Source organism: Ruditapes philippinarum, unplaced genomic scaffold (genome assembly GCF_026571515.1).
Source record: "Ruditapes philippinarum isolate M1 unplaced genomic scaffold, ASM2657151v2 ctg1180_1_1_1_1, whole genome shotgun sequence".
Taxonomy (NCBI): Eukaryota; Metazoa; Mollusca; class Bivalvia; order Venerida; family Veneridae; genus Ruditapes; species Ruditapes philippinarum.
Window position 1 is genome coordinate 113,398 of NW_026860099.1, and position 72,089 is coordinate 185,486.

The 72,089-nt window shown below is 34.2% G+C and overlaps 3 protein-coding genes and 1 long non-coding RNA gene across 7 annotated transcripts in view; 1 reads left to right on the forward strand and 3 right to left on the reverse strand.

Annotated features, from left to right (window-relative positions):
• The first annotated feature begins 4,383 nt into the window (after positions 1-4,383).
• Positions 4,384-31,310, forward strand: LOC132758895 (uncharacterized). The gene is made up of 11 exons (XM_060750604.1): positions 4,384-4,479; positions 10,751-10,811; positions 11,137-11,218; positions 12,679-12,764; positions 13,593-13,790; positions 18,875-18,961; positions 24,144-24,271; positions 25,194-25,404; positions 28,268-28,422; positions 28,724-28,901; positions 31,078-31,310. Exons 1-11 carry the CDS (start codon positions 4,426-4,428, stop codon positions 31,293-31,295), a joined length of 1,458 nt encoding a protein of 485 aa, XP_060606587.1. The 5' UTR covers positions 4,384-4,425; the 3' UTR covers positions 31,296-31,310.
• Positions 31,311-32,608: 1,298 nt separating this feature from the next.
• Positions 32,609-38,981, reverse strand: LOC132758891 (uncharacterized). Of its 3 annotated transcripts, XM_060750600.1 has the most exons (4): positions 38,783-38,849; positions 37,701-37,787; positions 36,674-36,879; positions 32,609-34,357 (listed from the first exon to the last, which is right to left on the reverse strand). In XM_060750600.1, the coding sequence occupies exons 3-4, from the start codon at positions 36,876-36,878 to the stop codon at positions 33,351-33,353; spliced, it is 1,212 nt and encodes a 403-aa protein (XP_060606583.1). In that variant the 5' UTR covers position 36,879; positions 37,701-37,787; positions 38,783-38,849; the 3' UTR covers positions 32,609-33,350. The 3 variants fall into 3 exon arrangements, with proteins under 3 accessions (XP_060606583.1, XP_060606582.1, XP_060606581.1); XM_060750599.1 differs by having other exon boundaries at positions 32,609-36,879; positions 38,783-38,981; XM_060750598.1 differs by lacking the exon at positions 38,783-38,849 and having other exon boundaries at positions 32,609-36,879; positions 37,701-37,863.
• Positions 38,982-51,253: 12,272 nt separating this feature from the next.
• Positions 51,254-51,775, reverse strand: LOC132758896 (E3 ubiquitin-protein ligase TRIM31-like). Its single transcript, XM_060750605.1, has one exon. The coding sequence runs from the start codon at positions 51,773-51,775 to the stop codon at positions 51,254-51,256; it is 522 nt and encodes a 173-aa protein (XP_060606588.1).
• Positions 51,776-64,326: 12,551 nt separating this feature from the next.
• Positions 64,327-72,089, reverse strand: part of LOC132758892 (uncharacterized) — a 10,296-nt gene continuing 2,533 nt past the window's right edge. The window contains exons 2-6 of one of the 2 annotated variants that reach the window (XR_009629638.1): positions 70,169-70,355; positions 68,433-68,539; positions 68,157-68,267; positions 66,729-66,894; positions 64,327-65,217 (exon numbers count right to left, since the gene is read on the reverse strand). This is a non-coding gene — a long non-coding RNA (uncharacterized LOC132758892). The remainder of the gene's footprint in view (positions 65,218-66,728; positions 66,895-68,156; positions 68,268-68,432; positions 68,540-70,168; positions 70,356-72,089) is intronic. The other variant, XR_009629639.1, reaches the window with a different exon arrangement.

The window sequence follows — 72,089 nt, forward strand, 5'->3', positions numbered from 1 at the left end:
CGATATGAAAAGTTATCTTTTAGCTAAAGAATGTAGCTTATATCCTCCCAATTTAACCATAGACACTTGGGGTGTGGAGCTCAAAACGCCTTTAAAATCCAAATAAAATGCATATTTGTCAATCCAAGCACATGTACTGATCATATATATCAAAAAACTTAATATAAGCCGTTTTAAAAAAAATCATATTTCAACGTCTATATTAATATTATTTGGAAAAAAAGTTCATATTTCAACGTACTGATCATGAATATGTTCATTAACATCATAAGTTAAAGAAATTCTTAAGCATCAATAACCTTTGTTTTAACTCGCCAAAATGTGGCTAATGCAAATTAAAAGAGTAAATAATTTGTTATATCAATTAAGGTTCATTCATTCAAATGACGCTAGTACTGCATTTTAATTAATAATGATATAGTACGGGATATAGAATAAGACCTTAAATTTTAGGAACTTGAATAATGGCAGCAAACAAAAGGAAAGGGAAATATTATGTTATGTATGCAACATATTACATGTATATAATTTATATCTGACCAGTTGGTATTTCCAATATTATCATTGTTCTATTTTTAGAACATAAACTACATGTATGTACTAGAAGGTTCTTAACTGTTGTAGAAAACTCATGCATTATATTTAGATAGAAACTTCTGGAATGATCTTTATTGTTGAAGTTGCTAGAATATGATTACTTGAGAACATAATAGACCTTTCTGGAAACTTCTTAGTTAATATATATAAGGAGACATTTTTCATTAATCATCTGGAAGTCATCAGTTTCCTTTTAAGTCATCAGTGATCTATTAAGTCATCAGTTACCTTTTAAGAAATCAATATATTTGGAGTATTATTCAACTTGGATATTAAGTGATTTATTGGAGCTTGGATTATTAATTATTCTTGTGGATTTTATTGTGGGAATTTATTCTAAAGTGTTCTTGGATTTAACTTGGATTTTAACTGTGCTATTTAAAAAGGATCATTCCAGGATCAGACTAGACATTAGATTTTACATTTTTATTTGGACTTCAGGTATTTGTAAACACAATTTGTTATTTTATTTTTCTTTAATAATTTTTCTGTAATAAATTTGTTATTGTTACAAGTTTGTTGCTGGCTTTTCTTTCTAGTTACGCCTGGCTCGTAACAATTACCTCTATGCTACTTTTCTTTATTTCAACAATGAGATATCCATTTCTTTCAGAGTTAAGATTACTTTAAAAGGTTAGAAATACTTCATGTAATAAATAAATATGAACAAACGAACAAAAGGTAGGTAAAAAAAATCTGTATTATAAATCTTTGAGAAAAATAAGCTCAGCTACATGTATAATGAAGGTATTATTTTGTTTCTCATTATTTTCGAGGAAAAAAGTTAGATAATTGAATAGTTTTTTATCGTTTATTCGAACCCATTTAGTCGCCTCAAAATTAGATCGCGCAGAGATTAACGGTGGCTGCAATTCTGGTGCCTCAACCTTTCAAGACAACCCCTCATCCACAAGGGGCTTTTTGTACGGGTACAGTAAAGATAACTATTTTATATCAATTCCGGTGCCTCTACCCTTTAAGACAACCCCTCAGCCACAAGGGCGCTTTTTGTACGGGTACAATAAAGTTAAATATTTTATATCAATTTCTGGTGCCTCTACCCTTTAAGTTAAAACCCATCAGCCACAAGGGGCTTTTTGTACGGGTACAGTAAAGTCAACTATTTTATATCAAAATTCTGGTGCCTCTACCTTCAAGACAACCCCTCAGCCACAAGGGGGCTTTTTGTACGGGTACAGTTAAGTCAAATATTTTATATCAATTCTGGTGCCTCTACCCTTTAAGACAACCCATCAGCCACAAGGGGGCTTTTTGTACGGGTACAGTAAAGTCAACTATTTTATATCAATTCTGGTGACTCTACCCTTTAAGACAACCCATCAGCCACAAGGGGGCTTTTTGTACGGGTACAGTAAAGTCAACTATTTTATATCAATTCTGGTGCCTCTACCCTTCAAGACAACCCCTCAGCCACAAGGGGGCTTTTTGTACGGGCACAGTAAAGTCAACTATTTTATATCAATTCTGGTGCCTCTACCCTTTAAGACAACCCATCAGCCACAAGGGGGCTTTTTGTACGGGTACAGTAAAGATAACTATTTTATATCAATTCTGGTGAAATACAACCCCTCAGCCACAAGGGGGCTTTTTGTACGGGTACAGTAAAGATAAATATTTTATATGAGTATATGAGATCGAATATGTTATGTTTTATGACTTTAGCAAGAATGCATGGTATTTTATTTAATAAAATGCCATTTCATTTAAAAGCAATTTTGCAAACAAGTTTTTATGTAAGAAAATGTGTGCCTGCGCACTATCATGGGGGACAAATTCGTGCGTATGTGAGAATAATTTAACATATAAACATCATAAAGGTTGTATAAGCAATCAGTAAATTACACATATACAAATTAAAGATCGTTATTAGTGATACTGAAGTGTTTAATACACTAATATGAGCCCGAGGCTTTAATAATTTGTTGCGTATCGGAGCAAAAACTACTTTATGAATCATTTCGTTTCATTTCAGTAAACAATACCAGGTATAAATTTTAAATCAATATCATTTTTTACACTGAACTCTGACTAAAATGCATGTAATTTGACTGACGCATCCATGGGCAATGGTTTGACTCTGTTCCCGTACATTTTACACTAAATCAATTACTAATATTATTGCACAATATTTATCAATTCATTCTTAAACAAAATTATCCTTTACCCATCTTGTCCAAAAAATAGATAAATACAGAATCCCTAAAGAAAGCCCAACACGGCAAAATTGAAAATGTTGCAGGCTCGGTTTGATTGAGCCTGTTCATGGACGGTACTGGAAAGTGCAAGTTACCGTCCACGCCCCCTAGCACCGGCTTAAGCAGAATTCAACATTTAAACATGAAATAGTAAAATTTTGAATTTAGAAACATCCGCAGATGTGTTCATACAGCGGTTATCATGGAACCTTCAATGTGACACTTCCGTGCCATTCCATGAAAAGCGGTGTATGGTCCCCAAGTAATAAAAAGCGTGTGCCCTTAACGAGAAAACAATGGGCAGAACTAAATAAAATGGAATTTTGAAAGGGGATCAGAGGTTATGAAGCCTGCGTATCACAGATAAGGCGTCAAAAGACAAATTAAAAAAGCAGGCAACATATCCTAAGGGTGATTAAACAGTATTCAAGTAGGAATATTGGAACCACCCAACTAGAAAGTCTTATTTCACCCATTCCAAAAAAATATGAAAAACAAGATCAACAAGGAATGGTGACATTCAGTGACCACGTCCTTCAATACGATTCAACATCACAAGACCACCGACAAGGAGCCTAGTAGGAGACCAAACAAAAACAGGACAGGGCACAAAGCACAGCACCGGCGGGATGTTAACTCAAATAATATATAATTGGAAATAATAGAAACCGGCAAGGACATTAAAGAAGACGATCAATTGATAGGACTACAAAGCGAGAAAAGAATTGTGGGCCGGGGAAGATTGGGGCAAAATCAAAAAGGCTAGAGGAGAAGGGAAGATACTTATCGCATAGGCGAGGAAAAAAACAAGAAGGGACACAAAAGTAACGCCACAATAGCATAAAGCAACAATGAACAAGACATACATCTGAGGAACACATTTGGGCACCGCCTTGAAACGGTTAGCAGCAATAAAATTACTATAGGGGGTTTAAACCGGTTAATGGTGTACCAAACCTCACTGTCTAGGCCAAGTCGTATGTCATTTAGAACAAGTCTTATTTCAAGTTAAAACCGTAGCATACACTGTATTTGTCAATAAAAGAAATAAAATTTGTTGTTTCTTCGTATCAAATAAAAAGTATAAAATTGAAAACTGTAACATATATTTTAGATAGTAACAGCGACATCTATATTGCACGTTGTCACTCTATCCCTCTCTATTTTTGAAAATAGGAGCTGGATACCCTTTATAAAAGTTCGTTATTTCTAGTGCAGCGGTATGATCAGTTTAATTATCCCTCTTCCTCGTAGCGGGACAAACTCAATAATGAATTATTGTGTATGTATCTACCCGTACTACAGCAATCAGTACACAACCTTCTTTTCCATTTTTCTTCTTTTTGTTCTCATTCATTCGTTTCAAACTTTTAAACCCTCAGTTCGAAAAAAAGGGGAAAAAAATTTTTCAGGGGCCCGCGTCTTTTTTTTATTTTTCCGGACGGCCCAAATTGGGTTAGATCTATTTTTTTTTAACGGGTTTTGAACGGGAACGAGAACGGGGTTTTAAATAGGGGGCGTTAACGGGATCGGGTTAACAAAAGGGCCCAAAACCCGGGTCCCAAATTTTAAACATTTTGTTTTAGTTGGGCTCTTCTTGTGACATGGAAATATGAAAGTTTCGAGAGAGATTCTGTCCGTCTGTCTGCTTCTACAAGCAGTGCAGGTAAGAATATATATTTCTATTAATAGAAATAACATACCTATCTAATTTGCCAATGAAATAGTTAAAGGAGGAAAAATAAATATATAATGTTTTTTTCAATTATGCTATGTAACATATTATTTCTAGTTATGTAAGGTGTTATTTAGATTAACTCTAAATAAATGTGCATTGAAATACCTTCTTCATAATCGAAAGTTGCTTTAAACCTGTACAGGATGTAATATTTTTCTCTTTTAATTTTTGAACTTGCGGAACAGTTTTCAAATTTCAGTGAAATTAAATTTCGTATTTAAAATAATAATAAGTTGTTTCAATTTTTGGTTCGGCGCAATTTTGAGAGAGAGAAAAATAAAAGTAATGTAAATGGCAGTGCGGTGATTTTGTACTGTAATTGTGCCTGTTATAGTCGAGTTAATTGCTACAGCAATCTAGATTATACATGTAGGAATATCCGCTAACATGCTAGTTTTGTCCTTTTTTTAGAAATTTTCATTTGAATGTAAACATTAGATAAATACCTGAGCTCGTATTTTGTATTGATTATTCTATGTATCTCATTACATACATGTATTATTAGCAAAATCAATAAAAGCTTACAATGAACTCGTCGTCTACTACAAGTCTACTACAAGTATTATGTTATAATTGTTCTTATTTCATAATAGTTAAAAACAGAGCATTTATTATACTGTTATATTTTTTTTTATAAAGAATGCAGGTAAAAAACATTGATTTTGACATTGCATACCCTGATACTGAGTCCATTATTTTAACATAGATTCATTCAGGTACAGGTTATCGGTGAAAATCAATCCCTCGCTTTAATGATAAGAATGATGAACTGGCCGTTAAAAAAGCAATCATAGAATTACTTGTTATTATCAAATGACAATTTAAGCTTATTTTCTCAAAGCGAGTTCCAGTAATCGTCATTAATTTATTTCCGTAGAGAAGATTCTATTTTATACAAAAAAAAGACAGAAGATGTTGTTACAGTCTGCAATATCACATTTTAATGGAAAAACAACACAATAAATCTAAAAGTGTCTTCTATCCTTAAAGAAATTAAGTGAATAAAATTGAACGTAACAGTAAAACACATTCAACTGTGAAATACAGCAAAACATGGTTGCAAAAAAAAATGAAACAAATGTAGGTTATTTCACTCCAATCAATTTTTCATTAATTCTATAATTCAATTTATTTTGTTTCCACTATGACCATCATTGCCATATCTTTATCCTGTCACGTGATCTATTATGTCGTTTTAAAATGTCATGTGATATTCCCTTTTAAAATGGGATTGGCCAGAAAATATTCCAATAGATCCGCATCTGCAGGACAAAGTGAACAATTTATAGCCCACTGATCATTTAATGACAGATTCTCCTGTCTCACTAGTATATATTAGGGTAAATATGACCTGTTAGCTCAGAACCTCTCATCAGAACAAATAATGTCTGCATTATGTGACCGTCTATATAATTATCTCCTCGTATAGTGTAGGAAATTATTTTTGTGTTATACATTTACATACCTGATATACGTTTTGACACGGATATATACAGGAGAACATGTAATTATGTTATATAAGCTTTAGTTTTTAACTCTATTCTAATTTATAGTCTAAAATATTCTTAATACTGTAATTCGAGAACTTGTTTCTATGCTTTAGATTTACACTTGGGAAAGCTTTTATGTGGCTTTTTATAAATTGTCTTGAGAGTAACAAACATATATTCAACAATGATTGTTAACTTTCTAAGTAATACAAGCAAGCAATGTAATCGTAACATGTTCTTTCCGACAAGAATTACTATCATGTATTCCATCACCTCAATAACATGTAATTTAAAGTGAAGGTGAAGGTCAGACTATGCGGGACATGAGTGCATTCATGTTTGATCAGACCGAGCCGATTTACAGTGTCGTTTTACTTCCTTGCTATAGAGTAAATACAAAATGTACTGTTAACGATTGAAAAGTTAAATTTACTTCTAAAATTGTATGATTTATTTTTTTAAAATGTCGTACATTGTATTAACATGATCAATAACCGACGACGAAATCGTGACTTCCTTGTTTCTTGTGGGATTGGTAAATATTTTACAAGAGCAGCAGAACTGCATTTTATACATGAAAGTTGTATAAACCCATGTTTAACTTATACATGTTATGTATATAAATTATATAAAAGATAATATTGATATTATCTTATAATGTACGCGGTGTAGAAACTGGGATTTATTTTTTGTCCCAGGTAGAAATGAAGGTCTTTTCACGCTTCGACACATTATATTCCCAGATTCATATCTTAAAATCTCGCATATTTTTCATTCGTGGTTTAATTTAAGTTATTTTGACTTGCCTTTACCGTGAAATTTAACACTCGGGGTATGTGGTGGACAATTACCGGTCACGCTCTGCTTGACACGATCAACGTGCTTGATTACAAATTGTCCGCAAAACGTCACACGGTAATGTTTCCAAAAACCGACAGTTACAAGCAATATTCTTTTTTCTTTTTTTTAAAGATGAAGAAATTGTCTTATTACATTATATCTTGTGTCTAGAGGTTCACACATGTTGAGATGATTTTGTAGTCATATCTTAAATTATACTGAATTTTAATATGGAAATATTCGTTGTTATAGTCAGACGAGTAGGTTAAAAATCGTCGTACGTTCTTGATAAAATATGCTATAAAATTGTGCGAAAACCAACGAAAATTGCTTGAAAAAAATCATGTATACTGTATGTATTTAGGCAGATTCATTGTTCTAGGAATATAATACATAGACAATATTGTATTTCTTGGCAATTATGGAAAATACTCATTTACTAGAAAGCTCTTGTATTTTATTTTTGCATTTTTAAATGATTGTCCGAACTTTGCGCTACACAAAATCTAAAAGGGCATGTTAGACCTCTTTAAAGGCCTGGTTGACCTCTCTAAAAAGTTTTGTTAGACGTCATCTCTAGAAGAACTTGTTCGACTACTCTAAAAGGGCTGGTTTGACCCATCTAGTTGGACTGATTCGACATTTAAATGGCCTGGTTCGACTTCACTAAAAAGACTTGTTCGACAACTGTAAAAGGGTTGGCTTGACCCATTAAAAGAACTGATTAGATCTCTTTAAAAGGCTTTGTTCGACCTTTCTTAATGGGCAGGTTTGACCTACCTAAATTGGTTGTTTTGAGAAGAGTCGATCTTTCTATATGGGCTGGTTTGACCTCTTTAAATATACCACTACCAAACCAAATAATGCACAGGGTACAGGGATCTGATCTCTTAACATACAATCTGTGTATATATGGCTACATGTAGATATATCATGACACAGTTTATTTTAAACTACTTTTATTTTAAAACTATGTAAAAAGACAATATCCTAAGACGATTTTTATAACTTAAACACTAAATTGCATTACCTACATCAATAAAAGGTCACATCATATATAACTTAAAGCAAGTCGGGAACACATGTAATATAATGCAATTTTATGCGTTATTTTACAGTTCATATATTATATATTGAGATTACTATCTGATGAATGGATCTCATATATTATCTGCACGATCTAATATGTTATGTAAAAAAAACATTGAAATTTCATCGCACTTGAAATAAGTGGGTCTTGATGTTTTAAATGGAAAACTTACATCACACTTTTTCATGAAAATATCAGATAGTCTTGTTTTTGTTAAGTAATGCTGTTGTTAGAAAACATTTTGAAATAATTTCTTTGTCTAGATTGAACTTGGTATCTTATATCACGCCCATGTGGACAACTAAAGAATGACCTAATGTTTATTATAATACTACATACATTAAACATGTCGTATTATGTATTTTATAATATTTCTTATAAAAACACTTACAACTTCCAGTGACCGTCATGGTGAATATGATTTGTAATGCATCGTTAGGATTTATGTAATAACTTGTATAGCTATGGGAATACAAGAACACCTGACTGTCTGTCACGTGGTTCTTGCGTAAGTTTCTACATTAAGGTTTAGTAAAATTGTATTTTCAATGATAATAATAAAGTTTATATAAACACAGTGTGACATCTTTCATGAAGTGACATCTAGTCATATTGCTTTCTTTGTGAGAACCTAACTTCCGGTATCAGTTTGTCTATTACATATATGAGCCGCAACATGACAAAACCAACGTAATGCGTTTGTGACCAGCATGGATCCAGACCAGCCTGCTACAAACCCTTTTACAAGTAGAGAAACTGGTAGCGAACTGCATGGATCCTGATCAGACTGCGCGGATGTGCTGGTTGGTCTGGATCCATGCTGGTCTGTTGGTTTTGTCGCGACGCGGCTCATATCATATGTGAAAGATTACACTTCATATCCTTTCTTTTTTATAAAAACAATCTCAATTTAATTTTCCTTTTAAAGGCCCATTATGCACAAAAAACTTTCATTTTTATTTCTCAAAAGCCTCTCAATTTTCGTGAACAAAAAAGTGACTCATTTACCAATGGCCTGAACAAATTCTTTTTCGTCTGTTGTATATGAGTTAGTATTTTGTTTGGAATTCAAAAACAAAACTACTTTGTTTCCATTTCTCTACTTTTATTACAAATTATTTCACATTTTGTCCTACTTCTTACAGGAAACAACTATGTATCATTCTCTAAAACCATTATCTAAACATTATAATATTGATGTTTGCCCTTTATTTGTTTTTATAATACAACTAGCATCATCTTTATAGAAAAAAGTAAGATTTCTTCATGAATCGACAGCAGCCGTGTATATAAAACTATATAATGATGCTTGCTGTATTATAAATTCGTTATAAAGATCGTTGACAGGTTATATGGTCATATATAAACCGCTGCTTGCAATATAACCCTCGCCTAACGGCTCGGGTTATATTTACAAATAGCCGTTTATATAGGGCCATATAACCTGTCCACAATCTTTATAACTAATAATGTTACTATCATCAGAGGTAGAGCTAGTATATATATATATATATATATATATTCCACGAATGTAACGGGAAACGTTTATGGTTTAAGAGAGGTAATTAATTAATCTTGGTTCAATACTTATTAATAACTGTTCTTTTTCAATTGCAAAATTGATATTTCGCAAAAATAATTTTTATATGGGATTTATAGTATATGGCACGTGTTAAACATTGGATGTTAAAAGTTTTCTTATTCTTCCTGGTCGGAGGTTAAAGTTACAGCTGAATTAATCATGTCAACGGATAAATGTATCATATTATGAATAATAAGTGTAATATTACATGCTCTCATCCTATTACATAAATGCTTTAAAAAATTTAACTTGAAAAATGTTAAATATGTTATAACTATACCTTTCCCACAATTAAGAAAAAAATCTACTCTTCTTACAGCATGTACAGATGACATAACGAAATCTAACAGATGATTAAACATTGCTGTCAATTTTGCCATTCACAATGTCTATCAATTTCCCATTCACAATGTCTGTCAATTCCCATTCACAATGTCTGTCAATTTCTCCTCACAATGTCTGTCAATTTTCCCCTCACAATGTCTGTCAATTTCCCCCACAATGTCTGTCAATTTTCCCATTCACAATGTCTGTCAATTTTCCCATTCACAATGACTGTCAATTTTCTCCTTCACAATGTTTCAATTTTCCCATTCACAATGTCTGTCCATTTTCTTCTTCACAATGTCTGTCAATTTTCTCCTTCACAATGTCTGTCAATTTTTCCCTTCACAATGTCTGTCAATTTTCCCCATACACAATGTCTGTCAATTTTCCCCTTCACAATGTCTGTCAATTTTACCCTTCGCAATGTCTGTCATTTTCCCATTCACAGTATCTGTCAATTTTCCCTTTCACAATGTTTTTCAATTTTCCCCTTCACAATGTCTGTCAATTTTACCCTTCACAATGTCCGTCATTTTCCCATTCACAGTATCTGTCAATTTTCCCTTTCACAATGTTTTTCAATTTTCCCCTTCACAATGTCTGTCAAAGTGACTCTATAGAACTATGACTTACAGATACCCATATAAATGCAAATTTGCCTGTCAGACGATCATGGGCAATTGTTTGATTATCCAGAATACCCGTGCGTTTACGGTGCTTCAAGACAACCGAGTCTGTCTGTTTGCACTGCGTTGGTCTGCTGACTCACTATAGACATGTCAATAAGTTGATCATATATAACCCTTCGTGACTCTTTAAAACCACCCTGCCAATTTCTATTATAATGACTTTGTTTTCTATATTTTTCAGGTTGTTAAGGGTAGTCATGATAAGGGAACGCTGAACGGTATAACCTTCGAATGCTCAAAAGGTATAAAATGTCTATGATACTTAATTAATAAAGAAAATGTACGGAAGTCAGAAACTTGCTTCACTCTGGAACATGTAATTTTTTTAGAAGTTGCGCTTATCATAAAGTAATAGGTCTTATCAACATTTTGGAGAAGAAAAAATTTGAAGTCATTAATCAGAGATATTTGAAACTTCTTTGTATATGATTTTAGACGATTTTAAGAAGAAGCAGTTCCAAACTAAAGGCTTTTCTCAGCTATAGAAAGACTTAAAGAAATAAATGTAACGTAAATAAAAGCTTGTAATTATGTAGATACATCTATATTTGTATTGTTTTTATCTAGGTTTTTCATTTTACGATGGCAACTGTTACAAGGCAATAGATGTCCCAGCTACAGTGGCCGACGCTTATGGTGTCTGTCTGGGGTAAGTATCAGAAAACCAAATCTATAACATAAACTTTGTCCAGATACTATAATCCATCATCTGACTTCCACTCTTTCATGTTGGACTAAGTTACGTGTGTGGGTTTTTACATGACCATAACGAGGGATCTAACCAAAGTGAAATCTGATTTATCCTGGTTAAATGTTAACATAATTCTCTAAATTTTAATGAAACATGATCGACCATATTCCAAACACAAACAGTATACCAGACACTCCCATGCCCTGCTAGGAGCTAGGAGACCAAATCTAAAATAACATTAGAAACCCTATATAAATCAAATCGGGCTCCAAATGTAAACCCAGGGGGTAATTAAGGGTACGCTAGTTCCATGCTCCAGGATGGCATAATTTCTTTGAGAAATTTAATTTCGTGCATTCAGTCTTATGCTCTCACTGCAGCAGCGCTGATTCAGAAACTGTGTAGGATGAGTAGATGCTCTCACTGCAGCAGCGCTGATTCAAAAACTGTGTGGGATGAATAGATGATCTCACTGCAGCAGCGCTGATTCAGAAACTGTGTGGGATGAGTAGATGGTCTCACTGCAGCAGCGCTGATTCAGAAACTGTGTACGATGAGTAGATGGTCTCACTGCAGCAGCGCTGATTCAGAAACTGTGTAGGATGAATAGATGGTCTCACTGCAGCAGCGTTGTGGGATTAGTAGATGGTCTCACTGCAGCAGTGCTGATTCAGAAACTGTGTAGGATGAGTAGATGGTCTCACTGCAGCAGCGCTGATTCAGAAACTGTGTACGATGAGTAGATGGTCTCACTGTAGCAGCACTGATTCAAAAACTGTGTGGGATGAATAGATGGTCTCACTGCAGCAGCGTTGTGGGATTAGTAGATGGTCTCACTGCAGCAGTGCTGATTCAGAAACTGTGTAGGATGAGTAGATGGTCTCACTGCAGCAGCACTGATTCAGAAACTGTGTACGATGAGTAGATGGTCTCACTGTAGCAGCGCTGATTCAGAAACTGTGTGGGATGAATAGATGGTCTCACTGCAGCAGTGCTTATTCAGAAACTGTGTAGGATGAGTAGATGGTCTCACTGCAGCAGTGCTGATTCAGAAACTGTGTAGGATGAGTAGATGGTCTCACTGCAGCAGCGCTGATTCAGAAACTGTGTAGGATGAGTAGATGGTCTCACTACAGCAGCGCTGATTCAGAAACTGTGTGGGATTAGTAGATGGTCACTTGTGGAGAAATTATTACCGGTTAGATAACATGGTAATGTAAATCTTAAGCTGTGATATAGAGAGATGACCATAAAGGCGTTTTAATATTGACCTAAAAATCAGATGAAAAAACAATGAACACATCCAAGTATCTTATGGTTTTCAAATGCCTGAAAACTTTCAGTTCTATGAAAGTAATAGAATCATTGCTTAAATTTAATTGATATTTCATTAAAAATACAATGTTCTTTATTTTCAGACAAGGAAGTGTGCCATATTACCCTAGAGATGAAATTGAATATCATGATTATGTTGCAGAGCTGCTACCTAAAAAAATTTGGTTTGGTAAGTAGCAACATATGTTAATCTTTTATCTTTTTTGTATATAGCACATGTAAAAACGTAACAATATCTCTGTGCTGTATACATGTAGAACTATCCACTTTTTTATGATTTTATAGGGTTGAAATTAGGCCAAATCCCCCCCCCCCCAACTGAAAAAGTATACAATTTTACTAACTTGTAAAAACTCTCACCTCTTAAAATTATCAAGTAAAAAAAAAAAAAACACATAAAATGTTTTAGTGTGATTATAAACTAATAAAAGCATAAAATGGATATGAGCCGCGTCACAACAAAACCAACGTTATGGGTTTGCAACCAGCATGGATCCAGACCAGCCTGCGCATCTGCGCAGGATAACCAGGATCCATGCTGTTTTCACTCAGTTTCTCTACTAGTAATAGGGTTTGTAAGCGAACAGCATGGATCCTGATCAGATTGCGCGGATGCGCAGGCTGGTCTGGATCCATGCTGGTCACAAACCCATTATGTTGGTTTTGTTGTGACGTGGCTCATATGTGCTAGGCCATTGAGGTTTCAGTCATTGTGAAATTGAAAAGAAAACATGAAGTAACAATTGTTTCAACCCTCGTCTATACTTTAATCCCCCAAAGTAGCCTTTAAGGACACATTTTACCCACCTAAATGGCTCTGCCACCTTTCACCAAAATGTGAAAAAAGTAACTGAAAGATTTAATATAAATGGTAGCTCCTAAAAACAAATCCTGAATCATGTTATAGAGGCAATGAATACTGTTTGCTATTACACATTTTTTTTAATAACTTTGTTGTGTTTTCTTATGCACATTACAATAAATTTGATCTTGTTAGGGCTACTGAAAGATTCTGATGATAAATGGAAGATTTTGGGAGGGGAAGTTCCATTAGAAATGATACCAAGATGGGGTAATGGACAACCTGACTTGATGGGTGGTAATGCCACTGCTGTTGATCCAAAGAGTGAAGTAATGATGTATGATGCTAGTGGAATGTTGCCATTTGTATGCAAATATCCTGCATGTTTGGAAGGTAGGTTGTGATTGAGATTTTTGTATTGAACCTTTCTTTAACATTACTATCAACTACTATCATTACTATTTACATTTCTTACATATGTAGATGTTTGGTACAAAACAGTGCTCAAACACCTGATTTAGCTGCTTGTATTAATGTTAAAAGCTAAAGCTTACGTTTTGACACAAATGTCAATTTAGAAACTTTTAAATGTAACTTACAATTTTAAATTTTTAGCTTCAAAATGAAAAATTTCTTTACAAAAAATACTTTTTTTTTTAAATTTTATTCTTTTTTTTCTTTCACACTAATTTTATTTATAATTCATAAATTTTTTTGGGACCATTTTGTCCAAATTTTTAATTAAATTAGGCTATGTTATTAATTAATATGAAATTTAAGACTACATTAAAAAAAATATTTATTTTTTTATTGAATTTAAAACTATACATTAGGATATGTCTATTATTAATATGAATGCATAAAACTATACATAAGGATAAGTCTATTATTAATATGAACTTAAGACTATACATTAGGAAATGTCTGTTATTAATATGAATTTTAAAACTATACATTAGGATATGTCTATTATTAATATGAATTTAAAACTATACAGTAGAATATGTCTATTATTAATATGAATGTAAAACTATACATAAGGATAAGTCTGTTATTAATATGAACTTAAGACTATACATTAGGAAATGTCTATTATTAATATGAATTTAAAACTATACATTAGGATATGTCTATTATTAATACGAATTTAAAACTATACATTAAGGATAATGTCTATTACTAATATGAATTTAAGACTAATACATTAGGATGAGTCTGTTATTAATATGAATTTAAAACTATACATTAGAATATGGTCTATTATAAATACGAATTTTTAAAAACTATACATAAAGGATATGTCTATTACTAATATGAATTTAAGACTATACATTGGATGAAGTCCTGTTATTAATATGAAATTTAAAACTATACATTAGATATGTCTATTATTAATATGAATTTAAGAGACTATACATTAGGATGAGTCTGTTATTAATATGAATTTAAAACTATACATTAGAATATGTCTATTATTAATACGAATTTAAAACTATACATAAGGATATGTCTATTACTAATATGAATTTAAGACTATACATTAGGATGAGTCTGTTATTAATATGAATTTAAAACTATACATTAGAATATGTCTATTATTAATATGAATTTAAGACTATACATTAGGATGAGTATGTTATTAATATGAATTTAAAACTATACATTAGAATATGTCTATTATTAATACGAATTTAAAACTATACATAAGGATATGTCTATTACTAATATGAATTTAAAACTATACATTAGAATATGTCTATTATTAATATGAATGTAAAACTATACAGAAGGATAAGTCTGTTATTAATATGAATTTAAGACTATACATTAGGATGAGTCTGTTATTAATATGAATTTAAAACTATACATTAGAATATGTCTATTATTAATAAGAATGTAAAACTATACATAAGGATAAGTCTGTTATTAATACGAATTTAAAACTATACATTAGGATGAGTCTATTATTAATATGAACTTAAGACTATACATTAGGATATGTCTATTATTAATATGAATTTAAAACTATGTATATATTAGGATATGTCTATTATTAATACGAATTTAAAACTATACAAAAGGATATGTCTATTACTAATATGAATTTAAGACTATATATTAGGATGAGTCTGTTATTAATATGAATTTAAAACTATACATTAGGATATGTCTATTATTAATATGAATTTAAAACTATACATTAGGATATGTCTATTATTAATATGAATTTAAAACTATACATTAGGATATGTCTATTATTAATTTGAATTTAAAACTATGTATATATTAGGATATGTCTATTATTAATACGAATTTAAAACTATACATAAGGATATGTCTATTACTAATATGAATTTAAGACTATACATTAGGATGAGTCTATTATTAATATGAATTTAAAACTATACATAAGGATATGTCTATTACTAATATGAATTTAAGACTATATATGTAATACCTGTCTTCTGCATAATGTCTAGCATGTACACTAACTGCTGTCAGCCTAAAGGCCCTATTTCTTGTAGGGTTAGATAAATAATTGACTGGATGTCAGTAGTTCATCAACTCCATTTTATTGTACAATTTAAGGCGGCAAAACTTAAATTCTGATGTATATAAACGTAATGAGTATGTAGACCAAGTGGAGAAAGTTGAAATCAGAAACCATTATTAAGTACTTTTGTAAGAAAGGGATGTCCCATTAGGAAATCCATGAAGACATTCATGGATACAATTGGGAAGGAGTCTCTTTCCTACAGCACTATTAAAAAATGGGCTGCTGAATTTAAGAGGGGTAGGGAGAGCATTGGAGATGATGAGCGGCCTGGGCAACCAAATAAGGCCACCAACTATGAAACTGATGAAGCTGTGCACGATCTGGTCATGTGCCTCAGAAAGTGAGACCTGGAAAGCATTGCTAGGGAAGTGGGTATAAGTTTTGGTTCAGTTCAGGCAATTCTGACTTAGTTCTATGACATGTCAAAGGTTTCCGCCAGATGGGTCCCCTAACAGTTGACTGACAACCAGAAACGGACCAGGTTTGACATTTCAAGATATCTTTTGTCTGGCTATGAGGATGAACCTGATTTTATCTACAGGATTGTAACTCAGGATGAAATATTGGTCCATCACTTTGATTCAGAATCCAAATAACAGAGCATACAGTGGAAGCACCCTGGCTCACCCCCTCCGAAGAAATTCAAGAGGGTGCCATTAGCACAGAAGATGATGGATTCAGTTTTTGGGATAGTCAGGGGATAAATAAGATTGTCTTTCCTGAGCAAGGTTGTACCATAAACAGTACTACTATGCAGATGAATTGAGACATCTGTGTTAAGAAATTGTGCATAAAAGGAAGGGGAAACTAACTCAAAGCGTTCTGCTCCTGCATGACAATGCGCCAGCTCACACATCCCAAGTTGCGATGGCTGCTGCAACTAACTGCGGATGTGAAATTCTTCCCCATCCCAATATTTCTCAGACTTGGCCCCCTCTGAAACTTCTGATGTTTCCATACTGAAAACCCCAAGCCTTCGTGGTAAGACGTTTTGGAAGCAACGAAAGGGGTGTCCAATGGAGGCGGTCAATGAGTTCTTTGAGAACCCAAAATAAGAGAGTTCTATTTTGAAAGGGTTAAACAAAGTTGAGCACAGGTGGGTAAAGTGGCATTGATGTAGAGAGCGATTATAAATTGAAAAGTATGAACCATTAGTTGGGTTCTCTGACTACCCGGAAAATACATCGAGCCAAGAACTTTTTTATCAATCCTTGTATGACATTGTGCTGTTAAGAAAAATGAGTTCTTATGAAAGATGTGTTCTTATGAAAAAATGTGTTGTTATGCAAGATGTGTTGTTAAGAAAAGTGTGTTGTTATGAAAAATGTGCTGTTATGAAAGATGTGTTGTTATGAAAGATGTGTTGTTATGAAATATGTGCTGTTAAGAAAAGATGTGCTATTAAGAAACTGAAAAGATGTGTTGTTATGAAAGATGTGTTGTTATGAAAGATGTGCTGTTAAGAAAAGATGTGTTGTTATGAGGATTTGTTGTTATGAAATATGTGCTGTTAAGAAAAGATGAGCTGTTATAAAAGATGTCTTGTTAAGAAAAGATATGCGGTTAAGAAAGAATTGTGCTGTTATGAAAGATGTTCTGTTAAGAAAGATGGGCTGTCATGAAAAAGATGTGCTGTTATGTTAGATGTAAAATGAGGTTTTGTAGAACACTAATGTGATATTGATAATTCTAAATTAAACATACCAACAATGTTGTTACTTTATCTTCAAGTTTATCGAAATATCAGGGTTGAGTTTAATGAATTTTTTATGTTACCATGAAAGTTGCTGAAGCATGAAATACCCGATACTGTCACATCGTAAACTTATCAATACATTAATAACATGTTCTATTTTAAAAATTAAGTTACATCAGATATTGTCAGTTAAATTAAATTTGTAGTTTGTACAAAATTCCGTCATACCATTGAAGCATAACACTTAACTTCTTAATGCAATTTTTTTTATGTTAATACTACAAATATAGTTGCATTTAAACTTTACATGTATAAACTGCATTTAGAAACATTGCTCTCAGTTATGATGGTTAGTGATGGTAGTTAGTGATTATTGAGTCATGAAATCATGAGTAAATGGTTCATAATTTAAATGTGACAACAGAAAAAACAACAGCAAATTGTACAACAGAGTTGTTTCCCTTGTCACAAGAATATATAATTCAATATGTTTTTTTCAACAAGTCATGTACATCTGTTGTCTCTTGATCAATTGATTAACCCTTTCGCTACCAGAGGGTTATTTATTTATTGATCAACTATTTGCCAGAAGGTTCTCTAAGAAATTACTATTTTATTAATTAATATTATTATTATTATTTGTTATTAGTATTAATATAATAATTATATATGTTTCCAAATCTTTAAGTACAAAATGTATATAATATTATTGTCGAGGGTTGGTATAATTGGTTCTATATATATTTAATATTTATTTTTTATTATTATTATAATTATTATTATTATTATAGAAACAGCAAAGCCGTATATGGCAAATACGGCCGAAAATAATAGGGAAGGCATATGCGTCCCTATGGCAGTGAAAGGGTTGATCATTAACCTTTAGTAAACTGTTTAATTACTGATGACTTTTGTATCACTAAGTTCTGGTATTGCTATATACATGTATCTTTAGCTAATTATATACATGTATTGCAATTAACATACAATGACACTTCTGTACATTTGTTTTTTAATATAAAAATTTATTACTTTTCCCTTTCAAAAAAATCTTGCCAAGAGGTTAAAAAGGGCCCTAATTTAAAAGTTGTTTTCAATCAATTGAAAAAACCCAACCCTTAATATTTTGGGGCCCTAATAATTTTCAAAAAAATCAAATAATAACAATATACCCCGTTGATAAAGAGGAAAAGATTTTTTGTAATTTAAACCCCTGAATTTTAGGTTACATTTGGATGCAAAAAGTAAACCTTTCCCCAACAGGGCGTAAGGTTTTCCGAATGGCCGATGAAAGAGATGAAAACAATTGTCGTAAGTCAATTTAAAACAAATATTTTTTAATTATTGCCGATGTTTTGGCAAACTAATTCCAACCCCCAAAGCAGTGCAAAACAAAAACTGGGCCCCCTAAATTTTAAACCCCCGCAAGCAGTGTAGACCAAAATGTGCCCACTAATTCTACCCTGCAAGCAGTGTAAGACCCAAACTGTGTCCACTACTTCTACCCTGCAACTGAGTGTAGAAACAGCAAAACTGTGCCCACTAATTTCACCTTGCAACTAGGTGTAGATCAGTAATGTGCCCACTAATTCTACCCTGGCAACCAGTGCAGATTTCAATAATGTGCTAAACTAATTCTTCCCCTGCAACAAATGCAGACCCTAAGTAATGTGCCAGCTAATTCTACCACTGCAACTAGTGCAGAATCAATAATATGTGCTAACTAATTCTTATTTCCGCCATGCACAAATGCAGACCAATAATGTGCCCACTAATTACCCCCTGACATGCAGTGCAGACCCAAAACTGCTGCCCACTAATTCTATCCCTGCAAGCAGTGAAGACCAAAACTGTGCCCACTAATTCTAGCCCTGCAACTAGTGTCAGATCACTAAATGTGCCCACTAATTCTAACCCCTGCCAACAAATTTGACAGACCAATAATGTGCCAGCTAATTCTACCCTGCAACTAGTGCAGATCAGTAATGTGCCCACTAAATCTACCCCTGCAACCAGTGCAGATCAGTAATGTGCTAACTAATTCTTCCCTGCAATAATGTGCCCACTAATTCTACCCTGCAACCAGTGCAGATCAATAATGTGCTAACTAATTCTTCCCCTGCAACAAATGCAGACCAATAATGCTGCCACTAATTCTCCCTGCAACGTAGTGCAGATCCAGTAATGTCCCCCCCACTAATTCTACCCCTGGCAACCAGTGCAGATCAATAATGTGTCTAACTAATTCTACCCCCTGCAACTTAGTGTAGATGCAGTAATGGTGCCCACTAAATTCTACCCTGCAAAACCAGTGCAATGAGATCAATAATGTGCCCACTAATTCTACCCTGCAACTAGTGTAGATCAGTAATTGCCCACTAATCTACCCCTGCCAACCAGTACACACCAATACAATGTGCCAGCTAATTCTAACCACTGGCAACCAGTACAACACCAATAATGTGGGCCAGCTAATCTCTACCGCTGGCCAACCAGTACACACCAATATGTGCCAGCTAATTTCTACCCCTGCCAACCATGTACACACAATAATGTGGCCAGCTAATTGTACCGCTGCAACCAGTTTACCACACCAATAATGTGCCAGCTAATTCTACACGCTGCAAACCAGTACAACACCAATCATGTGCCAGCTAATTCTACCTCTGAAATAATGTGCCAGCTAGATTCTACCCCTGCACCAGTACACACCAATAATGTGCCAGCTAATTCTACCGCTGCAACCAGTTCACACCAATCATGTGCCAGCTAATTCTACCCTCTGAAGTAATGTGCCAGCTAGTTCTACCCCTGCCACCAGTGCACAGGACCCAATCATGTGCCACCTAAATTCTACCCTGCAACCAGTACACACCAATAATGTTGCCCGCTAATTCTACCCCTGCAACCAGTTCACACCAATCATTTGCCAGCTAATTCTACCTCTGAAATAATGTGCCCGCTAATTCTACCGCTGCCAACCAGTTCAACACCAATCATTGTGCCCGCTAATTCTACCCCTTCAACCATACATGCCAATCATGTGCCAGCTTAATTCTAACCGGCTGCAACCAGTGCACACCAAGAATGTGCCCGCTAATTCTACCCTGCAACCAGTTCAACACAAGAATGTGCCCGCTAATTCTACCCCTGCAACCAGTTCACACCAAGAATGTGCCGCTAATTCTAACCCCCGAACCAGTTCACACCAAGAATGTGCTCCAGCTAATTCTAACCCTGCAATCAGTGCAGATCAATAATGTGCCAGCTAATTCTACCGCTGCAACCAGTGCACACCAAGAATGTGCCCCGCTAATTCTACCCTGCAACCAGTTCACACCAAGAATGTGCCCGGCTAATTCTACCCCTGCAACCAGTTCACACCAATCATGTGCCAGCTAATTCTACGCTGCAACCACGTGCACACCAAGAATGTGCCCGCTAATTCTACCCTGCAACCAGTTCACACCAAGAATGTGCCCACTAATTCTATCCCCTGCAACCAGTACACACCAAGAATGTGCCCGCTAATTCTACCCCTGCAACCAGTACACACCAAGAATGTGCCCACTAATTCTACCCCTGCAAGCAGTGTAGACCAAAACTGTGCCCACAAATTCTACCCCTGCAACCAGTACACACCAAAAATGTGCCCACTAATTCTACCCTGCAACTAGTGTAGATCAGTAATGTGCCCACTAATTCTACCCTGCAACTAGTGTAGATCAGTAATGTGCCCACTAATTCTACCCTGCAACTAGTGTAGATCAATAATGTGCCCACTAATTCTACCCTGCAACCAGTGCAGATCAATAATGTGCCAGCTAGTTCTACCCTGCAACTAATGCAGATCAATGATGTGCTAACTACTTCCCCTGCAACCAGTACACACCAATAATGTGCCAGCTAATTCTACGCCTGCAACTTAAAAAAAAAATAAGTGCACACCAAGAATGTGCCCTGCAACCAGTGCAGACCAAGGATGTCCTGCAGATCATGGTCTTCACTGTTTGCTATATTCAGTCACTAATTTTTTTTAATTTTCCCAATAATGGTAAATGGTTTTGTCCAGATTGAAATATGGGCAAGTCCATTTAAGATATTTAGGATGGAAAAGATTATACATATCATCAATATTTCATCTGTATTCCTAAATACTAATGTCATTTAATCTATCAACCAAGCTTTATTTTATGTGGATTTTTTGTTAATTTCATTTTAGCTCCACTTTTCCAATAAAAAAGGGCTTAGAATTTTCATAACCCTCCCATTGCCCATTGTCATTGCCATCTATTAACTTTTTTGTTAAGGTCCATTTTCTCAAAAATATGAAAACTATTAACTTCAAATTTTAAATTTCTTCATTATCATGAGAGATGCCATTTCAAAAGGGCAGATAATACAGAAATTATTCTGGGTAGATAATCTTAGAATAATGCAAAGTAATCTTCCTTTTTTAAATTGATGTTTTTTACTAGGTTTAAGTTCTCAAGACTCCTGTAAGTCACTTTAAACTTGTAATACTTGTTAATATTTTAAACTGCATTTATAACCTTGCTCAGTTATGCAACCTTTTTAACTTTTAATGACTTGGTTAATCTTTTACTTAAAGCTGCACCCCACCATATTTCGATAAAATCAAACATGAGAAAATGTACTAAGATTTTAGGAAAGGTATAAACATTCTAAATTCTAGTAAAAATTTACATGTTATGTGATCATGACGGAATTTTTCAGTATGAATAACTATATTTCTGCTGCGTTACTAATGCAGTAAGGGCTTAATAATTTTTGCATATTTTGACCTCTTTATAGTAATTTACATAATTGTAAGTGCCATTCATAATGTGTGAATTGCAATCTTTTGGTAACTTACAATATAACTGGCATGGGAGCAGTTCCCGTACAGAAGCAGTACCCGTATTTTTCATTTAAACGCTTGATATTTACTTGCATTCTTCAAAAATTCATTTCAAATCAAGCAGATACATAAACGAGACAAAATCTAAGTGTCAGTTCGGCAGTAAGTATAAAAAGTCTCATTTTAAATCACTTTCACCTGTGCGTCGTCAAAACGTGACCTTGTTTTCTCTGGGGGATTCCGTCCTTGCGCGTATGCGCAAAAATACTTACACGTGAGGCTTGTTAAAGGGTTTTCCACTAATACCACCTGTTAACAGATAAGTAGGCAATGTGATGAAAACTTGTTTATATATCAGAATTTTGACCAATATTACTATATAAAATAATTTTATGGCTTTGATGCGTAAAATATCATGCATACAAGCATGCTATTGCATGTGAATGCGTTGGGGTAACGGTACCGGGTAATAGATACCTGCGTTTAGTGTACGCTCTATTTCCTGACTTACATCTATTTATCTCTTAGATAATGGTCTGTTCAACAATTGTAAATGAAAAATAGGTCCGATATAATAAAATTGTATAATTATAATGGGTTAGATTTTATGTATGGGAACTACTTCTCTTCATACAAAATAATGGATAATTCGGTACCCCATATGAGGCCTCATAAGAAAGGGTTATTCTATGTTTAGAACATGATGGAATTTCCATGATTTGTGTGACGAGCCGAATATTGATGTGTAAAATTCAAATTTTGGTGAGTGAGCGTAATAAAAAATAATGTTTAAGTAACTATGATTTTTGTACGGGAACTGCTCGCATGCCAGTACACTGTTAAAAACATTTTCAAATTTTCATGAAAATCAGCCTGAATCTGGAGGTTTGCTGCTTTAAGGGATATTTCTAAAAATGTATCAAAAATTTACACTTTATTCTTCAAGCTTGGAGTAATTGTTAACTACCAATTTGAAATACATTTATAAGTGTCAGATAATCCTGAAAGCCATTTTTGCTTCCTGTTTCCCTTTTTGATAATATACTTTTTTGCCCTTTTCTTAAACCATCAAAGGCATTCAATTCAAACTTGAAATATTTGTTGAATGTCTAGGGCAGGTAAGTCTGCTAAAAACTTAAGCAGAATTATGACACCTTTTCTATGTTAATTTTTTTTTACCATGACTTTAATGGCATGGAGTGTAGAAAAATTAAGTTAAAGCCATGATTTAAGTATCCAGCATGGAGATAAAAGTGGGGAACATGTCTTGTTTATATTAAGTATCTCATGCAAAGTTGCACCAAGGGACATACATGTATTATGGACATAAAAAGAATATGTGGAATATTCGGTACAAGATAAAGTCTCTTTTTTGTTTTTAAATACTTTCTTACATGGCTCATAGGCTGATTCTGTATTTAGTAATAACATGGTTAGTTTTTAAGTAATGAACGTCAAAATTTGTAGTTGCTTTTACTGTACTTCAGAAGTAATAAATATGTCCTGATAAAGGTCAAGTGAAGACCAAAACTATTAGAAGCAAATATTTGATGTTGACATGTATATCTCTGATACTTTATTTGATACTGATATTCCATATATTATTATAAGTAAATATTTCTGTTATTTCAGCATCTCGTGGAACTTGGTATCTTACCTTATCTGAAACTTCTGGAACAGTCCAGACTCAGCTTATGTCTGATTTTGAAGAACAAACCTGGGTCTTAGAAGCCGGAGTAGGAAAAAGAATCAGACTTTATGTAAGTGTTGCATATGTTAATTAAAAATGGGGGATTTTGAAATAGTTTAAGATAGTTATTATGAAGCTTGATGAATGAGTGTTGGTCAAACTCTATGTATGTTACCCATGTATCAGGGTTACTTTTAAAGGTTCAATGTTAAAAAGTTTCTTTAAACAAATTATGGCATATGTATATGAATATGTATATATATAGAATATGTGCCAAAACCTGTTTCGATATTCTTAATAGACGTAAATCTTATCTTTGTAAATAATATTATGGTAGATTATTATTATAATTTTTATTTTTTTTTTTTTTTATGACATAAGTGCTCCTCTTTTAACTACAAAGTCGTTCTGCTTTATTCTTAACTATTCTAACATAGAGCATAGTTTTATCATGTAAATAGTCATTATTATAAAATGCTTTATATATTTATGTGCTTTATACATTTGTAGTCTCCTGTAATTCTTTATAGAATGGTTATATACATGTTCTTAAGATATATTTAATGTTGTATTATATTGTACCATGTATATAGATGAGACTTTAATAAATAAATAAAGTATGTATTATGTGACTATGGAATTTGAAAATAACTTGGCACAAATGTTGACAATATTTATATAAGACATTGTATTATACAGCCGTGTGGATAGTTGTAATGTCAATGTTTCACCGAGAGATTATACTGGTCATGACTTTAAAAAAATGTTTGTCTGCACAATGACTCTGTCATTTGATATAAAAAATTTAATTAAAGTGACTAATTGCTTAATTATTAATTAACATTCAGAATATTTGCATTTCTTTGTCACACAGTCAAGTATATAAAATTATATTGTATAATATTGTAGCACAATATTACAAACATATTTTCTAGAAGTTCATCACAGTTGACATATTATACATTATTTACAATTTTTTTCCCCACATACAGATACCACAGATGAATCTTGAAGAAAATGTCGTATTTTTAGAGGTTTGGACTGGTAGCTTCTTATTTCAATATTCCGAGATGTTGGGACGTTTTACTGGCAGTGTCAGCAGCAAATATCTATTCTCAACCAACCATTACCTTTCCATTAGATTTTATGCTGCTAGTGATTTAAGTAGAAATGTGGAAACATACAGTTTCGGATGGGTAACAGGTATGCAGCATTTATGTTTACATAAGTTTGTGATTCGCGTAACAGATATACACATATGTTTGTATGTCACATGGACCATTTTAAATCATATTTTATTGTGATAATTTTCACAGTGATGTTATGAAATCAATTCACTGTATCAGTACCTGTATTAGAATTTAACATTTTAAATATATTTTTCAAATTGGTATGATAGTTTATCAATACTTGATATTTACTTTAAGATAAGCTTGAAAAATTGAAAAAAAAAAAATATATATATATATTTTTTTATGCCCCGGCCATAAATGGCATGGGCACAGTCATAGTGTTGCCCTGTTCCATCATTCCATCCGTCTGTACTTCTGTCAGCATAATTTCCATTCATTATCTTAGAAACGGTTGTACACATTCAACTCAAATTTGTCACATGGATATATCATAAAAAAATACTGGTCAAGTTTGAATTTGGTCATGGTCCGATGATTATGCCCCTTGATGAAATTTTCAGTTTTTGTTCATTATCTCATTATCTCATTATCCATAATTTGACATGGATATTTCAAGGGAATGTGCAGGTCATGTTTGAATTTGGTCATGGTTAGATGATTTTTGGCAGAATTATGTCCCTTTAACTTTGAAATTTTCAGTTTCTGTTTATTATTGCCCCAGCAGTATTATACATTCAACTCAAATTTGACATAAAGATACATCTTAGGAATTTTGAATTTTCAGTAACTGTTTCAGTACACAAACTTTTGTGAAAATGGATGTAGTCTTTATTTTGGCTACCAAATATGCAATATGCAGTTTACAAAAGGTTTTCACTGAATAGTTTCAGTGCCTTAACCCTTTCGCTGCCAGAGGGTTATTGTTTTATTGATCACCTATTTGCCAGAGATTCTAAAAGTAATTACTATATTATTAATTAATATAATTATTATTATTTGTCATTAGTATAATAATGATTATATATGTTTCCAAATTTGTCAGTTTAATAATAATTATTGTTGATGGTATAATTTTCTTTATATTTATTATTATTTTTATTATTATTACTATTAATTTATTATACCCCCACCACAAAATGTGGGGAGGGGCTATAATGGATTCGCTTTGTCGCGTTGGTCGGTCGGTCGGTCCGTCCGTCTCCATTTTCGTGTCCGCTCTATAACTCTTATACTAATTGAAGGATTTTCTTTACACTTTGCTCAAATGTTCACCTCAACAAGGGAATGTGCAGAACCCATGTTGCCCATGTGTCAGCTCAAGGTCAAGGTCACAATTGAAGGACAAATATCAAACAATCAAATATTAGACAGTATGTCTTGTCCGCTCTGTAAGTCCTACACTAATTGAAAGATTTTCTTCAAACTTGGCTCAAATGTTCACCTCAACAAGGGAATGTGCAGAACCCATGTTGTCCATGTGTCAGCTCAAGGTCAAGGTCACAATTGAAGGTCAAATATCAAACAATCAAATATTACACAATATGCTGTGTCCGCTCTGTAAGTCCTACACTAATTGAAAGATTTTCTTCAATCTTGGCTCAAATGTTCACCTCAACAAGGGGATGTGCAGAACCCATGTCACCCTTTTGCAGTCTTAAGGTCAAGGTCACACTTGAAGGTCAAAAATTGCCTTAGAAAATATTCTTAAATTTTAACATTTAATTGAATATTTCTGAATCTAGAAAAGGTATTTCCTTGAAAATTAAAACATATATGAAGTGTCACAATTAAGATATGCTGGTCAAGTTTCATATCTTTGTATTGCATTTTAACAAAGTTATGCCTCTTTTTAAGTCTTAAAATTTACATACAATCAAATATTATACAATATGTTGTGTCCGCTCTATAAATCCTATACTAATGGAAGAATTTCCTTCAAACTTTACTCAAATGTTCACCTCAACAAGGTTATGTGCAGAATCCATGTCACCTTTGTGCCGGCTAAAGGTCAAGGTCACACTTGAAGGTCAAAAATTGACTTTGAAAATGTTCTTAAATTTTAACATGTACTTGAATATTTCTGAAACTAGCACAGGTATTTGCTTGAAACTTAAAAGATATATGAGGTGTAACAAGTAAGATATGCAGGTCAAGTTTCATAACTCTGTATTGCATTTTGACAAAGTTATGCCCCTTTTTAAGTCTTTAAATTTACATACAATCAATACTAGACAATATGTTGTGTCCGCTCTATAAATTCTATACTAATGGAAGGTTTTGGAAGGATTTTCTTCAAACTTTACTCAAATGTTCACCCCAACTGGGCGATGTGCAGAACTCATCTTACCCTTGTGCCAGCTTAAGGTCAAGGCCACACTTGAAGGTCAAAAATTGACTTATTAAATAATAGTACATCGGGAAAATGAAAGGTTATTTGTAACTGTTTCGAATGATTTGATAATAAATATTTATACTATTACCTGTACAATTAGTCTTTTTTTCACCAGAGAAAATTTCTTTTTATGTATTTGTGCCACTTAAGTTATTCCCTTAACCACCTTTCCAAGTCGTCTTCTGTCAAGGACATTGGTGGGGGTATGAATCGCATTCAGCGATAGTTCTAGTTATTATTATTACTGTTATTATAGAAACGGCTAAAGCCGTCCATATAGCAAATTTGCCGAAAATAACAGGGACGGCTTAGGGACGGCATAAGCCGTCCCTATGGCAGCGAAAGGGTTAAACTTTGTATAAAAATGGTTTATAATAACATTGAAAAGTTTTAAGGGCTTTGAACTTAAAATGAAAATAATAGAACTAAATATGATAACATCTGAATTTCGGCTGCATTCGGGAGCATCCGTGGCGCGACAACACGTTTCTAATTTATCAAACCAAAATAATTAGAAATACATGAATAACTGTTTTTGTAGAAATACCATCAATACCAGCGGGAACAAAACAAGAAACGGCAATTAATAATTGGAAAAGTATCAGTATGCCATTTACTAGTGAGGAGTATACACCAAAAAATCTGAAGCTGAGTTGGCAAATTAATGCAAACGAGGGAAATGTGATAACCTATTTTGTATGTATACAATTAATATACATGTAACATGTAATGAAAACACACTAAAATATCTTTGGCATATTTGGAACAGATGATGAATAAGTGTACTTTATAAGTTAACACATTGATATTTGCTTTAGACAGTGACTGCTGTATTTAATCATATAAGAAAAATCAGTAATGATCCATGTTTATTTTTAGGAAGTAATTTTGTTTCCATAAAAGGAAGCTGTGAAACCTAATAATGAGAATTATTGAATCTCAAGATTAAGTTTCCTTTTGAAAGGTTAAATTGTTGTTATATCATTTCTGTTTACAGGTGCAAGTTTCCCCTAAATCAGGGTTTTCGGTAGATGATGTAAAGTATGAATTAAATGTTGAAGGAATGGAAGACTCTCTATCTGACCGGCATTATTATACATCAACAACTAATGAAGTAAAATTGATGTCTAACTTCGTCCCTGTTAATGGTCATGTAACTTTGAGATACAAACTAGGTCAGTCTAAATCTTATATTATATTCAATAAATGAAACATTTGCTGTAAAATTTTATCTTAATATCGAAGTGCTTAAATTGATTATGTGATTGAAAAGTCAGTGTTGTTCATAATGACTTGGTAATTATGTTCAGGCTGACCTGGATCTTTGCATAACACTGACGTTCAGACTGGCCTAGATCTATCATGGCACTGATGTTCAGACTGGCCTAGATCTATCATGGCACTGATGTTCAGACTGGCCTAGATCTATCATGTCATTGATGTTCAGACTGGCCTAGGTTTATCATGTCATTGATGTTCAGACTGGCCTAGATCAATCATGTTACTGATGTTCAGGCTGGCCTAGGTCCATTATGTTACTGATGTTCAGGCTCTGACCTAGATCTGTCATGTCACTGATGTTCAGACTATCCTAGATCTGTCATGGCACTGATGTTCAGACTGGTCTAGATCTATCATGTCACTGATGTTCAGACTGACCTAGATCTATCATGGCACTGATGTTCAGACTGGCCTAGATCTATCATGGCACTGATGTTCAGGCTCTGGCCTAGATCTATCATGTCACTGACGTTCAGACTGGCCTAGATCTATCATGTCACTGATGTTCAGGCTGGCCTAGATCAATCATGTTACTGATGTTCAGGCTGGCCTAGATCAATCATGTTACTGATGTTCAGGCTGGCCTAGATCTATCATGTCACTGATGTTCAGGCTGGCCTAGATCTATCATGTCACTGATGTTCAGGCTGGCCTAGATCTATCATGTTACTGATGTTCAGGCTGGCCTAGATCTATCATGTCACTGATGTTCAGGCTGGCCTAGATCTATCATGTCACTGATGTTCAGGCTGGCCTAGATCTATCATGTCACTGATGTTCAGGCTGGCCTAGATCTATCATGTCACTGATGTTCAGGCTGGCCTAGATCTATCATGTCACTGATGTTCAGGCTGGCCTAGATCTATCATGTCACTGATGTTCAGGCTGGCCTAGATCAATCATGTTACTGATGTTTCAGGCTGGCCTAGATCAATCATGTTACTGATGTTCAGGCTGGCCTAGATCTATCATGTTACTGATGTTCAGGCTCTGACCTAGATCTGTCTTGTCACTGATGTTCAGGCTGGCCTAGATCAATCATGTTACTGATGTTCAGGCTGGCCTAGATCTATCATGTTACTGATGTTCAGGCTCTGACCTAGATCTGTCATGTCACTGATGTTCAGGCTGGCCTAGATCTATCATGTCACTGATGTTCAGGCTGGCCTAGATCTATCATGTCACTGATGTTCAGTCTGGCCTAGATCTATCATGTCACTGATGTTCAGGCTGGCCTAGATCAATCATGTACTGATGTTCAGGCTGGCCTAGATCTGTCATGTCACTGATGTTCAGGCTGGCCTAGATCTATCATGTCACTGATGTTCAGGCTGACCTAGATCTGTCATGTCACTGATGTTCAGGCTGGCCTAGATCTATCATGTCACTGATGTTCAGTCTGGCCTAGATCTATCATGTCACTGATGTTCAGGCTGGCCTAGATCAATCATGTTACTGATGTTCAGGCTGGCCTAGGTCCATTATGTTACTGATGTTCAGGCTCTGACCTAGATCTGTCATGTCACTGATGTTCAGGCTGGCCTAGATCTATCATGTCACTGATGTTCAGGCTGACCTAGATCTGTCATGTCACTGATGTTCAGGCTGGCCTAGATCTATCATGTCACTGATGTTCAGGCTGGCCTAGATCTATCATGTCACTGATGTTCAGTCTGGCCTAGATCTATCATGTCACTGATGTTCAGGCTGGCCTAGATCAATCATGTTACTGATGTTCAGGCTGGCCTAGATCTATCATGTCACTGATGTTCAGGCTCTGGCCTGGATCATCACTGTACACTGAACAAATGATCAGGCATCATGTTTTACAATGATCTGAATACAACAGTAGATTATATGTTAGGTACATTGCAGTTTGGTGTCTTTAAATATCATTTCTCTTATTATAATTGAGCTATTTTAAGTATTCATGTAATTGAAGGAAAATATGCTAAAATTTTGAGTTCAAAATGAAATTTATAATAATAAAAAATTCTTAAATTCTTGTTTCACTGTTATTTATTTTCATTTCTTTGATAATGATTTATAAATGTATTCTGATTTCTGAAGGGTGTGGAGTGGCAATAGTGGACACATATGGTGTTATAGTTTCTCCTCATCCTGTACCCAATGACCTCATGTGTACATGGACACTTGATGCTGGGGAAAAAGCATCCAGAGGAATGGTTCTCAAATTTCTTACCCTGAATCTGGCAGAGGATTCTAGAACCAGCCCAACTACTCGATCAGAAGATAAATTTATGGTAAGGTGTTGTACTTCATGTTAAACAATAGAAAGTCTTTTAAAGTTTTTATTCTACTTTGTGCATGAAATATGGGTGCTAAAAAGTTTCAATGCTGTTACATTTAGTGTAAGTTGGAGAGCATTTTTTCCGCCATTTTGACTTTGTCCTATATGGAGATATCTTCAAGTACACAATCATCTATATGTAAACTAGATACACTATAGGTATAATTTATATGTATTAATTGAATTATAATGCTGACCTATGAGACCCAGCTCTGCAAGGTAAAGAAATTCTGGTAATGTGATAACTATAAATCATTGAGACATTTTTAATTTGAACATTTTGTTGTAAACAAGCACATATATTTTTACTCCATAGTAGACAACTGGATTGATCAAATCAATAACAACAATCTTGTAGGAACCATATTTCTTGACCTAACAAAAGCATTTGATCTAGTTAACCATACACTACTCATTGAAAAACTTAGTTGTTATAACATCTCAGATCATACATTACAGTGGATCCAATCATACTTAACAGAAAGATCTCAGAAAGTATCTGTGTCAGGCACCACATCTGAGTCTTTGGGTGTATCAGCTGGAGTCCCTCAAGGATCTGTCTTAGGGCCCATTTTATCCTCCTACTATATAAACGATTTACCTTTATATTTGCTTTGCCTGAACGCCTTTGAAGTTTTATTTCTGTCATCACGGAAGGGAAAGTGTAAAGAAGAGTCTGACAAAAAGTGGATTGAAAATGTCTGGCACAAATGTGCCAGACGACTTTATTTTATAAAAAGGTAAATAAACTAAGTTAATCAAAATGACTAGAAACTATAAGACTAGAAAATTGTGTCATAATATCACAAAGGATGACAGAAAGTTGGACGCGAACATGTCCACAACAAAACACATATAGCTAAGATGACTAAATCTGGAGGGAGGCGGGGAGGAAAGCGGTGATAATTAAAAAGCAAAAATAGAAACTTCTCTGTAAACAACAAAGGAAATTTTTTGGATCCAAAACGAGGCTGAGTTAAATACACCAAAGTAAAAATAATAACCACAAAGAAGTAAATAGCAGCAAGTGAGAGAACAACTTAAACCTCCAGAAAAAGTCTGTAAAAATCTATAACTAAGACAAGATGATTTATTTCGCAAATATAAATAGCTTTATATGTTACACTAAATAAAGCATAGTTTTATATTTGCTTTGCCTGAACGCCTTTGAAGTTTTATTTCTGTCATCACGGAAGGGAAAGTGTAAAGAAGAGTCTGACAAAAAGTGGATTGAAAATGTCTGGCACAAATGTGCCAGACGACTTTATTTTATAAAAAGGTAAATAAACTAAGTAAATACACCCCAATATCTCCCTGTGAAAACAGAATGTGTACATATAAATAATAAGACAATTTGCATGATCTGAACAAGAAAAAACACCCCAATATTTTCCTATGTTAGCATAAAGTTTACATACGAATATACAATGTGATTACATAATTTTTGGTCTAGACAGGAAAATACACCCCAATAAGTTCCTGTGTTAGCATAAAGTGTACATATAAATACAAATATAAAAGGTGATAATATAATTTTTGGTCTAGACAGGAAAATACACCCCAATATTTTCCTGTGTAAAAATATGTACAGTGTAAACAAAACTTTAATTGAAACAAAAGGATATACTTTAAATGTCAAATGAGTAGATAATGTAATCAGTTTGATATGGTGGTGATAAAAAACATTTACACAATATTAAAGTATGGCACATGCATACATGTATGTATATAATAAAACTGCACATAATAAATGAAGTTTTGTTTTAAGAACGAAAAGAAATAGCAGAAGAACACACCCCAATGTTCTTCTGAGAAAAGCTTAAGCGGTGAATGTATTTAATTAGACAACTTCAAACTAAATTATGAAAACAAAAGTAATTCTGCAATAAATCTAAAAGTAAGAATGATGTAAAAAAGAGCGCTAAGTAATTAAAAAATGTCAATGTGTCAAACCGTAAAGCCGTATTGTAGCAGAAGTTAGGAATAATTTGCAATTAGATGGGAATTGAGAACACACCCCAATGTCCTCAAACTATTCAGAAGTAGATCTTGTGTTACGAGTTGTAACCATAGGTACTCTAATGTATCTTTTAAAGGCATGAGACTTCCAACGTCCCATACGCATAACCTCATTCTCAGGTGTACCTGAAATTATTGCTTGTGTACAAGCTCCTATTCGAAAACTGTGCAGTTTGTAAGAGGCAGGTGATAAATTAGCACAGATTAAAAGAGATTTAAAAATTTCACGGAAGGAAGGTTGTGTGACGACTGAACCACAAGCTGTTTGAAATAAGGCACCCGACTGTTTACCTCGTAATTTTAAATAATGGTGTAAAGCTTGAACAGGACAGTTTTTAGACATTTTCCGAATGAGAATCATAATTGGTTTATCTGTTTTCCTGGTTTTGTGGTTAAGAAGTTTTAACCGAATGGCTTTGTTGTTAATACAGACATCCCCTATTTGGACCACCTTGCATGCTGAAGAAATTGTGGCTGGGAGTAACTCCCCAACACGGAAAAACCCATGATAAGTTGTCAAAATGATGGCACTATACAGTATCTTTAGGTAAGGGTTAAATACATATAATTGATGTATGGCTTTAAGCAGCAAGTCAATGTGAGAATTTAAAATGGGTAATCGTGTGTCAGCTTTTTTGTTTGTTTTTCTACAGCCGAGAAGCATTTTCTGAGTGGTAAAATTTTTACATGGATCTGGAAAACCTGACAGTTGATGAAAATGTGAAATAGCTGACAGATGGCTACTTATTGTGGCTGGTGAATATGAAAGCATGTGAAGGTGGGCAATGAAATCATGTATAACTTCAGGAACGGCAGGCAATGGGGAAAATTTGGATGAAAGTGACATAACAAAATCATTAAACCTATTCCAAAAACGTTCATAAGATTGGTGGGTTGAAGTCGCCAAAGATGCATCTATTAAGGACTGTTTTACTTTAGCAATCTTCTTGGTGACATGTTGATTGGTATTGGTGTGGGATGATCGTCTAAGTGCGGTGCCAGCTTCAAAGCTTCGGCAACCTGCAAACGAGATAGTTTGTCACATATGAGATTGTCTTTGGATGAAATATGCGTGGCATGAAAACAAAAATTGCAGTCAAGTGCCTTTAAAACAATGATACGAATAAGTTTCATCATTATACTGTCTTTAGATGTTTGTTTGTTTAAACAGTGAACAGCAGCTAAGTTATCACACACAAACAGTATGTTTTTGTTTGCCCAGTATTTCCCAAACATAACTACTGCCAGTGCTATCGGGAAAAGTTCCAAGATATTAATATGTAGTGTTTTAACAGTCTCAGGAAATTCACCAAAAGTCCAAGAATTTTGGTGAGTACACGCAAAACCTTTTGAACCTGCAGCATCTGAGTACAGACGCAAAGTTTTAGACGAAATAAACCTGTCATTAGTGAGGAGAGTAACCCCATTATAATTCTCAAGAAAAGTGTACCAAAGTTTAAGGTCAGCCCTGCAATCTTTGGATAATTTGATAAAATGAGAACCATTTGTATGACCTTTTGTCAGGTCATACAGTCTACGAAGGAAACAGCGCCCTGGTTTAATGACCTTACATGCGAAGTTAAGATGACCCAAAATAGACTGTAGCTCATGAAGTGTCACTTTCTTTTTCTGCATTGACTGACCAAGAATTCTTTTGAGATTTGTTATCTTTAAGCTTGGAAGGTGTGCTGAAAGGGTAGTTGTGTTTATGACAATCCCATGAACCTCAACTGAAGTAGCTGGAAGCACTGTTTTGTCATGTTTGACTGGTATTCCAACTAAAGATGCTAAATGCATGAACTTGTCTAAAGATTCTTGACATTCATGGGTATTAGGTGAACCTACAAATATGAAATCGTCAATAATGTGTGAAACTTTTGAGACTGCAAATTTATGTTGCAAGATCCACTGAATAGATTTAGAGAAAGATTCAAAAATCGCAACTGAAGAGGAAGCGCCCATTGGAAGGACAGTGTCAAAATAGTATTTATTTTGAAATGAAAATCCAAGTTTATGGTAGTCTAAAGGAGAAATGGGAATTATTCTGAAAGCATCTTCAATATCAGCTTTTGCTATTAAAGAATGCTGGCCTGATTTAAGGACAAGAGAGGCCACATGGTCAAACATTTCTAACTGTACATGTGATTTGCTTTCTGGAATAGTAGAATTGACAGAAGTGCCGTTTTTCGGATGGGAAAGGTCATGAATGAGACGAAAAGAATTTGGGGAACGTTTAGGCACAACTCCAAGAGGACTACAAATTAGATTATGAAAAGGTGGAAAGGGATATGGACCTTTAATTCTTTTTTTACTAATTTCAGAAGTAAGTTTACTCTGAACAAATGTTTCATGAAGGGCGACTGAAGGATGATTTTGACATGATTTGGGTGGTAGTTGACCTTCGGAACCAAGGGCGAACCCATATTTGAAGCCATCTAACAAGAAAGTTTTCTTGTCTTCAAAATAGTTTTCTAAATAAAAAGAGAGGGAAGTGACCTGAATAGGGGTTGGTAGAGAGAACTCACTTTGAGTTTGGTTTGTTCTGCTGGTGCTTGTAAAATCCATCTGGTCGAGAACGTTGTGAGTTTTCCGAGTGGTTGGAAGGTCTGAAGGGTTTAGTGCATCTACTGGCACCATGGTTAAAGTGTTCACAGTTAGCACATTTGTGGAACCTTTCACATTGCTGCTTAAAGCAGTTAGCAAATTTTTGGTAGTCCCAACAGTAACCTCTTCTCTGCAAAATGTGTTGTGGGACTTTTGCAGAGGATGTGCTATGTGAACGAAAGGAAGGCTTCATGATCGAACAATGTAAGTATGTTTCGGTATGGATAGTACCCCAAGGTATGTTTGATGTCGATTTCATTTGTCGAAATTTGGCATCATAGGATAGCCAAGGGGCATTTTGATTTGCCAATGTCTGAATGATAGACATGTATCTAAACATTTGTGGGGCTTCTGAGGGATATTTGGATGTGTAAATATCAGCATATATTTGGAAAGCTCTTGTCCAAATCATTATGCTGGTGATTTCCTTCTTAGCTGCTTTGTGTACAGACTTTACGGTTGAGTTATGAAATTTTTGAATTGTTGTTGTTTCTGAAACATTTGAATTTGCGAAAAAAACTTCTGATAAATCAACATATTCTTTGTTCAAAATTTTTGTTCTTAATCTAGGATTTAGTACTGGGTGAATTAAAGAAAATATTCCTAAATCTACAGGCTGCTCAACAGAAAGATCCTGACAGTCTGAAAGTTCAACAGAATCTGTGGACAATGTTGAAGCTGAATCTTCGGGTTCTGAGATGTTCCTAGAAGCATTTGATTCAATTTCCGTACCGTCCAGATTTCGAGATTGGACGACATCTTCATTAGATTCTTCGTTTGGTAAAATGTCCATAATTTCTTTAAGGACCGTCTTGTCTTTGACAATAGCCGTCGCTATGAGTGAGGCCAATCTTTGTTCAGAGGTTTCTTCAGAAGGTGATGCTTTTGAAGCCTTTCTCTTGCCCCCAATGGCGTTTGATGGTTTCCGTTTAGGCATGCTGAAAAATTGGACAATATAGCAGTAATAACAAAATTAACAGGGGCAATTAGGGCATTGGTCATTGAAAGTAGAATCCACATCACATATTGTATTGATTAGACAAATTGTTGTAATGAAAGCTTATTATGAATCTTGTATATTGATATCACAAAAGGATTGCCTTCCTCTGAGTTTGATAAGCTTTCTGATTGCAAAATTGACATTACAGAAGGGAATGAAACCCCCTGTGTCAAAAATAAGTGCTAGGCAGAAGAGAGTAAATCCCCCTGCGACACAATAAATATGTCAAAAATATAAATAAGTGACATTGCAGAAGAGATTAAATTTCTCCCTGCGTCAAAGTGAAACAATAATATCCATATATATAAGTGACATTGCAGAAGAGATGGAATTTCTCCCTGCGTCAAACAAAAAACAATTATATTCATATTAATAAGAGACATTGCAGAAGAGATTAAATTTCTCCCTGCGTCAAAGTAAAACAATAATATCCATATAAATAAGTGACATTGCAGAAGAGATTGAATTCTCCCTGCGTCAAACAAAAGGTAATTATATCTATGTTAATAAGTGACATAGCAGAAGAGATTATATTTCTCCCTGCGTCAAACCGAGGTAGAATGCTGACATTGCAGAAAAGAGTAGACCCCCCTGCGTCAAACAAAATATTTCTTCAGTTTGAAATGGTGATATTACAAAGGGCAATATAACCCCGGTTAAAATTATATGCTTCTTATTCGCATTAACCGTGAAAGTGTAATATCCAACAATTGTAAATATGCCAAGACCGCATTAATGTAATGAATAAATATAACCTACATCTCTGTAGATAGCTGTTATGGAAACTTTACGGCAATTGTCACCACAACCAATATATACAACAACGAGCTTTAGCAAATCAATACTCTGTAAAAGAAAATATAAATTTTTTTTATTTTTTTTTTTTTTTGAAAATATCTATTATATATTCAGTTAAACCTATAATTCAGTATTATAACATTCTCTCAGCCAGCAACAAAGCTCCTCTCACTGAGGTATAATAGCGTGGTAGCCCTCGGACAGTATCAATATGCACACCATCTTCTCCTACAAAATCTGAAAGAAATCTTTTATTAAAATTGTTTCTTGAGTGACTCCAGAAGATCAGTCTTGGATGTGAATTACAAGCTTGGCTCAATTGTCTATTTGTTGTTTCTACTCGTTGGTTATATCCCTGTGGAGTACTACGTGGCAGTATTTCAGATATGACGACAACCTTACAGCCCTTGGATAAAACTGCCTCTGCAAAAGTAATTATTTGGTGAGCAACAGTTTCCGAAGCAATATGGTAGTTGCATAGATCATTACTTCCAATATCAATAAATGTGACATCAATCTGTAAATCAGAAATTAATGATATATCTGACCAAAGAGATTTCCTGTGCAATGGGTTTGCAATTGTGGCACCACCTGTGCCATGCCAAAAAATTTCAATGCGTTCACGGTCTATATTCATGTTAGGAAGGTCGTTTTGAAAACACCAAAATTGTAGCCTCTTTGTAAATGAATGCCCTAGAAGTAAGTAATTATGAGGCATTGTGAAGTCGCAAGCAACAATGTCAGATAAACTGCTGATGTAACTTACACAGCACTATTAGGGTATTGAGTAAAACCATCAATGAAATGCTGAATATATCAAGCCTGTTTAAAATTGGATCAAAATGTAAACAAATCCTTTGTTTAGAACACGCCGTAAAAGTAGGTCAAATAGCCCAGATTCAATATCGAGTAAAACCAACGAAACGCAAATCGGTAGGCAAAAATTAATCGATAAATATCTACAAATATATAAAATCTATCATATAAACAAAATATATATTCGAAATAATATCAAATGATAATTAAAAAGCAAAAATAGAAACTTCTCTGTAAACAACAAAGGAAATTTTTTGGATCCAAAACGAGGCTGAGTTAAATACACCAAAGTAAAAATAATAACCACAAAGAAGTAAATAGCAGCAAGTGAGAGAACAACTTAAACCTCCAGAAAAAGTCTGTAAAAATCTATAACTAAGACAAGATGATTTATTTCGCAAATATAAATAGCTTTATATGTTACACTAAATAAAGCATAGTTTTATCCAAAAGCTAACGAACGCCTAAAGGAAAGTATTTTTGTTTTGAATGCGTTATTGTTTAATATTGTATGGTTTTGAATTTAGATGCCCAGTTCTTCGTTAACAAAGACAATTATGTTCAATGGACAAAACATTCAAATAACAAAGCATGTAATATTAACCAATATTGTTTCATACAGTTATGTAGGTATTTGTTTATCAAATGAATGGCCTTTGGCCATCAAATAAAGGACAAAACACTTAATAGTAACATACATGACATACAGGCTTTCCAAATTAAGCAAATCGAAGCTATTGAGTTAGTTTTCATTGGGTTAAATCCAATATAATAATGCGCGGAGTATAAGGGGAAATAACTCTAGTGTAAAAAATAAAAAATTACATTTATATGTACTGTTGTGTCGGTTTTACATCAGCAAAATCTAAAGACTAGTAACTTAAAGCATAGGCTACAAGCAATTATTTAATCGAATTTGAAAATCAAGAACAACTTTTTTATCAGAAACTTAAATGTTAGTGTTAAAATGTGTTACAATTATGACATTTTTAGTTTGAAAATATAATGTTTTGTATTTTGTGATAGGGCTTTTAGATATTGTACGTTGCTAGAAAATTGAAGTTCGTGTTAATCAAACTCATTTCAGCAATTATCTCAATGTACGGGAGATAAATGTGTATGGATTTGATTCCAATTATACTCACTGCAGACATGACATCCCTTGCAATTTAACTTGATAGAAGGGAGGCTACTGTTGTCAGAAATTTGTTTATTTCATGTTCGAATGGTTAGTTCCCTTGTATTTAGTAACTTCACTGTAAGGGTGGACAACTCTGTATGCGAGTTTAAGTTTTTATCTGTTAGATTGTAAATCGTTTCCACATGTACATACTTAAATGTTGCATTATATAATTATATATTAGATTTAATAAATTACTAGGAATAAATTATACATGTTAATTAATAATTTTGTTCTTAGCATTGTTGCGATATGTGAGAGTAGATTTTATACAAATGAGATTACCTACTAACGGGTTGTATGGACATGATGGTCCAAGAATAACAGTAAAAATACTACTTTAAAGTGTTTGTGATCTTTTTTTTTTACCATTCACACCACATTTATTATCTCAGTAATGATTAAGACTAGCCCTTAATCCACAAAAGCAAGTCAAAGCGCCACATTCTCGAGAAGAACCTCAATTCTTGGAAACTTGATATTTCTGGTTTTATGAATCTATAAAAATACATAACTGACAACCTAGTTCGAAAACTTGGACCCAAGTATACAAATTCAGAGCTGAAAACGAATATATCAAAGTTGAAAGAGGGGTACCAGTTGATGTTTTCAATGAAAAATCAAGCAGTGTTGCTGTCTTCAGTAAGACATGCGTTAAATGTAAGCTTATTTAAATAAATGTCGTTTCCATTGATATAAAAGGTAACATCTCAGAAGATAGAATAATGGTCAATGTGCAGGATGCATCTCCTCCCAGAATTACGGCCTCTCCTCCTCAAATGCTAAGCAAGAATATAGCCGTCGCATAAAACATTTCTAAAGTATATGCATAGAAGTATGTGCCTTATCTTTGATTACATAAAGAAATAGAACCTAAAATCAAACATCCACTTAGGTCGTAAAATTTCATTTTGGTCGATGACTTTTTTCTTACGACACATAGTTCACAAATGAATTTTAAATATGCAAAATATACTAGGATTTCTAAACTCGAAGGAGAAGACATTTGAAATTGATGAAAATCTAGGGGGACTTTTTTCTACGGAAAATAATTAAAGAAGCTCAGAAAATGTAAATAACTTTAAACACAACCATGGAAAATAAAGTAAAAAATTAAGTGAAATAATTCTTACAGTAATCGCACAAATAACTCTAGCGGTCCATACTGTAATAAACAGTTGAAGACAGAATCTTCAGAATAAACTCACGTAAGTGGCAGAATCTTTCTGCAATAAACTATATTTGAAGATTCGGCCAAATCTGGAGATCTGTTATTCGATATCAGTTATAATGTAATGGTAAAAATCTAGAGACATTCTACTGTTAAAACAAAGATATTTAATGTTAAAAATGATATTGAAAAAATAAAAACAGGTAAAAGTTCCTCATAAATGGACCTTTAGTTTAGTTAAACATATTTAAATTGGTGGAAAGAAAGAAATTTATTGGAATTTTTTTCTGTGATATAGTATAAACCACAAGAAGCTTCCGAAGTTGAAGATTGGAAACAATAGATTAGTCTTTTTAAATAGTGACCAAGATTCTTTGCTGTTCTTGGTAATCCCCAAGCCTGATTCAAGAGATTTAGGTTATGAGCACTACGAAATAGCCGTACATGGGCCATGACTCCTACATAAATAAACGCTCGTTGCAATATATAATATACTCAAAAGCCTAAGGTCGGGAATGCCTTTTCCTTTGAACGTAAAAAATCATTAGGTATCTATAAATGAAGATATTGGTTTCGAAACACAATAAGCGCACCTATGACAGATTTAACAATAGGAAATAACGACATATGACGCATGTCTTAGTGGAAGTTTTTTTGGGAATATTTTCACCAACAATTGTTCATACCCAAATTACAGACCATACGCCAGGAAAACCGAAAACGGCATAAAAGAAAACGCTCCCCGCTTTTTCTAATGGAATAAGAAAACAAACCGCTCAGAAGAAACTGGTGAAAACTAATAGGGAGAACTACATTTACTAAAAAGTAGTGTGGTCCCCTTTTAAGTTTCATGTTTATTGTATATTCTGACACACCAAAAGGCGAGAACTCATATAAAACTTGAGACTCCTCTAAAATCCATCCGCCATTTTCAGTGTAATATATAAGACTAATTGTTTCGTCCCCGCCGATTAACAACACTTCCCCTTTATAGTATCCCCCAGGAACAAACAGCATGTTGCAGGGGTTCTGTGTATCGAACGGGAAAGTATCTGATATCTATGCTACACACCTGGAATAGTTACGATATCAGGGATGTCCACATCAATAACACTTCCAGTCATAGAGCATTTAACCGACCATTCCAATTTTGATTGACACCTAATCGGAATTATTTCCTGTCATAGGGACTACGTTAGATATCAGGGTATGGCTGTCTCAGAATTTTGGTTACCGGTATACTCAGTAACTTCGACCAAGTACAACACACAATGCGGGGGTTTCCCCATGTAAGCCGATAATTCCTCCAGCAGTAGGTCTATGACGCTAAAAAACGTAGACTTAATTGTTCAGATACAACTCTTTGAACTCTGTGATGTGCAAAACATTATAATATCCGTGGGTGATAATTAACCCTGTATAATTCAATAAATAATACAGACAATTAAATCAGTGGATTTTGTAACAAAGAGATCAGAAGAAACATGTAAAATAAAGCTTCACATATTACGGAAAAAAGTGTCGTTTCAACCTATTTAAGTTAATGTTCTTAGTTTTTTTAACTGTTTCAAAAATTTCTATTTTAGAAGCTAGTGTGAAGAATATTTATATTGAACCCGGTTGAGAAGCAGACAACCCAACCACTAGGTCTGAAGCATAGCCCCACTTGGTTCCTTAATTAAAGATTAGATTTTAAATTATCATTTGAATTAAATTCAGATAAAAGATCAATGAATTTCTTTGATATACTTTCTTCAATTTCTAATTGCTTTGTTACGTCATCGGCTCTATCTTACTTTTTAAACATAAGCTTTTAGTACGCAAACATTTTTGAACTTGAAAATAGTCGGTGTTTGATGACGTCACACCGTGACATTTGAGAAATTGTTTCTTTACTTGTTCATTGGATTGTTGTTTGTTTTTTTTACTTATTCATTCCCTAAGATAAAAGTTTTTTTTTCCCTTAATATTTCAAACCAATTATTGAGTAAAAATATTTTTTTACAAAGCAGTTCACAAAAGTAATCAGGAAAATACATGAATAAAAATAAAAAATATTTCATGAATTTAGGACAATAAACACATAAACAAATAAAAACAAAAGCCACATATACAATATCTCATTTTAATCCAAAATTCAATATTTCTTGAAAAATAGTTGTCTTACAATATATGTATCAATTAATCAAATCCAACCAAAGATATTAATGATTTGTAAAAAAGCCATATGCGGTATAAGCTCAAAGGTGTTTAGCACCAAAACAATAAATTCTTTAACTAAAATAGATAAATACAGAATCCCTAAAGAAAGCCCAACACGGCAAAATTGAAAATGTTGCAGGCTCGGTTTGATTGAGCCTGTTCATGGACGGTACTGGAAAGTGCAAGTTTACCGTCCACGCCCCCTAGCACCGGTTAAGCAAGAATTCAACATTTAAACATGAAATAGTAAAATTTTGAATTAGAAACATCCGCAGATGTGTTCATACGGCTGGTTATCATGGAACCTTCAATGTGACACTCCGTGCCATCCATGAAAAGCGGCGTATGGTCCCCGAAGTAATAAAAAGCGTGTGCCCTAAACGAGAAAACAATGGCGGAACTAAAAAATAAAATGGAATTTTGAAAAGGGGATCAGAGGTTATGAAGCCTGCGTATCGAACAGATAAGACGTCAAAAGACAAATTTAAAAAGCAGGCAACATATCCTAAGGGTGATTCAACATTATTTCCAAGTAGGAATATTGGGAAGCCACCCAACTAGAAAAGTGCCGAAAAGTTAAAACTAAAAATACCACAAGCACAACAATAATGTTCGTGCTGAAGAGATCTTCAGGATCGAAAATTATAACATCATTGATTAACATGTACAGGGGGGAGTACTTTTTTACAGCCGCTCACAAGCGGCACAAATAACAGCGGAAATGTGATCATAAACCTATAATTAATTCTTTTTACCCAAATCCAAAAGTAAATAAAGTAATGCTTTAACCAAACTGTATACCCTTATAAATTCTTTATCCACACTCCAGTTTATTCAATATAAATACTTAAACGAAACGTTGTTCATTCATAAAATCTTTAAATGAACCCAGTGTATAACCAGACTAGATACTTTTATGAAGTATAAATATAAAAACCTTTCTCAAAATCTCTAAATCAAACTTAGTATTCTTATTGTAAACAAACAAATAAAACACAACAAAAATTAAAAAAAAAACAGATCTCCCACCAAATATCCTCATATAACCTCGACGTCAAACACAATACAATGTATTTTCATATGTACTCAATCGTATATTAAAAAAGGTGTCGAATTATCGTTAAAAATCAAAAAGGAGGGCTTATATAATTAAGTTGTCAAATAATCATACACTTACCTCTACAGGTAATGATTGATTGAATGCCGGTCTAATATCTGAATTATATCCTGACAAGATTGTATCCAAAATGTCTTGAGTGTCCTTCAATATCTGACCTTGACCTTTGGATAAACCTGTTGCCAATAAGAACGCGCCAAATGTCAAATATATATTCATTTTTTCGATTAATTTTGTCTTACAATATCTTTGTAATTTTATTTTTATTTTATTAATAAATGTGCATGCATATAGCTGTATCTGCGAACTCTCTTTCGTAAGTTTACAACCAGACAATCGCCTACCCAAGGTTGATAAACATAACATGTATTCAATATCATGTGATAAATGCTAATGGTACGGCCGTGGGTATCCGACGATGTCGCATACGCTGCAGATCAAATAGTAGCAGCAAATGTTTTCAAAAATCACAATAACAAATTATTTGCTTATAGTAAATAATTTATTAGATGCTCGACAATTTAACAGTCATGTCACAAAACCTTTGCATTTTACAGAACGTGCACATGAAAAAACTTATTCAACCAGATCCGGTTTCGCAAGAAACATAACGCGTATGGTAACATTACTGGATTCAAATGATTTTGAACTCAAAACAGCATTAGGTTGCTGTGTAAATGGCAATACGCAATAAATATTTATGAACTTGCTCATAGAAATTATTGTCCTATATGTAATAAATCCATGAGTGAAGAATCTGATTACAACGAGACCGCAGGTTGCTGCACATTTTTTATTTATGTAACCACAGACATATGGGGTGTGGAGCTCAAAACGCCTTTTATCCAAATAAAAAGATATTTTTGTCAACCCCAGGACATGTACTTACCATATACAATCGTATATGAAAAAAAAACTTAATTTAAGCCGTTTAAAAAACATATATAATATTTCAACGTCCCTAGAGTCACTAAAAGATAATGATGTTCGCCGGAAAATATCCGCACACCTACCCTCGAAATCACGATGTATTTTTTCCAATTCCAATATTTTCACATAATCCTTTTGTCCATCGACACGGAAGTTATTATTCTCCACGATGACGGTCAATTTTAAATTTCAACATCAATATAAACAACGCAACAGGCGAAAAAAACTTTGAAAGTGAGAAGCAATATATTACCGAATGGCTCCGACTAAAGCCAGACTACGAGTAGTTCTCACTTTCAAAGCGCGGTGCATTTGAATACTGCAAAGGTGAAATTTTGATTTTACCGAAATATTTTGTAAATGAAGTAAAAAAGTGATAATTTTGATGTTTATTTCGCCTGTTTAAATTGATGTTGAAATTTGAAATTGACCATCATAAGCTTGAATAGAGGATGAAATGTCATTTTGAGTTGGATGATATTGCGTTTCATCTCAAGTCATGAAAATAACATCAAGTAGTTTTCGGATAACTGTTTAGCGGAAACGCGGCAGAACCTCGTTACGCCGTAAACAGTAACCCTCGAGCTAGATATTCCGGTCTGAACCGGCAGTCAGTGTAAGATTCTTATAGCACGTCATTATTGTTGTGTTTGTAGTTTTTTTAGTTTTTAACTATTTGGCATTCTTTAGTTGGGTGGTTCAATTATTCAATTTTTGAATAATGTAGAATCAACCTAAGCATATGTTGCCTGCTTTTTAACTTTGTCTTTTGACGTCTTATCTGTGACATGCAGGCTTCAGAACCTCCGGTCCTCTTTCAAAATTTCATTTTGTTGAGTTCCACCCATTGTTTTCTCGTTTAGGCACTTGCTTTCTATTACTTGGGGACCATACGCCGCTTTTCGAGGAATGGCATTTAAGTGTCACATAGAAGGTTTCATGATAACCGCCTTATGAACACATCTGCGGATGTTTCTAAATTCAATATGTTACCATTTCATGTTTAAATGTTGAATTCTGCTTCCCTGTGTTATGGGGCGTGAACGGTGGTTTTCATTTGACAGTACCTCCCATGAACAGACTCTGTCAAACCGAGCCTGCACCATTTTCAATTTCGGCTTTCTTTAGGTATTCATTCTTATGTTCTCTATTCTAAATAAGACTTTGTTTGGCGATTCATTTTACTTCGGGGCAAAACAAATGTAAGGCATGCTTTATCAAACACAATCGAAAGTTCAAATCGGCAAAATTGAAAATGTTGCAGGCTTGGTTTGATTAAACTCGTTCATGGACAGTACTGAAAAGTGCCAGCTTTTGTCCACGCCCCATAGCACCGGTTTAAGCAGTATTCAACATTAGAATGCTGAAAATTTTGAAGTTAGAAATAGTCGCGGATACAGAACAAGGTTACATGGGGCTGACATGTAGATGAGAGACTTTTGACAAAAACAATGCGACAGGCGAAAAATGAAGATTGAGCCAGCATCTTGTACATGTGACAAAAATGTAACAGACGTCTCTTATATCTCATCTTAGTGGCAATTTATTTCTTTTATATTGTTTATACTACTATCAGAGTGTTAGTTGTATCAATATTGGTGATATTGAAATAGATAAAAACTGTAGGTGAACAAGGTCTCACCAGTATACTGCAAGGTTTGAAATCATTTTTATTAACAGTCAATTTACTTGACTGATAAATAACTAACCGATTTACCAAATTAAATGTGTTAGCTATAATACTGCTTTTATATTCTACAAAAAAAGAATAAAACACTAATATTTAATATGCATTTTATTTCATCAATGGGTTTATTTTAGATACTTATGATGTATTTACAATTCAAATTTATTCAAGGCAGCCTAGAATAAAAATCATTAAAAGCAAATGACTAATCATTTCATCTTAGTAAAAATCCTAGAAAAACCGGTAAATCAATTCCTTCAACTGTTATTTTTTAATATCGCAAAACCTTTTAATTTCCTTTAAATCAGATTTTTAATTCCCTAATTAATTATAGGCTTCCACGTATTTAAAATGGAAAACCAAAGATTATATATACATTTACGCGTAATAACCCCTCGTTCTTTTAGTGCACTTTTTTTAAAAAAAATTTGAAAGTTTAGTCAAAATAAAATTTGCCGTTTTTAAATTTTTTATTGGGGCAAGATTTAAGCATTGAAAGATAAAAAATTTCTATCACCCCCGGGGAGGGGACCACCTGCTAAGCTCAAAGGTTTAAACGCGATACTTTTAACTCAAATTTTGGTTCTTTCCCTTCCTCTAGAATCACTAATCAGTCTTTCGTGTGACATTTTAAATCGAAGTCATATGTATGACTGCTTAAACACTTGGCACGTAAAAGAACCAGGAGAATCTTTTGGAATTGGATAGTCTTTCTGTATCTGTGTCCTCTAAAATGTAAAATGACTAATACTCTTTCGGAGGACTATCCAAACGGGCAACCAGTGGCAAGTATAAATAAATTCAAATACAAACACACAGGCATGTTATCAACATCCTGATGACCGCATTAAATGTTTTGATAAGGGTGTACACTGTGACCAATATTGCATGAAACTGGCACGAATATATCCCAGCTCATGAACTTTGGGCTAAGTTGGGTGGGGGCTCCGACCCTAGATCCAAGCCCTGAACCCGCCACTAAGAAACATCATACGGCGATGATCATGGAACCTTCAATGTGGCACGTCAGTGGCATTCCATGAAAAGCTGGGTAACCACCCAAGTAAAACAAAACGAGAAATCTATGGACGGTATTTAACACAATGGAAATTTGAAAGTTGGTCAGAGATTTTGAAGACTGCATAAAGAAGTCTGTAGTTTACGTATTGGGTCTAGATCTACTTTTTTAGACTACGGCTGTTTTCATTTCAGGCATTATTACCGGGGACGTTACTCTCCTGCGCATCGGTCGAATGTTCCACTATCGCTCACTTCTTACTTCTCACTTCTGAAGTAACGGGAGTGTATTCAGTAAGCTGCGAAGGGAGCGTACGGGGACGTATATCGATTGAACATTGCATAAATAGACCGGAATTGGAACCTGTTCCAACGAACTATTGAAAAACATTTTTGCATGCCTTTCCCTGGGCTATGCTCACGTGCTTATATCATTTGACATGAATATAGCTTTTAGTCAAATGTCACCCATTTATATACCAATAAAATAGTTTCAGCACGTATATATTATATTCAAAGATGACCGATCTTCGTTTTTTGTCTCTCATCTCCTGCATTGTCCTTTTGAAATAATAAAATAAGTTGTCCAATATGAAGCATATTTGTTTGTGGTGAATGAAAGATGTTTGAAATTTTACCTGCTGACAAAATTAAAAGGTTTTTAATTCACACCCTCTTGTATTGTGATGAAACTTTAATTTCATAAATTCACGATCTCAAAATCACGAACTCATCATCATTATTTTTTTTTCAAGAATTCGTGAAATTGAAATCTTGAATTTGTAAAGTTGATATTGTGAAACCGAAAACGTAAAATCATGACGTTAATTTCATTAAGTTGAAATCATGAATTCGTGTTGCTGAAATCGTGAATTCGTTAATTCAAGTATCAATTAATTGCACTTTAAGCATTGTTTGTGTTTGACAATATTGATCATTTGAAAATCATTCTGAAGAGAAAATACGATGGATTGATCTATTTAATTTGACCTAAAACGCACTTAACATTTGTTTTAAAATCTGCATTTATATAACAATGTCACGATACACCAAGGGAATATATTTCTTACGTTACGCTTTTTTTATTTTCTTCCCTTTTGAATATTTACGGAAGGAATAGTATATGATATTTAGATCAAGATATAAAACACAAATACTATAACTGCGGATAGTTATATTTATTCATCTTGGAGAACATGATATAAGGTATATAATAAGACACATTAAAATATATACATTTTCTAACATAATTTTCATGCAATGGCTAACAATAATTCTTTACATATCTACTATATTATGATATATTTTATAATAAAAGAGTCAAGCCTAAAGCCAAGAAACTGATGTAAATTTTATCTTATCAACTATCTTGTTATTAATCCTGTACCTGCTTAATTTGTGAAAAAGATTCGCATTTTTTGGTACAGTCCATTTGAAGTGTTAAATATTTCAGTATTAGAATAGAAAATGCTCGAATGTACATGCTGGCTTAGCTGTATACTGGTGGCAAAGGCTAATCACTTTCAGGTCAGGCAGGGTATTAGGGTTAATAGTATTTAAAGAATCTACGAGTAGTGACATTAGATCACTAATCCTTGAACCAAAAAAAAATTATATATACAAACAAATGCATAATTGTATAGTCAACATTATGTGATGATTAAAACAAATAAGATAACTATGGTACACAACATAACTACTTTACATGTATGCCGTGCTAAATAAAAAAGTCTTCGGAAACAAAAATCCCAATAAAATTGCATGAAACTTGCAAACTGTATTCGATTGAGTCTGCACGTGAAAAGTACAATCTGTCGATTGATAGATGACATTCAAATTTAACGCACGTGTGCCTAAAATGAAATAAATTAATATATCAATTGAAATCATTGGAATGATTAATATTGAATTATTTGCACCTGATGTTAGCGCTGTTAAATATGTCTGTCATAGCATAAATTAACTTCATATTTGTTAGCACACTTTTTCTCAGCATATTGTTCTATTTGAATGTCTTCTTTATGAACAGCTACTTCGATGCTAGAACGTAAGTATTATTCCATGATCGACCCATCAGATGTAACCGATAAATTCTTGTTTCATTCTTTAATAACTTTGCATGGGTGTGTTAATTCTATGTGAAACAGAAGATTGTGTTACTAACATGATATTTTGAATTTCTGCATTTTCATATATCCAGGACAGTTATTTGCAACAACAAGAAAAGATTTATCACGCGAGACACACACTGTCCATGGATATGTCATATCTAACTTGTACGATGATAATATCTGACCTGTTTGTGATATCTGTACAATGGTGTTTGTTTTCAACATTTACAAAACCCAGGATAGTATCAGAGGGGGCCAACTGTCGGACCACCCGTGGTTCTTTGTATCTGGTTCATCCTTTCACTACGACTTCTTGTGCCTGTCTTGATATCATATATGTAGACAGTTATGCTCGTCTTTATCTGTTATCACCACTTTGTCACTGCTCTTTATGTAAGTACTAAGCGCTAGTGTCTATAGGATATGTCTTGTTTGGAAAGTTAACACTAAAATCACGCTCCTCTCCTGTCAATGATACAATACGAACAGGTCTTGGTTCATCAAAAAAGTCCCTACTACAAACTGTCTATCATCTTTTTCAAACATATAGAGTAATATTTCGTGTTCACGTTACATATCTTACTAGACCTTATTTCATTACATTTGGCTAACATGTAGAAATTCTATTTTTGTATCCTATACCGCGTGTAATCGCTACTTCCTTCTCAGATATTACAGCAACAGATAATGGGTGGTAAGATAGCTGGTATGATCCTACTTTCTCAAGCTTTCTCATTGTACACTAAACATTTCTTGTTTATGTTATCTACAGCCACCAGTCTACCATCAGGTAGAAAATCTACACCAGAATATAACGTTTCATTGATATCATCTCCCGTCTTCTTCAAAGAAATAGCAGAAATTGGTGTTAATTTCATCGCCTTATTAACAGAATTAACATCTCCCTGACGAGTAGATTTTAATAATAATTGTCCTGGAACATATTCAGTAATTTGCAATGGCGGCAGTTTTAATGTTTCGTCAAAATGAAAAGATATGTTTACCGTCTCTAAGTTCTGACATTCTTCTTTGGTGTTTCTGCAGAGAGTATTGACGTTACTCTCCATTTTATGTTCCGCTATATATTTCTGTACTGGAGTTCCATTTTTGAAAATACTTTCAATCGTCTCTAAGCACGATGTAACATCAGCCAAATGTTTCTTGTTTTGTGTTTGTTTCTTTGACAGATTCTCGAATGTTGCTCTCTGAATAATTTTTAGCTCTCTTGGCGATGGAATCTTCTAAATCGTCAAATATTTCTGATTACTTCGTCTCGCATTTGTCTAATCTTTACATGTATTTTCTTTTATATCTTCAGCAAGTTGATCTTTTGAAGAGCAAAATATGTCTCGCAACGCTCTCAAGCAGCTTTCTTTAGCTTCCTTTAATTTCTCCCCTAAGGGTAGAAATTGGTGATGTATTTTTCCGGCAATCTTCTCAATTTCTACAACGCTGTGACATTTTCGGTGATTTACAATAGCACAAGTACTGCAGCAAAGCTTCTTTTCATCTTCACAGAAGAATTCAAAAAGTTTTTGATGTTGATCACATAAATCTAAGTTCTCCATTTCAAACAAAGTAGTTGAAGCATTAGCTTCTTTCACGCCCACCAGTTTATGGTTTTTTAAGATGGCGAGCACGTTGTGTACATTTGAACAATCATTACATTGAAATTCATTACAAGTTGAACAAAACTTGTCAGCTACATTTTGCTTATCCTTACTTAAACATGGTTGACACAAGTTTCCCTTCACACGACCGGGAACTTTATCATCCTCTCCTATTTTACTTCCACTATCCGCCATTTTGTGTAACGATTATATTGTCCCTATTTGAGAAATTACATATATACATGTACATACATTTTAATCTTGAGGTCAATATTCAGCGACTTCACAAACTTAGATATTTCAATGAAACAAGTCCGGATTTTAAACTGATTTAACTAAACAATGATCATGTAAGTCATAATATATTATTCCGATCCAAACGTTATCTGTCGAATGTTTACATTTCGTTGCTAAACACGTCAACTTTGGACGCGGAAGTTAAATTTCCATGTTCATTATTCGGTCGTACCATTATGATATTATGGGTTGTGCACGGTGTTCTATTTCGTCCACAAAATTTCGCTAGTAAATACGCGATAGTAATCGCCTCTAAAGGGGGAAATTTAGTACCCTTAAATTTTGCCTAGTCTCTCTCACCCTCTCTATAGACCAGGGATTACTTTTTAACTGTTTCAACAATTTCAACTCGATAATTGTCGTCTTTATTTTACGTATTATATTATTTATTTATTTATAGTCTCATCTGTGTACAGTTACATATATTTCAACATAAAAGATAAACATTACATTGTACATAGCTATTCTTTGAGTAGAATTACAAGAGACTAAAGATATTTTACATATTTAATCAATTAAAACTATATTCTGTTATGTTATGGGCATATATATGTGTGTGTATATGAAGTACATACACATATATGAGCCGCGTAACGACAAAACCAACATAGGGCGTTCGCATCCAGACCAGCCTGCGCATGCGCGCAGTCTGATAAGGATCTATGCTGTTTGCTATCAGTTTCTCTACTTGTAATAGAGTTGGTAAGGATCCTGATCAGACTGTGCAGATTCGCAGGCTGGTCTGGATCAATGCTGTTCGCAAACACACTATGTTGGTTTCGTCGTGACGCGGCTCATATATGCAAATACAGTACATATTAAAATGCATATTAAAACATCACATGATATCAACTTTTAAAATCTGCCAATAGTGACACCTCTGCCAATAAAAGCTCGTTATTAAAGGGTAAAAAAATATAGGTTTTCAAACAAAATGTGCATCTTTATAGTATTATTTGTCTCATCTTTGATTATGAGGTGGACTAATTAGCAGAATTTACCTTGTTAATATAGAATGCAACTCAATATAGGTTAAAACATGGCAGGTCATTATTTAACTTATATAAAATACAGTCCAATTTTGTTAAGAGATAAAATATGTCATAACAAGTCAGTTATTACAATAGTTATGTATATAAAACACCCGACTTTCAGTTTATTATAATATTATTTAAAATTTGACTGAAGACATACCAATAATTTTAAGTCAATATTGTGTTTTGACTGCTACTATATGAAATTATTCTTGTATCGGATATAGCTTGAATGAGTGTTTATGTATGGTTTCTGTACCTTAAGTTAAATATGGAGTGATACCTTAAATATTTTCTTTTAACGGTGCACGTGTATTTCGTGGGTTAGTGGGGTATATATATACACGGTGTCAAGGGTATACGCATCATTTTTCCGCGTACCGTCGATAATTTATCATCCTGCGTCCAGCACCGTATCATTTTAGACAAAACAAACACTGAAACACAACATGCATGATAGAAAACGACCTGAAAGTCACCCTTTTGAAGTAAATGTATTCATAAAAGTGGGTCTACGGAATATCATGATCATTGAAGCTTATGTCTTTACCTAGTTTTTATCAAAGACTTGTACGATTTCTTTGTTTTAATGAAAACAGCTAGAGCTGGCTTGGGGAAAATGACCATTTGGAAAACTTTTAAAAGGAGAAAATTATATTGTCAATCAAAATATTTATTTGATATAACTGTAAGCATCAAAGATATGCATACAAAAAATAGTGCACACAAATTTAAGCTATTTTAATTTCTTTAAAAAAGTCATAAAAGCGTGACAACTGACCGAGTTCTTGGGTACCGCATCATGGGTCCGCACCGAAAATTGTGGCACCGTATACATTTGCACTAGACTTGCACCGCGTCATGATCAATAACCTAATGGTGAATAATTTTATTTGTATTTATTTATTGTTGCCCATCTGGGCGAAGCATGTAGATGTATATATATTAATTACAAACTGGGGGAAAATGCATAAATACTAGTCAGTTCTAGAAGCAAACCTGGTTCTTTGTGTGTCCGGTGTAAACACATTGGACCACGGTCACATTCGAAAGAATCTGAAGTCTTTCGGTCGATTAGAACGACCTGAGTGCAAATTGCTGACTTTATCATGCATGTAAAGAAACAAGTTTATAGTGAAAATGTTATGTATATTTAACACAAATATGCATATATATTGTTACCATTTTATACATACTCTTTGAGATCGTGCTTACGGAGAGAATTCTAAAAAAATTCAAGCTTCCTACTCAATCCGTGCAATTAAATATTTGTCAATCATCATGTAAATGAAATGTTCATAAATAAAATATTGTTTTAACTAAAGAATTTGAGTAAATACATTGGAAGAGTAAGGAATCGAAGCCGAGACTTCAAAACTGAAACGGCAAAAATCTTAAATTGTTGTGCTTAAAGTTATCTTTAAGTTTTATAATAGTCTATCAATAACTGGAACAAAAAGGAGAAATACAAGCATGCCGACACAAATATGTAATGGATACAGTACGCGTTTTCCTTCAATATTGTCTTCTTACAGACATAAGAAGACAATTTTGAAGAAAATACGAGTAACTGTATCTGACTTATACGACGTTTAGTTGTAAAGAACCGATAAATTAATAAACACATTTAATTATAAATAGATCTATGTATGTTCACGTTGAAAATATAAAACTATAGAAAATATTTGCAAGGCTTTTATAAGCTTTGGGCAGTGAAAGGTGTAGGTAAATTGTATTCGCACGGAACTTTCGTGCACTTAGTCAATCGGACACAATTCACTTTCATTTATGATAAACAATGTTTCAATGGCTGTAACAGAATGTGGGTACAGTTAATGTCAAGTTAATGTTGTTTTTTATAGAATGTCAGACGATATAAAAAAACTGTTTTGTACCATCTTCCAACGAACAATGTTAGTTTCGTCGATGCTAAAATCAACAGTTACTTTGGTTCTGGAAATGGCCATCCAATTTCTCGATAAACTAAATATTCTCATGAGATGAGCACTACTTTCCATCGGTTTCTATAGTGTCCTGTTTGAGACAGTGAAATATCGCCTGTTAAGATTGACTTAATCTCTAGTTTAAGTGAATTCAATGTTGAATGGCGCAAAAAGTATTTTGTGAGAATGTAAAATCTTGCTACTTTATCTTTTAGTTTAATAATATTTTATTGCTCTTTGAATACAATTTATAACATTATTTCCACAAAACAACATTTTTAAACAAAGGGCAAAAGGGTTGAACAACAAGTTCTAGCAACATTAGTAACTGTCCTTCCCTTAAGCATTATAAGATATAGAAACGAAAACATGTTTAAACACTATACACATGAGCAATTACAAATATTAAGGCGGATACAAAAACAAAGTAGCAAATAGAATTCGACATCAAATTTAAGAGAAAAAAAAACAAACAAAAAACATTTGCTTATCAATTTTTAAATAAAAAAAAATAATAATAGTAATTTTCCTGCACTTGCAGTATGTGCTACTTTATCTATATAAATACAGAAAGGCGGACAAAACTTTACGAAAAAATCGAGCATGTCAATAGCAGTTCTTTAATTGTCCCAAGAAGGACACCGTATATTTCAACTGCACTAAATCCATGTCGAAAGTAACAGTTATCTTACTATTGTGGCTGATTTGGCACACTTTTGTGCGTCGTGTAGGCGCTAGCCAAACGGCGCGTTGTCGGATTTTCGTCTTGTCCTGTCGCTAACGATGTACTCCAAACGGCACGTTGTCGTGCGGCGTGTTGTCGCGATGTCAAATTGTCGCTCGGTTCAAATCGAAGGATTGGCTTAATATAAGCCAAGGGACAGGGCGACATCGCGACAACACGCCGCATGACACGCTGCATGACAACGCGCCGTTTGGTTAGGGCTTCGTTACAGACAGGACGACAAGACATGAGCGCGACAATATGCCATTTGGGGCTTTGTCGTGTTGTTGCTATCAACAAGACAAAAAGTTGCTATCGACAACGCAACGCGCAATGTACCAAATCAGCCACAATATCTTACAGACGTGAGAATACACTTTTTGAATAGCTTTGCTGGTGGGGGCGGAGGATTATAGTCGTATAATAATACAGGGAGGATAACTCAAGCACATTATGGTGACTGATTTGGTACGCTTTTGCGCGTCTAGTTTGCGCTAGCGACAACACGACAAAGCGCCAAACGGCGAACTGTCGTCTTGTGGTCCTGTCTCTAGCGCGGCACACCAAAATGTGCGTTTTTGTGCGGCGCGATGTCGCCCTTTCGCTGGCTTATATGCCAATCCTTCAATTTGAACCGAGCGACAATGTGACATCCCGACAACACGCCGCACGACAACGCGCCGTTTGGCGTGCCGCGCTAGAAAAAGGGCAACAAGACGACAGCGTGACAACGCACCTTTTGGTGCTTTGTCGTATTGCGACAAGACGAAAAGGCGTTACGTGCCCAGTCAAAAAGTAACTAAAATCCAAATGTAAAAAAGAAATACTATTTTAGAAATATGAGCTTTGACTTGCTTGTGTGTTGTATTAACGAATTAGACAAAAATTTCAATTACTGATATCTGCAAATATTATGCAATTCCCTTGTCCAAAGAAAAGTTTAACTTCACAACAGACATAAAATGCAACTGCTACGAAAGCATAGAATTTTAACAAGAAATTATCTTTAAAAAAAACTATATAGATCCATATAGCTTCCAGGCCCGGGTAATCCACTGCCCCGCTTACCCTAACCGATAACCAACATCTACCTCTTCTTGTCAATCCTACATTAAAAAAAAAATAACAATACCCCCCCCCCCCACAACAAAAAAAAAACAACAACAAAAAACCGGTTAAACATATTTTAAAGTATATGTATGCAGTATTACCGCGCAAAAAGAAGCGGTGCCATGGTTCTGCATGATGCGGTACCATGTTTATCAACGTTTTCTTGATTTTACAACATTATTTTGCATTATTTGTATAAAATTGGTATGTTATCAGCTCGGGCCAATGCTTTTTGTGATAATTTGACATATGATACTTCTTCCGACAGCTTTACTTTCGGAAAAGGATGAAAAATGTTCGCATCAAGAACACAATTGTTTCACACGTATAAAAGTGTTTTCATTAGTTTCAGGTTATAATAGACAAATATTGTTGCAAAATGTTTTGCACACATAGATGAATCATTCAAAACTTCCGTGATGTATGCAAACTCTCAAAATAAAATCAATATTAGTAAGAAATTTTGTCATTTTTGAATTGACCTCTTGCACTTTTCAGAAGATTACGTAAGAATGATACGGTGTTGCGCGCAGGATGATAAATTATCGGCGGTACGCGGAAAAATGATGCGTATACCCTTGACACTGTGATATAGTGTTTTCGCGGTTTTTCTTTACTCGACGCTTGCATTTAGTGGTACTTAAATAACCTGTTTAAATACGAAATTATGAGTGATGAAGAAAATCGGTATTCTCAGCCACGTAGCCACGTGGAGAATCGTCACAAAGAGCAGAAATTGTTGACGAACTGAAGAATTATTTTGATTCTAAATTCAACGACTTCAAGAGGAGCGTTCAGACTGATACAGAGTCGATTGCAGAAGCTACAAGAAATAAGGTTAGAAAAGATTCTTCTGTTACTTTAAAGGGTTTATCTAACAATAAACAGTGTCAATTCAATTGTGAACTTGATGATATGCTCGACAGTATTGATAAGGCTATTTCGCTAAGTAATGCAGGCAAATCTCTTGAGTATATTTCTGAAGCAAAGCATCTTATTAAAAGTAGAAATAAACTGATCAGAATTGCTGACCATTCTCCTTCCGGTTGGGTCACCATTCAAGAGTATGAGAAATTGGATGTGGCTAGCGATTCTGATGACGATAAAAGAATTCCTAAAGCCGACGACTGGGTCAAAGCTCGTATCGAAAAGGCAAAATTGTCTACTTATTCTAACCAAAGCTCTCAGTTTAATTTTCGTAGCTTTCGCCGAACACCAGAATCTATATTGGCCATGGCTGGCGGATCCTAATAGCAACAAAAACTTCTCTCAACAGTCGTTTGCTTCAAGTGTTGGCAGTTGGGACACATCGCATCTGGATGTACACATGTCAGAACCGGTCCATATACAATACCCATGGGTACCTCAACAGAGTCAAGAGCACCTGAATGTGACAAGCAGGAAGTCAAGATTAATAAACAATGAATTACAAGACTCTTCTTTTGAATATGATAATTATTGTTTTTTTTGGATAATTTGCACTCTGATTTTTCACATTTTTGTAATCACGAGATATTTTGTGTATATATACAGAAAGTAGTATTAACATTTCTGATTATTCAGTTAAAGGTCGATTAAACTTGCTTTAGAATTTTGGGAAACTTCGATACAACCTAACGATGACTTTCTTAATCGTTCCTCCAGTTTATTTGATACCAAAGGCTTTAAACAATTTATTATATTCTAAAGCTAATGGTACATTAGTAGCCCCTTACTGGCCTTCGAGCCCGTTTTTCCCGATGATTTTTGGGGAAACATCAAATCTTAAGCAATTTGTTTGTGAAATACTTTTGTTTAATGATCCAAAGGATATATATGTTCAAGGCAGAAACAAAGCAACTATTTTTGGATCTACGTACTTCACTAGCATGGTATCTGGGTAACATCATTCTTTTACTGATAATTTGTTTAAGAGATTCAATTATTTTATTTTCCGGACGTAATACCCTCTTTCCAAATATTAAGCGTTATTCCTATGTATTTGTTGTTGTTTCTTGCTATAGTAGATTAGAGAATAATTGATTTACTCTCGACATAAGAGAGAGTAAACTATAATATAGAGTGTTAACGTTATTTCGAAGTTTTAATATATGATGATTCAGTGAATTTGATAATTTGAGCATAAAGATGCTTTTATTGCACATTTAATCATATTAAGATTGTAATGGTAATATAAACCTACTTTAAATGATCATATGACCAAATAACAAAAATAATGTAAAAACAATGTGCATTGATGCTAATTTTATTATATCTTATGGATGACCCTTTGCTTCACACGTTTTATTTGTTGTTGTTTTTTATTTATTTTTTTGTTGTTGTTGTTGTTGTTGTTGTTGTTGTTGTTTTAGGCTTTGTATCATTATAACACTTTTATATATATAATACTAAGAACCTTTTTAAGATTTAGAGGATTTCTTTGGCATATAATCTTGTTTCAAGATATTATTAAATAAATGTTTATACATGTACTTTGTACCATATACAATTTACAAAATGACTTTTAGACACAAATTACTACCCGTATTTCTGTTAACATATTTTAAATCTTATCTTAACACATGTACTCTATGTAGACTCCGTTTTTACAGAATCAAAAATGGCACATCCACTCCAACTTTTTAAACCTATGTTAATGTGTTCTTTAAAAAAATCTTCGAACAAAACACAATACTCAATATGTAAAATATCAAATATTTAACCGTCTATAAAGGTGGCTATAAACGTTGAATTTGATACTTATGAAATTGCGCTTGACTAAAGTTGTTTTTTTTAAACTAGTATTGAAGTATCATTTATGTACATTTATTTATTACGACCTTACTATGTGTTCCATGTCCTGGCTAATTTCTTGAGGATCAATGTTCATATAAGTTAAAAAGGCAATTTGATTTTTTTCAAATGCTTTGACGTCGCCATCGCACTATCGCATTATCGTACTGTCGTCATCGCATTATCGCTAACGCATTGTCGTCACTGCATTGTCGTATTGTCGTCATCGCACTATCGCACTGTATATTATAAAGTATAACTACGATGGCCCTAATGGTATACCGTAGTTGCTACCCCCTTTGTATAACAAGAGATGTAAATAACATATGTGCCGCGCCATAACAAAACCAACATAATGGATTTGCGACCAGCATGGGTCCAGACTAGCCTACGCATCCGCGCAGTCTGATCAGGATCCATGCTGTTCGCAATCAGTTTCTCTACTTGTCATAGAGTTTGTAGGCGAACAGCTTGGATCCTGATCAGACTACGCGCATGCGCAAACTGGTCTGGATCCATGCAGGTCGCAAACCCATTATGTTAATTTTGTCATGGCGCGGCTCAATTATAGATGTTATCTATGTCTCTGGTATAACTAAAACTTTTGAGAGGTATAAAAATGGTATTATATTATGGTTGTTATGAATACTAAATGTGGAAATTGACTTTTAATCATATTTTTGGGGGTTGTAACAAGGACTGGGGGAAGGGGGTAGCGGTAGTGGATAACATCAGAAAGAAACGTCTTATCCCTGCTTGTGGTTTAAAAAACAAAAACAAAATGTTTTTCCAGCAAAAAATAAAAGCTGAAGGTCGCTTTAATGTATATAAAAAGGGTCTTCTAACGCATTCAGATTAATTAAAAGAAAATAACATATTAATTGGTGTTTCATGTTCAAATGATGTCATTCATATTATTAACATGCATATCGTTAATATTTCAAGTATAAATTAATTTTAATCTGTGTCAAAATGTTATTATTTGCAGTAAAAGATCATTACTTGTAACATCAAAGTTTATATTTTATGAACAACAAATTGTAGTAATACAAAATGAAATACAATGCAAGAACGTACCAAAGCAATTTAACAATTTTCTCAAAATAATATACAATACATAAGTTAATGTTATGATAAAAAAAACATTAGTAAACCAATACATCGGTTAATGTAATATTAATATCAAGACATTAGTAATGTAACAAATAATACCCAATACATAAAAAAATGGGTCAAAGGCAGAAATTGCCTACCAAAATATCATGAGACTGTGATGTTACGAAAATTGTCTACCATTGACTATGAATGTCGAGAATTTAACTAAGTCGGTAAACAGGAAGTGGATTAGCGACAGCCCTCCATATGGGACCACTACCAAATATCAAGAGGCTGTGACAGGTAGTTGCTAAGAAAACTGTTACGAAAATGTCATACCATTGACCATTAATGTCGAGAATTTAACTAAGTCGGTAAACATGAACTAAAGTGATGAGCGACAGTCCCGAAATTGAAACCCGCCTTATGGGATCACGTGTTTATGCTGTATACCAAATATCAAGAGGTTGTGATTAAAAGTTGCTAAGAAAACTGTTACGAAAATTTCCTACCATTATCCATTAATGTCGAAACATTTATTAAGTCGGTAAACAGGAGGTGGATGTGCGACAATCCTGAAATTGAAACACACCTTATGGGACCACGTGTTGATGATGTATACCAAATATCAAGAGGCTGTGATAAGGAATTGCTAAGAAAACTGTTACGAAAATTTTCCACGCCCGTCCGCCGCCCAACATTCATCATACTTTGACCCGGGTTTGCACCCGTGCAACCCGGCACTTACGAACTTTCGCTATACGTATATGCAGTATTTTGATAGAGCGGAAGTCAGTGCGCGAGCATGCGCTTTGCCATATCTCGTTCAGTTACCGCTCACGTTTTAAACTCGGTTGCTATGAAGCGACACTAAGCGTACATGGTATTTACAACTAAAATATCAGACAAACACATTAAAACAATACACAAAAACTACACATAGTTGTTTTCTATATTAATAACTGATAGTCAAACAAATATCTCAATATTCTTACCGATTTAATGTATTGTTTATATGTGTCAGATGACAGCAACGCTGTGTGTTAGATTACTTTCGGTTCAGAAAATTCATTTGTTTACCATCAAAACTCATATGTTTACCATAGGAACCATATATAGATAGAAAGCAAATTAAACAAAGGTAAAGAAAAAATTGTCCGTTTCTGAACAAAAAATCGAATAAATAAATACAAAGTCTTTTTAAAAGGTCCCTTCTTCAAGTTCATTTAAAAGGGGAATAATTTGGTTGGATTTTAGACAGGGAACAGGGTGTTATCTTTCATAGCTAGGGAATATGGCCGACTGAAATTATGCAAGCAAGTTTGTAAGTGCCCGGCTAACAAAATATTACTTACAGAGACGAACCCAGACATTTTGGCCGGGTGTCTTGGGTTTGATCCCCCTCCAGGGAGAACAATGGCGGCGTCTGGTGCATTTTAAAATGCATATTTTGAAATAGTAGTGTCTACAAATTTATCACAAAATTTCAGACTTAAGAACATGCAAGCTAGGGTTTCAAATTCTAGACGATCTAACATGCACACCTTTACGGGTTAGAGTCGAAGACTTCTAATCCAGTCACTTACAAACTTGCTTGCATAATTTCAGTCGGCCATATTCCCTAGCTATGAAAGATAACACCCTGTTCCCTGTCTAAAATCCAACCAAATTATTCCCCTTTTAAATGAACTTGAAGAAGGGACCTTTTAAAAAGACTTTGTATTTATTTATTCGATTTTTTGTTCAGAAACGGACAATTTTTTCTTTACCTTTGTTTAATTTGCTTTCTATCTATATATGGTTCCTATGGTAAACATATGAGTTTTGATGGTAAACAAATGAATTTTCTGAACCGAAAGTAATCTAACACACAGCGTTGCTGTCATCTGACACATATAAACAATACATCCCTTACCAAAAAAAAGGCTCTCTGGTGAACATTGCGGCAAGTTTGCCGCAAACATTGCGGTGAGTTTGCGGTAAACTGCTTTCAGCAATTATTTACCATGCAAATGAGGTTTGCGGCAAATTTGCCGCAACTAATGAGGTTAGCGGCAAATTTGCCGCAAACTATAGGGGGCGGTAGCTTCTGTTTGCGGCAAATTTACCGCAAACCTCATTTGCATGGTAAAAGTTTGCAGATGTTCGCCAAAAGTTTGCGGCAAATTTGCAGCAAACTTCATTTGCATAGTAAGTTTGCGGAGGTTCGCCAGAAGCTTTTGGTAACACTGCGGCAAACTTCATTTGCATATTTGCCAGTTTCAGCAAATATGTTCTGGCGATATTTTGGCGAACATTTTGGTAAAGTTCTGGCGAACAATTTTTTTCAAACATTGGAATAATTAAAACTAGCTGAATTATAAGAAAACAAATACATATTGGTTTAACACATTTTTTCTATAGAAAATAAAAGAAATATTACAAACATATCAGTAGAATAAAATGAAATTTGATAAATTTGTAAAATAAAGAAATTAATTCCCCAGTTAAAAAAAGAGATAAATTTTACACACATTTTATTAGCAACTGATTCTTTACATATTTGACTTTCATAAATTTCCACTCTTTAGTTATGATGCTATCATGCATTGTTCATATTACTTAATAATCAATTAAAACAAGAGCCTATTGAACCAGGGTGATCCTCCCCCGACTAGGATTTGGACACAGAAAAGTATATCTTTTGAAGTTTCAGGGTTATGTCCCAGACAATGTTCAAAGTCTGATAATTCCAAAATAGTTGTAAAATCACACTTCAAATAACGACGCTATGGGCCAGACACATTTTTGCTTCAAGGTCATCATGTGACCTTGACCTTCAAGGTAATGACCCAAATGTTGCGTGTGACAAATCATCTCAATATGGTGATCATTTCGGTGAAATAGTTGTAAAATCCGACTTCAAATAACGAATTTATGGGCTGGACACCATTTTGCTTCAATGTCATGTTGCGACCTTGACCTTCAAGGTATTGACCCAAATGGTGTGTGCAACACATCGCCTCAATATGGTGATCATTTCTGTGAAATAGTTGTAAAATCCGACATCAAATAACCAAGATATTGGCCGGACACAATTTTTGTTCAAGGTCACGGTGTGACCTTGAACTTCAAGGTAGCCACCTAAATGTTGCGGGCGACACGTCGTCTCAATATGGTGATCATTTCTGTGAAATAGTTTTAAAATCCAACTTGAAATAACAAAGTTATGGGCTGGACACGAATTCGGGTTCGTATGTACGTACAGACAGACGGACAGACAACCCGATGACTATATGCTCCCCCGAAATTTTTCGGGGAGCATAAAAACAATGTTTGACAATAGCTATTATTCAGCACATGTTGCAGTATTTCTTAGCACCAAAAATGGGAAATATAATATTGTTGTAAAAGCTAAAAATCAGAAAAGTAACAGTTTGAAATCTTCTATCTGGACAAAAAGTTTCATTCAAACATGAACTGGCATGGAATAACATACATACTTCGACATCCACTTAGACAAATCACTATTAATAACAATAAATACTAACAATAGCGTTATGTGTTATGCAAAAACAAACTAGACCAATAATGGCTTTCAAAATTGTAAAAATGAATCTCAAAAATATATTTTGGTCTTATACAAACAACATATTTCATGGACATAATACATTCAGATTTAAACTCATATGTCATATAACAATGATTGTGAGCAAAACAATATCTGACACGAACAATAATGGCTTTCAAAATTGTAAAAATGAATCTCAACAATATATTTGGGTTTTATACAAACAACGAATTTCATTGACATAATTTTTTTGTTTGTTTGTTTTGGGTTTTTACGTCACATCGACACAGTATAGGTCATATCGTGACGTTCAGGTGCCCTTCCTTGCATTATTTCAGGCACGAACGGGTATCTGAGTAGAACCACCGACGTTCAGTTAAGCTAGCTGGATAGCTTCCTCACATGAAAGAATCCAAAGTCCCTGTCGGGATTCCAACCCACAGTGGTGAGGGGCAAGTGGTTTGAAGTCAATGACCTTAATCACTCGGCCAAGGATGCCCCTCATAGACATAATAACTAAAGATTTAAACTAAATGTCTTTAGTCATGTCATATAACGATTGCAAGCAAAACAAAAACAGACTAGAGCAATAATGGCTTTTAAAATTGTAAAAATGAATCTTAACAATATTTTTGGGTCTTATACAAATATAGACATAATTATCAAAGATTAAAACTAAATGTCTTTAGTCATGTCATATAACGATTGCAAGCAAAACAAAAACTGACTAGAACAATAATGGCTTTCAAATGTGTAAAAATGAATCTAAACAATATATTTGGGTCTTATACAAACATAAACATAATAACTGAAGAATAAAACTAAATGTCTTTAGTCATGTCATATAACAATTGCAAGCAAAACAAAAACTGACTAGACAATATTGTAAGTTTGCATGAAATTGGCTTGGCAATTTATGAGATGTTGTTTAAAGATCAAGTTTACGGATGAATGATAGACAAAAGCTCGCAATGTCACTTTGTAAGCTAAAAACGCACTACTTTACTCTTTCACTCTTCCAAGTTTCAGTGCCCTGGCCATTGTGTGTATTTTGGTGTTGACTGCTTTGGTGACTAAGCTACTCTCCATATTTAGTTTATTGATGCAGTACACTGAAAAAAAGAAGGTTCATTTTTCATTTACATGTTACCATGTTTATACTGAATAAAACTAGAACTATCACTGAAGGTGAATGATACCCCAAAACCCCACCTTGAAATAAAGTGGCAGTAATCTATTAGTAAAGCCCACCTACAAATGAAGAAAATAAACACCAAAGGCAATTATTATTTATTGGTCAATACACTGGTGCTGGCTTGATTTTGATCTGTTGGGATGAACATGTATTTGCATTGCAAAACCTAGATTTATTTACAAATGACAAGTGGCTCATATATTATAAGTTTATCTAACTTAGTTAAGAAATCAAGGTATTATGTTAAAAACACACCAAAATAACAAACAAGAGCGATCAGTGATCACATGGCCTCATGATGGCCAATTTCATGTTGGGACAAGTTTTGTGACAGTAGGACAGACAGACAGACAGTGCACAACAAGACTTGGTACTGATCATTCCTTTAAAGTTTGGATGAAATTGCACCAGTAGTTTTTGAGGAGTAGTCCGGACAAGTTTTGTGACGGACGGACAGACAGACAGACGACGGAGAAATGATCCCTATATGTCGCCACTACTCCGCGGAGGCGACACTAAAATGATGCATGCTGTGAACATGACAGCTAGGTCAGAGCTCAAAGTTAAAACCAGGGTCATTCAAATAACCATTAGGATTTTTCTTCTAAATGCCACTGTTTGAAAGAACAATGTTGACTTACCAGTCTTACTTGTATGCAAAACTCACTTTTTCAATTATACATCAATAACAGTGGTTAAAATATACACAGATACTTTTCTGACAAATTCTAAATCATTACTGACATGATAACTGAGAAAAACTAGAAATGTGTCAATAGGACACGGATGCCCCCACAAGCCACTGTTCTGTCAATCTTATGACTCTAGGTCAAATAGTTTTTGGACTACATGTGCCACAAGTTGAAAACTAAAAATCAACAAAGGGCCATAATTCTGTTAAATTTGGTTGCAGCAAAAATTCCTTTATTACCATCTACACATTAAGTTTGTTAATCCCTGGAAGTTTAAGCAAAATCTGCCATCCGGTTAAAGAGGAGTTGCGTTCACAAAATTTCTACATAGTATATAGTGAAAAAATCAACAAAGGGCCATAATTCTGTTAAATTTGGTTGCAGCAAATATTCCTTCCTTTACTACCATCAGCATCTACACATTAAGGTTGTTCATCTCTGGAAGTTTAAGCAAAATCTGCCATCCGGTTTAAGAGGAGTTGTTTTCACAAAATTTCTACATAGTATATAGTAAAAAATCAACAAAGGGCCATAATTCTGTTAAATTTGGTCGCAGCGAAAATTCTTTCCTTAACTACCATCTACACATTAAGGTTGTTCATCCCTGTAAGTTTAAGCAAAATCTGCCGTCCGGTTTAAGAGGAGTTGCGTTCACAAGATTTTGGGACGAACTGACAAGTGCAACGTTATATGCTCCCACATTGTGGGGGCATAAAAATAATCTTATTTTACTTACATGTTAAACTGTCAAATCCTCTTTTGTGCCAGGCAGTATCTACTGAATTGGACATACCACTGCTGGTTTTACAGGGAAATTTCGGGGAAAGTCTTAATCTGCTGTGAGGTTTTTCAAGATGTGGACCACTTCTGATTTGTTTTCAACCTTTGACAGTCTGTGAGAACTGTAATTGTAAAAATATTTCAAAAATATTTTCTGTAATTTAAAATTCATCTTTAAACGTAATATTGACAAATATTGAGAAACTACACCAATGAATTGACAATAACTTATTTATAATTAATGTAACACAATGTTCATACTAGAATTAGTTTTGTTAATTATTAACAGTGTTTCTGCCAGAGCGCGTTTTTGCGTTTTTGGCGCACTATTTTCAGCCATGACGCAATGAAATTTAGTTAGTGCGTATTTTGTGACGCAAGAATTTCACCGTCGCTGATTTCAACACAAGTCAGATATACAGACTATAAACCGTCAATTCAGTATAAAAATGTACGGAATGTTTACCGTGGGCTCCACTATAATTTTAATGAGAAATGAAATTTACCGGGTCTGTGGTCCGGCATTTAGCCAATTTCAACTAGTTAATAAACGCTTGCATTTATACGTTACTGCATATATTGAAAGCGCCCAGACAAAATTATTTATTTTGTTGTCGTTATATTCTGCGAACGAATAACTGTCTGCTGGAAAATGCAGTCTGCGTATATGTTAGTGTTCATCTGTGCTGTTCTACAGAAATTAGAAACTTCGAAGGGAGCGATAGCGACAGGAGAATGTTTCTAATTTCTGTAAAACAGCTAAGGATGAACACTAACATATTTAGTGTCAAGCTTTATTTGGCGCTTGATTACGTCACTAGGCGGTACTACGAAGCACTATGAAAATTAGAAGGCGACTATGAACGAATTTCAATATAGTATCGACTTTCTTTCTTCTATGAAAATTAACACACATAATTTTTAAGAAATACAGCGTTATTATTGGATGACAAATAATCCAAAATAGCAGAGATTGACCAATTTCTTCACGAAAAATATACAAAATATTGTAAATAAAACTTATAAAGTGTTACCTGTTTTTTTTTTTTTACATTTTTGTTAAATTTATTGGCATGACCCTTATGAATTTGAAATGACCCCTAGAATATCATACAGGGGGTCATAAAAGACCCTCAGAAAATCAGAGCTGGCAGAAACACTGTTATTAATGCTGATTGCACGACTTTTTCCTGACCAATTTTAGTAATAACTTTTATGCAATAATTCGGACTGCATATCGATTATTCATCACATGAAGACACATCAAATTGTTTCTATTGAAGACGACTCCAAATAGCATTACAAATTATCACAGTATTATCATTTAATTGCTACACCATGATTATAAATATATATAAAAAAAACCTCATAGATTTCAACTTACAGTTTAATAGCAATTTTTGTTTGATGTATTGTTGAGGATTGTTCATCACAATTGTATAAATCTGACCATTCACTGTCATTTGTAACTGTAGCATCTGACTGAAGAATAGACCTTGAATAAAAAAAAAAATACATATGTACAAACAGTATATGGAGAGATATTCATATATTGAAGCAACTGACATAACACAAACAGTTCAACAACACCAGTCAGTTTTGCATAGTCCTTTACTTTCGTAAATAAACAAAATACAGAAAACAAACTACCAGTACTCACTTTAGTGCTGGCGAGGCATCTGGCAAAGGACATCCTCCAAGATCTTGTCAATAAGATCTTCCATGATGTTGTGTTCTGATACCATTGATTCTTCATGATGCACATCCCTTAAAAAGAATGCATGTATTTAATAAGAATTTTAGTCTTAAACCAATGAAGGTAAAATATGATAAACAAGATCAACAAGGAAAGGCGACGTTCAATGAACGCAACCCCCATATGACCCAGCAACAAGTACCAATGGCAAGGAGCCCAGGCGGACCCAGTTTGTCATGTAGAAATAAATACTTTTTTTAAAAAACAATTACACATTCATGTTATTTTGAAACTAGAAATGTGTCCATAGGACATGGGTGCCCCCACCGCAACACTGTTCTGTCAATCTTTTTACTAAGTCAAGGGAAATAACTCTACAAATAATAAATCCACAAGCGAAACCCCAGGTGCAAATCTAAAATATGCTGAGCAACCTGCCCATAAGGTTTATTGACTATGTCAAATTCTTTTTGAGAAACTTTTGACACAAGTTGAAAATTGCAAAAATTTTCTAAGTGACAGGCAATAACTCTAAAAATACTAAATAAATCCAGACGAAAATACCTGGTGCACAACTGCACATGCTAATCAATATTCCTGTAAAGTTACATGACTCTAGGTCAAATACTTTTTGAGTTATGTGCGACACATGTTGAAAATTGCCAAATTTTACTTAGTCAAGGGCAATAACTCTGAAAATATTAAAAATATCCAGACGAAAATACCCAGGTGCACAAGTACACATGCTGATCAACATTCCTGTAAAGTTTCATGACTCTAGGTCAAATACTTTTTGAGTTACATGCGACACAAGTTGAACATTGCAAAATTTTACTAAGTCAAGGGCAATAACTCTGAAAATACTAGAAATATCCAGACCAAAATACCCAGGTGCACAACTACACATGCTGATCACCATTCCTGTAAAGTTTCATGACTCTAGGTCAAATACTTTTTGAGATACGTGCGACACAAAAGTGAACGGACGGACAGAAGGACGAACGGAAGGACAGACAGACAAGGGTAAATCTAAATGCCCGCGACACATGTTGAAAATTGCCAAATTTTACTTAGTCAAGGGCAATAACTCTAAAAATACTAAAAATATGCACACGAAAATACCCAGGTGCACAACTACACATTCTGATCAACATTCCTGTAAAGTTTCATGACTCTAGGTCAAATACTTTTTGAGTTACATGCGACACAAGTTGAACATTGCAAAATTTTACTAAGTCAAGGGCAATAACTCTGAAAATACTAGAAATATCCAGACCAAAATACCCAGGTGCACAACTACACATGCTGATCACCATTCCTGTAAAGTTTCATGACTCTAGGTCAAATACTTTTTGAGTTACGTGCGACACAAAAGTGAACGGACGGACAGAAGGACGAACGGAAGGACAGACAGACAAGGGTAAATCTAAATGCCCGCCACTAACGTGGGGGCACAAAAAGAAATATGTACATGAATATAGAGTAACATGCAAAAACAACAAAGCCATTGTTTAAAAATTCTTTTCTCATATATATATGGATTGTATAATATTCTTTGGTTCCCTAAACCACGAGTATACCAGCAATATAGGATTATACCATGATAAGCTGCATAGACATAATAATTACAAAATAATTTTTCAAATTCTTCCAATTCAATTACATGTTATTTCGAAAATATCATTGTAAATGTGTCTTACTCAATTTCCTTGATCTTTCACAGCAGATTCTGTCGACATAGACAGATAGAAGCCACTGTCTCAATGATATTTCCAACACGTCTCTCCATTTCTTTTCATGTTTTTATTTCCAATTGTTGGTATATTGAGTGTTGACAACAAATTGTTGACCCTCCCCTCACCGGCCCACCTACACTATCAATCATTGCTGTAAGAAAATGAAAAGAAACAAATTATTTCATTTAAGTATACAAATATTTTGTCAAAAAAAACTTCACATGGATTGTAATTTACATAACCATGATAATAACACATTGCATAAATTTATCATACATGCCATAACGTCCCGGATGCCCGGGATTGTCCCGGAAATCGGGTGTCTGTCCCGGAGATGTCCCGGGCATCGATTTGATCCCGGAAAAAAAATCATGATATTTTGCAAAATTTTCATAAATTTTCTTAAATCAAATCTCGCACATTTCACCTCTAGATCGTAAAACATAATCTGACCTGGTACACATAATACACAGGAACGTTGACACTTACAAGTTTACAATATACAGCCCCCCAATTATCGACTGTCGATTCCCCTCGGCAATAGATTCTTCATGCATCGGCAATTAACATTCTCTGTTGAATTCGGCAGCGTTTAATGGTCGGGTTAATTAATTGTTTACGGCCCTTAACAATTATCGTTAATCCCCGATAATCATTAATTTTTAGATCAATCGCTAAATTGCCGAAAGTCTAATTATTACAAACAATGTAAATATATCTATCAAATAAAAAAATTAAAGGTGTCAAATAAATCACCTTGCTGTGTTTGTTTTTATGACTGGAAGAATTGCATTACGTGACATGTAGTAATTATCATGACTTTAAGATATAACGGGTGAACAACATGGCTGCGCCCATTCACCGAGTTTATAACTTACAACTTACTTGCTTTTAGGGAATAATAAATTAAATAAAGAAATACTTTTAAAATGATAAATATGTCGACCTAAAAGACAACTTATAAAACTAGTAAGTTAACTGTTTATCATTAAAATTCAGGAGAAAGTCGTCCTAATTTAATAACGTTATACGATTGACCCCCCCCCCCCCCTTGACTTTTCCACAACTGCCTACAGATCCATTATTGCCGCGATGAAAAGTGTCCCGGAAAGCTGTCCAAAAATTATGGCATGTATGAATTTATATAGAGCTATTTTTAGCTGCCTCATGTACATTGTATGTTGAATATTACTGTGACTGTGGGTATTGGCAGCCTAGTGAAAACTGTGTCTTTTATATAATGTACATGTATGATTCTGTAATGTCTTAATAAAAATTGCTGTACAGGCCCGTACGGCTAGCCAAAAGTTCTAGCCGTACGTGAGTCATGTACGACTAGCCAGGACACACTGTATTGGCTAGCCGTACGGCACTTTTCAAAATTAAATGGAGTACGTGAGTCACGTACGGCTAGAACTTTTGGCTAGCCGTACAGGCCCGTACGGCTAGCCACTTCTTTCACAATAAGGAGTAGTGTTTTACAGCTCAAGCCTCAACACAAACAAGATACATGTATTCTGTATAATAAATTAATTATTTATAAATCTGAAACATAAATTTGGTCCGCATAATTTTACATCATTGGAAGACAAGTAGATAAACACTGATAAATCAGGGATCATCCTGGTCAGGATTTTTAGTGAGAGATTTTCTCTCATTTGAGAAATTTTGATGAGAGAAATTAGATTTTCTTGAGAGATTTAATTTTCATGATGGGCGAGGTTAAAAATATGGAAATTTCTAACTTTTTAAAAATCACTGTACATATAAACATTGTTTATCTAATGAGGATATAAGAAGATGTAGCTCTGTTTATTACAGTGATTTTTGTTTTCACTTTTTAACACATCCTATGCCTTTTCTTTTGTGATTTTTTAAACATAAT

Excerpts from the sequence above, each read along its gene's own strand:
- LOC132758895 (XM_060750604.1), top strand. The coding sequence starts at position 4,426 with ATGAAAGTTTCGAGAGAGATTCTGTCCGTCTGTCTGCTTCTACAAGCA. Across the intron at positions 13,791-18,874 it reads ATATCCTGCATGTTTGGAAG|GTTACATTTGGATGCAAAAA; the intron begins GTAGGTTGTGAT and ends CCTGAATTTTAG. Across the intron at positions 28,902-31,077 it reads AACTTTGAGATACAAACTAG|GGTGTGGAGTGGCAATAGTG; the intron begins GTCAGTCTAAAT and ends TGATTTCTGAAG.
- LOC132758891 (XM_060750599.1), bottom strand. The coding sequence starts at position 35,974 with ATGGTGCCAGTAGATGCACTAAACCCTTCAGACCTTCCAACCACTCGG.
- LOC132758896 (XM_060750605.1), bottom strand. The coding sequence starts at position 51,775 with ATGGCGGATAGTGGAAGTAAAATAGGAGAGGATGATAAAGTTCCCGGT.